We start from the raw sequence: 72,089 nt of genomic DNA, 5'->3' as shown, positions 1-72,089 counted from the left end.
TACAAGATTAGCCATGGGTTACAAAAATAGCCCTGGCGTCTTTTCTGCTCGCGTGGTTTCTCTCTTAGAAAGAATAGACCCCGACGCATACTTCTATGTTGACGATATCTATCTTACGGATGATGAGCTGATGCCACATCTGTCTCGAGTCGACAATATTATCGTGAGTTTTGCTGACTATGGCTACAAATTCAATTTTGCGAAGTCACACATCGCAGAATATACGGTGTTGTTTTTGGGCTACGAGCTCAACAATGAAGGTAAGGGGTTAGCCCCCCACTTTCTGGAGAAGTGTGCACACTTAAGTGCTCCTACGACACTGAAGAAATTACAATCTCTGCTGGGTTTTCTGAATTTCGGCCGTACGTACATTCCTGATTATGCCCAGCGTATCAAGCCGCTTTACGCCTTGGTACAACCTTCGTTTTCGAAGTCTAGCTGGCAGCTAGAACACTCTGCAATTTTACAGTCTTTACAGGCTGACCTTCTTGCTTCACAATACTTGCTGACACGTGATAACCGCACTAACCTGGTAATAAGAATTGTACCAGGCGCCGTGGGGTTCACGTATTTGACGTTTAATGAGGGCGACACAGTCCCCATTGCGTACAAATCCCACTTGTACACCTCTGCTGAATTACGTTTTTCCACGGTCGAAAAAGTTCTGACTGCTGTGCAGATGGCGATCCTCAAGGAACGCGCACTGTCGCATGGGAAACAGATTCTGGTTGTGACACCATATCCTGCTTTAGAGGCAGTGACTAAAGCAAGTGTACCAAATTCTAAAGCTTTGCATCCACGGTGGATACAATGGGCCACAACACTGACGTCGCCAGATGTCACTTACATCTTTGATGCCTCATTACAGACTCAAGAGTACTTGCAGTATGAATTCGTTCATCCGGCACCTCTGTCTTTGCGCCCGCTCGAAGAATACCATTGTGTCATATACACTGACGGGTCTGCGCAACCCGCAATTGGATCGAAGCACGCTTATTCAGCGGCTTGCGCAATTGTCGTAGGTACATTCGTAAATGGTGAATTCCAATCTGATGCAGTGCATACGCAGTCATTGGGTGATTGTACCGCGCAATTAGCGGAGCTCCGGGCTCTGGTGCTTGCACTGGAGTTTGCTGATCCCCGAGTCACTACTCTTATAGTGAGTGACTCCTTCTACTGTGTCCAGTCCTACAATGACAATTTGCACTTCTGGTCTCAGAATGATTATAGAGACACTAAAGGTAGCACAATTAAGCATAAAACGCTTTGGGTTCGAGTGGCAGACTTTAAAGAACGTCTCCCTCTCGTGAGTGTTATTCACACTCTGGGTCACCAACGACTTGGTGTCCATGCTGTCGGCAACAGCTTAGCTGACGAGGCAGCGAAAACAGCAGTGGCTACATACTTAGTGGCAGCAGTTACAAGATCCAAAAGTAAGATTGATGATGACATCTTGGCAGCTATTGCTTCTACAGAGAAGGGAGGTGATTACCCGAAGGGTTTTCACTCTCGTTATATTTATCATTTAAGTCCTGATAACGTCCCATTAGTGAGGATTAACGACGTTGGTGACAGAATTATTCCCAACGCGGACTGCAGACCAGCACTGATCCTAGCTGCGCACGAGGGGTTGGCGTCAGCCCACGCCGGTGTGTCAGCTACAATATCTCTGCTACAACAACGTTACTGGTGGTTTGGTTTATATAAACAAGCGCGCGCTTATGTTCTTGATTGTGACATTTGCCAACAGATTAAACCTTCTACTGTTGCGCGCCCACCACAGACACAGCTGTACATCTCTAATAAGCCATTTGGTTGTGTTTATTTAGATCACTGCGGTCCTTTTTCCTCTGATACTGCGTACAAGTACATCTTGGTTGCAGTGGATTCGTGCACACGTTTTCTATGGGTATGGCCACAAAGGAGTGCTGACTCGCGGACTGTCATCAGGGATTTGCGTGTCTTTGTGGGAACTTTTGCGTGTGGTACCTTCCATTCTGATCAGGGCCCTGCGTTCGCCTCTAAGGCTTACAAGGAGGCTATGAAAAATTTGGGGGTCCTTGTCAAATTTTCGTCTCCCTACCGACCTGAGGGTAATAGTGTGGTGGAGCGAATGAACCGTGACTTAAAGCAATCATTGACAGCACGTGTTTTAGGCACAGGCCGGAACTGGCTAGCCCATTTGTATAACGTCCAACGTGCACTTAATAATCTCCCTAGAAGGTCTCTGGGTGGGCGGACCCCGTACATGATGCTCTTCGGAATCAGAATGTTTGTTCCAGACCTTGATGGTCTAGACATTGCGGCGTCGACCGCACCCTTTGACGTAGATGATCACTGTGCTGTTTTGCAGACTCTACAAGAAGCCAGAGACTCTCTTTCGAAAGAACATTTGCCCTCCACATCTGAAGCTGAGGTTCAGATTCCGGTAGTCGGCTGGCTACCCCGCGTTGGAGATCTGGTCCGTGAGAAGGTGGAGAACAAGAAGGAGTTCGGCCCCTCTTATCGTGCACCAGTTCCAGTGCTTGGAGTGCAGGGTACTAGAACAGTCATTTTACCTCCACTTCCTGGTCGCAAAGAAAACAGGTACATCTCTATTGACAATGTCAAACTTCAGCGAGTGGCCGATACTTCTTAGTATGACTCCGGCAGTTTCATGCCAGACAATGCAAAGAACTTCAATGTTGGTTCCTGCTTCTACCACCTTGTCTGATGTTGCCATCGAGATGCATTCAGTTACTGATCCCTTGCTGATACCACCGGCTGGTGGTTTGCCCGAAGAGACTGAGTATGCTTATCCTACGCGTGGTCCCTCGCCTGTTTTGCAATCTACAGCGCTTGGCCAGTCCCGTTTTTCCTTTGACACTAACTCTTTGCCCTCAGCTCCCCCATCGAACATTGCTGTTTTTGTAAGTTGGTTTAAGAGACATTTTTTGATAGCCCCTTGGACATACATCTGGTTGATGCTTTTTAGTATTTTTTTGTTCATGTCCATTGGATTTGTTGTAGTTTTCTTCCGTTTGGTGGATGGCCATTATCTCAAAGAGAGATCGACAATTAGACTTATCAATGGAACTTTGGCCCCCCACTCCTCATCCCACATCATGAAAAGGGACCAGACTTTTGTGAATATTACTGCCTGGCCCGTCATGGATGGAATCGCATGGGATGCAGTTAAATTTCAAATTCATGGGCCTACAGAGGTCATTAATGTGCCTAATGTATTTCGTGTTTCTATGGGTGATGTAGTTAAACAGAACATACGTTCTGACGATTGGGATGTACACGCCATTGAAGCACTGTTTTCAGATTTGAAATATTATGCCGCCTTTGATGCTGAGGATTTGTATGACAATGCGGCTAATTATGCAGAACAGTATTGTTTTCAACATTATGGCAATCACTTCCTGCATAAAGCAAATACGTTTAGAAATTTTGTAAATTTTACCCAGTGGGAACACTGTCCCACCCCCTCGTTTGGCAGTTCACATACATTAGTTGATAAGTTTACTTATTTTACTGATTTCAGTGTTTCAGCCCCGGCATCCTTTTATTTTAAAGTTAAGCCTGAGTCTGCCTCTAAGGTTAGACTGACACACACCAATTTGCTATATTCTAAGTCCTTTATGGATGAGTTGTCAATCAAAGGTTATGATCTATGGAAGGCTACTATTGATCTTAAGTCGGTTTGGGGTTCCAAACCGTGGCAGGTTCAGGGAACTGAAGCTTTACACCGTGCCTGTCTAGTACCAAATCATATGTTGTTTTTAAATGCAACCATCTTCCAAACCACCTGTTTCGGATTGGCCACTTCTAAAAAACTAGATTCGCCTTCTGTGCCGGATCTGGGTGCTTACCCAAATTGGAATAATCACACAGATCTGTCCCTTCCTGCTTTGCAGTTATTAGTTTCTAATTCATCTTTCAATATTTCGAAATGTAATAGTGAGGGATGGTTAATTTGGCAAAGCAGTTCTGATACCTGTCAACGTCGTTTTCTAGGACTAAAACCGGGGTATACTCAAGATTGCGTGGACCCCCGGTTTGAGTCGTCACATACAGTAACTACATACTCTGTAGGGAAATTATGTCAGTCCTGGCTGCGACATTCCACCTTGGCATCTGTCAAAGTTCATTTATCAAAATTACATGACAAAATAGATTTGAATGATTTTGTTAAAGGTCCTGTGGGTGGCAGATCCAAGAGATGGGCGTATGCTATTTACAACGAAGTATGGAAACTGTCGCAAATTGAGGCAGCTTCAAGATTGAGAGCTATTGATCAGGCTAATATGGAAAAAGTATTAGCGGTTATTGATAACAGCATTAACACTCTTTCTTCTCGCATTTATACATTAGATAATATTTTTTCTTCAATTGTGGATATTGTGCAGGATGATATGTCTGTGTTGTATCATGGTCAAAACCAGTTGCGTTCTGTTATGCAGTTTGCATGGACATTACAAACACTGAAGGCAGGGAAGGTCCCTTGGGACTATCTGAATACAACATCGTTATTTCTTCCCTTTAACCTTACTGACAAACAGCAGTTCATGTCCATGAAGGATGCTACATATTCCTTGCTACATATTGAAAAATTGGAGCCGTTACCTTTCTCTGTAGCGGAAGTCGATTCCGCTGTGTGGCTCTTACACGGATTGATAACTCTACCGTTCGCACTTTTTAAGTTTACCTCTTGTATGAAACACTATGCACTGGGTAGATATGAACAGCTGGGTACCGCTTTCATACATGAAGTCTGGTCCCTCCCCTTTACGTATAGATGTACAAGGGACGGTACTGAGGTTTATCTGAAGGGTGAAGAATGTACAACGTCACCTGATCATTCTGTTGTATGTAGGCACATTCAGTTGCACGGAGCTTGCAATGTACACGCCCCGAAGTTGGCCTGCGTCCTCAAAGGTATCCCGGTACCAGTGATTACGCCATCTTTCACGCTGCTTGCAAACGGTAGTTATTTAATTTTAAACAATGAAGCTTGCTGCGGGATGTTAGTAGGGATCCCGTATATAGTAACTGTATCACAGAGGGTTGTCTGCTGCAATAACGTTCTGTTTCCACCCCCGCATGGGAGGCTGGATGCTTCCATCTGGCCTTCGATTCCAACCTTGAAAGCAGAGTTCAACAAGATGAGCAGAATAAGAGCGCTATTGTCCCAAAAGGAGGTGCCATTGACTTCCTCCCGGGAAACATTTGTCCTTCACGTAGCAAATACGCGCACTGAGGTACAGGCGCTTTTGAATACTGACCTCCCCCTGCATTTTGGAGCTTTGATCCAAACAATTTTCAATGCCTCGTCCACGACTGGCCTGGCTCATTTTTTTAAACTTGTGGGCTCGGGCCTCGTGACCTCTTTCCAAACTATTTTTGGTGTGATTCCGGCATTTTTTCATTCTATTTTCTCAAGCGTCTTTGGAGGTGTCCCGTTAATTCTGGCGCTAGTGGCAGGTGTGCTGCTTTTACTTTTCATCTTGCGGAATGGCTGCTCTTTCTGTGCCACACGACAGCCTGTCCCGCCTGCAGCTTCTTCGTGACAGGATGCTTGATTACTATGGTGTCCTGCCGTTGGCGACTTTGAGCCTGGCATATGGATTATCCTTCCGGTATTCCTACTTCACCTGCGTGCAACCTGTCTTCCACTGCCTAGATTGTCCCTTTGAATGGCCTATGGATTTGTGCTTATCCAACATGGTGTCTCCGGACCCGGATTATGATCGACTGATGAGGCCCTTAGTGTCTCACGAGTCTGCCTGTTCTGGTGTTCGGATTATGGCCTGCGGTGCGGCGCATGGTATCCTGGGTAATTGGGACATCGTGAGAGCGGCATATGACTTCTTGGATATGAGTTATTTGGAAGTACACGCTGGTTGCCCTCTGATGGTGCTAGAGGCTCCGCTAATAGAAGAACACGTATGTTCCTTTTCTTTGCTTAACTGGATGGCTGAAACCTTCAGTGGCCGTGCCAATGATTTTCTGCTGGAAGCAGTGGCCACATATGCTGCCTATACTTTCATGGATTGAGTGAACTGTCGTCCACTGTGTTTTCCTCACGTGTCTTGAACTGTCCCTGTACGTCTGCACTTCTGCCCGGTGGGGCGTTTTTTCATTTTTTCACCCCCCACGGCACGTTTGAGGTTTTTTTGTGTTTTCCTTCCACTTTTGGTTTTTTCCTATTCGGACTTTGCCTGCACTGACCAGTTTTTTTTTTTTAAATTGGATACGCCTTGTTCTGCTCTGTCGCGCTTGAACTCTGAGTTCTCTCTTTTCTTGCATACTAAGTAGTGCTTCGATCAAGGGGGCATGTAGTAAGGACTTCCTTAATACGTACATGCATTGTTAAGTTAGCATAACCACGTTAGAAGTTAGAAAGCCATCTTGCTGCTTTTGCACACGACACTGCGTTCACATGTTATTGCTTAAACAAACTGCTGACTCGAGTTTTGCCTCACACGAGAGCAATCTGTTGTTACCATCCTGAGCTCTGCGCAGCGACCTTGGTCTGCACACGATGTGACAAACAGTCTGAGTTGCTAGACAATGCATGTTTTCCACTCTAGGTTGATCGACCCACTATTTAGTCATATCACACGAGCAGCTGCACATACCTGAAAGTTGGTGCTTTTAATATCACAGACATCATGTTTATTATTCAGACCGAAGACGAGCCTTCCTGCGAGAAGACTCCTGATGCTCCTGTGATGTGATTTCACTAAGCTGATCTTTGAGGTATGGGGTCCCCTATTCAAGCCTAAGAGACCTTCTGTTAGTCTAATAATAATATTAGCTTCTTAGTAAAGGGAAGGTGGTAGTATCCACTGTCATTATAACACACACGTGTATTTAACACGTGTATTTGTAAAGCGCACGTTCACCACTACAGGTATCTTGGCGCTGAATAACAGATGTTTATTGTTACCCAACTCAATGGTACTCAATGGTATACATAATTATAACATGATCACCCCTTTTATATTCTATGGAATTGTAACTATGTTGATGGTTTTGATTTTAATCATTTGTCTGCTTGTATTAGCCAAAGTACTGCATATTAGGACACGTGGTCTATAAAAATAAACTCTTTTTATTTTCACCGTGTCTCTGTTGATTCTTGTTGTGGACTGATGTGAGAATAATATACGAACAGGTATTTCCGATTCCCACCATTCCTGAGTATGTACTGAGTCGCTTGTTCTGGGTTGTCTTTTCATTGGGACCGCCGAGCTAAATCTCGGATAACGAATGGGACACTTATGCTAGCCGGATACTGGGTTCTGGGTTCTGAGGTGAGTTTCTGGTACACCACAACTCACTGAGGTCCTGGGGTTCTACGCATAGTTCTGTGTATAAGCAGAATCCCTGCAACAGTACGTTCAATAACCAAAATGCTTCCCACATCGGCTCCCACAAAATCCTTCCAACCAAGCACTCTGCCAGCATGTAGTGTGCATCTCATCCTCACAGCGCGTCATGGCCTCACGAGGGGTGGAAAGCGCTATAAAAGTACCACAGCAATGAAGTCGAACTGCTACGCACCAGCTGTAACACCCCCACATTCTATCTAAGAAAATGGTGTTAAATTAGCTCAGGTAAAATCTGGTTTTACTAATCCACTCAGCTATCCACATAAAATACAGATCTGTTCTTTGCAGCAAGCGTATTAACCCTCAGCGCTACTTCATGCTAGTCAAAACTACCACTAGACAAAACTCCGATCTCTCGCTCTCTAGCAGAAACCTTAATTACAAGATTTATCTTGACATTGTTATTGCTTCCTTAAAGATGGACACACAAGGAACTCTGGTTGGAGCAGGTGCTTTTAAATCTTAAGTTATTGCAATAAACACAGCGCCCTCCACCTGATGTCAGCGCCCCCCTCTACAGGTCAGCGCCCAGTGCGGCTGCACCAGTCGCACTGCCCTAAAGCCGGCCCTGCGCACACTTAGTACACAAACCCCGCTATCCATGGCAAAGCCAAAGCTGTCTGTAAGTGACTTGTGGAACCAATAAAAGGTCATTACATACGTAAATATGAAATTTTGTTAGAAGGTCATGTGCAGGAATAGCAAAACTGAATCTATCCATCTAATAAATCCTGTGTAAATCATGTGAGTAATGTCTGTAACAACCTACACTTATAACAAATGCATCAAGTCAGTGCATTCATAAAGCACAAACATCGACATGCAATTTACACAACAGAGCAAGCAGCAATGGGAAACATTACACTGACTGCACTTTATGACCCAGGTGTATGATCAATATTGCAAGCACCTGTGGTGCTGGGACAATTTTCAGCCGGGGGGTGCCGCCAGCAGTGTTACGTCATGGGGATTGTGAAAATCCAAGCATCACACAAAGAACAAGTGTTGCAAATGGATTCAGCAAGGGAGTGATAAGGGTGCTGATGTAGCTGGGTGTGCATTTTGGATCACCCTCTCACACATACATTTACAGACAGCATACTTTCCATTGAAATAGCCACGACATCAGAACAAATGTATAGTTTTGCCGAGAAAAAGATTTAGCCAAAAAACGAAAATGTATGGATATCGAGTTTCAGTGAATATTTATCATTTATGTATCAGCAAGTAAGGTGTCTTGGTTTGTTTTGATGCTATTAAAATATTTGTGTCCATCACACTTCCGAATTATATAAAAATATACTTCGTAATTGCTGATCTGCTGAAATATTTGTACCGTTTATTTACAAGTATGTACATTTTGTTGTGTCTTAAAAAAAATGACATCCTACATCCTTTCCTCTCACACTCCCAGGACCCCAGCAAGATGGTCATATAGTTCACTTTACAAAACCCTCTCACTTTGCAGTGCGAGAAAGTAAACACCAATGTCCATGTTAAAGGAACACGCAGCAATTAGTCAGAAGACATCGCCTGGCTTGTGGCCCTCGGTCTTTAAAGCACAGCAAATGTGACAAGAAAAGAAGAAAAAATTAAAAAGCCTCGTTATGGCTCATGCACCTTCTGAACTCCAGCCTCCCCCTCGCTCCACCGCCAGGCTCTCTGCTAATATGGTGCGATCTGGTTTTGTGAGACGTTACCGCGAGCAGGGCAAAGGCAGCCTGTGTTTCAGTGCATCTTTTAACGTATCGGAGACTGCTTTGCCCTTAAAGAACATTTCTTCTGTGACTGACTGACTGGGTCTTAGAAGCTGTAATTAAAATACACCCGAACGATTTGGTGAGTAAAGAAAATATGGGAACAACATCCACTGGAGCATGCCTTGGGGCTGTAAACCCTCCAGCGCGTGCCGCGTTTCGAATTAAAAGATAAGCATCTCCCCGCCTCTACTTACAGGAGCTCTCAGCGCAGGAATAGAAAGGTGAAAAGTTCTCAAGGCACGAATGAAAACACGGGGCAGAGCAGATACAAGATGGGTCTCTACTTCATGTTCATTCAGGTAAGTGCCTCGAACAACCGGCCCCAACTTTGAACGCTAACATTCCAAGCGCCCCGGAACATGGAACCCGGGGCAGAGCAGATACAAGATGGGTCTCTACTTCATGTTCATTCAGGTAAGTTAGTGCCTCGAACAACCGGCCCCAACTTTGAACGCTAACATTCCAAGCGCCCCGGAACATGGAACCCTGAGGGCAGCGTTCCATGTTCCAACTAGGACGCCCTCAATATATTGTAATACATAGTTATACAATACTAACATGCACTGCAATAAACACAGGCATTACATTACATGGTACAGGATAATAAGAAGAGCATTACAAGGTAATATAAGCAGAGAACTAACACCACCTTAATCCTCATGTAGAACGAGGGATTTCTTTAAAAAAAAAAAAGAGAAATGCTTCAGCAGTTTACCATAAATTCGCGGGATCTACGTGGAAGTTCGCGATCTCGTTTGTGCCGAGTTCTCACATCAATATTCACCTCCCCCATGATCTTCCGGCCTGCTTTTTATTGATGATTTCCCTGATATTAAATAAAACAAAAAAAATGCCTGCAGCAAGCTGCAATCCATTCATTCTTCCATACTTTGCAAAACATTTATACAGCATGTCTTTAAAAGTTAAAAATTGCCTCAAATTGCAATGATGAGCCACTTTTTAGATCGATGCTGCTGCTGTCTGGTTTGCTAACGACATCTTGGAGACATTCAGAAAGCTTCCTTGGGAATGCATTCTCCCACCTGCTTACAGTTGGCTTTATGGTTTGTAACACATTTCTTTGCTTTCTATTTGCTGGCTTTATTTGTTTAAGGCTTTCCACCTTCAGTTCGCCCCTTTCCTTGCACTAACCCCGTTTATTGTATTCTTCCACCAGAACTTTAAATCTAGTTCTTATCTTGTCACATTTGCTGTGCATTTAAAGACAGAGGTCAAAGGCCAGGTTCTGTCTTCCAGGGAGCATGGTGTTTACTTTTCTTTCTCTGATTTCAAAGAGAGAGGATTTATGTGACAATCCTGGCTGGTGCCCATGTGGTCAGAAAGGCTGTAGGATGTAATTCTTTTTTTAATTGCTGGCTACTCTGGGTGCTCTGTACGATGTTATTTTTTTTCTAGCACATACAAATGTCTGTAAATGAGCTGTGCAGATATTTCAAAACATGGGAAGCACAAATGAAGCACATTGTTTGTAATTCTGAAGTGAAGTGGAAAAATTATTTTAATACAGTCAAAACAAATCAATACACTACGTGATGTAATTTCCACACATTATTGTTTTTGCGCTGTATACTTTTATTAGTAAAATTGAATGTCTTTGCAAGTGTAATGGTTATTTCAATTGAAGATGTGTTGCCTGTAATAGCAGAGTGCTACTACATTATGCATACTTAATTTTAGCCCACTCCACTCTACTCTGCGCCACTCCACAACACTGCACTCTATTCTGCACCACTCCACACTATGCCACGCCAATCCACACCGTGTCACTGCACTCAACTCTACACCTCTCTGCTTTCTGTGCACCACAACACTCTACAACATTTTACTTTACAAAACTCTACTCTATGCCACTGCATTCTAGGCCACTTCACTCTACTCTGAAACAATCTACTCTATGCCATTCTATTCCACTCTGTGCCATTCCACTCTACGGCGCTCCGTTCTACGCCACTTCAGTCTACTCTGCACCTCTCCACTCCACGGCACTCTATGCCACTTTACACTGCACTGCTGCACTATGTACCACTGCACTCTATGTCAATGCAATCTACACCACTTTACTCAAAACCAATACACTTTACGCCAACCTACTCTGCACCACTACACCGTAGGCTTCTATACCCTACTCTGCAACACTCTACTCTACACTAATGCACTCTACACACTCTACACCAGTGCACTCTACACCACTGTACTCTGCACCACTCTACTCTGTGCAACTCTACTCTGCATCACACTCCTCTGAGCCACTCTATTCTACGCCACAATAGTCTATACCACTAACCTCTGCAACATTCTAATCTACTGTGCACCACTGCACTCTATTCACCTTCACTCTACGCCTCTACTCTTCTGTGTACAACGCTACTTTATGCTAGTGCACCCTACCCCACTCTACCATGCACCCCAGCACTCTTTGCTGTTGCACCACTGTACTTTATGCCACTGCAAACTATGCCTCTGCACTCTCTGTTGCTGCACTCTATGCCACTGTACTCTATCCCACTCTACTCTGTGCCACTGCACTCTACTCTGCACCACTCAACTCTATGCCACTCTTGGGGGCGCTTGAGAGCCTGACGAAAGATGGTCACAGCCTACAGCGGCCCTGTGGACCGAAGGGGCTTCATCCTCCCAATAATCTTGCAAATTAGATCAGCGATCCAAATAAAATGTAGCTACTGATGCAGTAGTGACCCGTGACTCAGGAGAGTAGGATGAAGTGAACATCCCCCGGCACCCAGATGGTGAGCTGCGGGCCACAACTACGCCCACACATCGGGCATGCTTATAACATGGCGGCCGCCAAGGATAGAGCGATATAGAACTACACTCCACAGCATAGCTCCAGCTGCCTGTGGACGGAGCCTGATCAGCCGTGCCTACAGGAACTGAAGTGCGGCAAGACAGCTGCCCCCCGGGGATAGCGGAGACTGAAGGAAAAACGCAACACATGCGAGAAGCTGACAGGGCCGTGGCGCACGCTCCCCGACAAGGTGGGGAGCGTGGCACAGTCCGAACGCAGGCCAAGTGCGGGCGGCCAGCAAGTTGTGATCACTTTCTTCATTGGTGGCGGCGCCGACTATCAGAGGCGGAACTGTAAGGAAGCGCTTGCGGAGACATTAGCGATCCCTGTTTAGCCACCCTGGGACTTCGCGCGACTGGCCTGGGGCCGCGGAGCACCCGATACCCGGGGCACCACTGGCGCCTGAGGCCTTGAGCACTCAAGTCCCCCTCCTCGTTGCAATGGGAGGTTACGCTGCACCTACGTGTAGCAATTAGGATGCTTTGAGACCCAAGTCAAGATATTTGACAGTCAAACTACTGCTCAACACAATAGGAGCTACAGGGGTAGAAAGGCCAGGCCGCCCCCCACTCAACACACCATAAACAACAACTGGCCTGACCAAACATACACCTAATACTACAACTTCGACACCGGAGGGATTTCCAAAACTTTCCAACTCCCTCATAGGTATATTTCCTGTCACTGGTCAGAGTGTCGTGGTGTATCAATTTTATAAAACCATTGTCATTAAACCATCATAGAGCTTATCCCACCCAAAAATAACAAAGAAAAAAGTGTAGGAAAGGAGAGAAAGCACCTCACGGTCGTAACACCAAGGGGGTTGCTGGCTGGTACTCACCAGCATACCCACTTATCATCATAGGTTACTTTCTCTCCATGCAGCAATAGAAAGGTGTGTGTACTATAGTGAAAATCTCAAACCCAATGAAGTAGAAAGAGACAGTGAAACCCAAGTGTAAATGGACTGTCAGTGTATAATGTCTTTACAAGTGCCCATTGGACCCCTGTGAGAATACAAATATATCATTCTCACCGTTAAAAACCGGTAAAGCTTACTGGCTCGACGTGACTTTATTAAGTGCTGTAACCTTTCCCAATTAAAAATGGTTTTAATCAAACCATAGTCAATTTTTTTAAGCCAACATGTTTCGTTGCAAAACAATCATGCAACTTCTTCAGGGCTGTTCCAATTACAAATTTCATGCGAGATTCACATCAAACCTATGATGGTATGACAAGGAGAAAAACAGAGAACGTGACATATGTAAAAGACATCTTAACTTTTTAGGTGACATAATATAGTCAGTAGTTGCTCTAGAAAGTAAAAACAAAACCTTCATTACCAATTGGTTGCGGAGACTCCTCATACCTGCAACCGTCTTTTGGTGAAGCACGCGACAGCCGATCACCTGCCCACGGGGTATGATGTTTTAATGACAGTGGTTTTATAAAATTAATACACCATGACACTCTGACCAGTGACAGGAATACACCTATGAGGGAGTTGGAAAGTATTGGAAACCCCTCCAGTGTCGAAGTTGTAGTATTAGGTGTATTTTTGGTCAGGCCAGTTGTTGTTTATGAGGAGTCAAACTACTGCTACAAAGCTTCTTTGCACTTTGAGCACTAGAACTGTCGACCTCCACACATGTACCTGCCCAGGGGGCCCCACTGCAGAGAAGAGCTGAATGGGGAAGCAACTACCAGCCTACCCCTGTCCCCCCCTGACCATATATGTGCCCCAGGAAAACTGGGAGAAGTGGAAACCCCATAAGCAGCTGGTCCCCAACAGCGCGCAGCTACAAAGAATGAGAGAGAGCACAACCTTACTACCGGCTAACAGCATATACACTGGTCCCACTGCAACTGCACTCTCATCATTGCACATACCGCCACGGCGGCAGGAAGAGGCACTCAGCCCATCTCGGGGATGAACGAGTGAAGCACAACGCAAGGGATCTACCGAGGTCCAACAAGTACACTGCTGCGCACGTCCCACTGGGAAGCTTATTAGCTGAGTATAGAAAGACTCATCGTGGGCAAAACAGGCACACAACAATCCTGTCTCTCCTTTGAGACCAAGAGAGCGGTCAAACCTGGCAGGGACCAGAATGCCCAATCCCAAATCTCGTCAGCACTAGCCGCCTCCCTAGCAGCCATGCAGCGGAGTCTACAATATATCGATGGGAAGGATCGATACGCTAAACCTACGCATGGACTGTATGGCGACCAGACTGGACAAACGGTCAGCCAGAATAACGGAGACGGAGCAGCGATCTCCGTGACAGAGGGTGCACTCCGCAGCACTCAACAGAAATGCTTAAACATGGAAAAGGTCCTGGAGGCGATCCAAGCTAAAAAGAAGACCTCAAAGCTAGATCAAGAAGGAACAACCTACGGATAATGGGAGTTCCAGACACTGCCAACACAGGAAATATGGAACTCTTTGTAGAGGGCCTGCTGAAGGAGGTCTTTAATATTGAGCATTTCTCAGGCATGCTGGTAGTAGAAAGAGCGCACAGATCACTTTTTTCTTTTTGTAAAGTGAAACCCCTTTCTAGGTAGTGTTGTGTTATATGTCTCCTGCTTCGTCGTGTTTGGGCCATCATGTGGGAGTGGTATTTTGGAGGGCGAAGCAAGACAAATACATACGGCCCAAATGTAGATGACCCAGAGTTTTTTGCACTCATCTGGCTCCGGCTTAGGGCATCACAGCCCTCGGCAACTCTATGGGGAGGGAACCTAAACCTTTATTTGGATCCAACATAGAAAGAGCAGTGAAAGGGAAATCAAGGGCGAAGCAAGCAGCAAAGCTGATGCGCACTGAAATGAACGACTATGAGCTTATGGATATGTGGAGACTCAGACACCCGGATGGAAGGGAGGGCACCTACATTTTGACGGTCGATGGCTCCTGGTCCCGCTTTGACTATTGGCTCGGAACAAGGGAGGTAAACATATGGGTGCAGAATATATGCCACTTGCCCAAAACACTCTTAGATCATGCACCAGTGCTATCCTGCTCATTCCAACACAAGTATCTAGACAGTTTCTATGGTGCTTACACCCAACTGAGCTCCTAGACCCAGTCTTCCGAGACATGGTGAGGAGAGCTATAGTGGACTACTTTGCTATAAACACAGACTTGTTAGACAGTGATGAAACCTCTAGGAAGCATTTTAAGCTAATATTCATGGAGTGTGTATGGGAACGAGAGCAAGGATTTTAAAAGACATCTGCACCCTGCTACAGAGGCTGGAAGACAGGTTACAGAAACTTGAGCGAGAATATGAGAGGGACTCCAAAACCACCACTTCAGCAAATATAAGAATACAGATCGCTGAATACAAGGTATTGGCAGAGCAGGAAGCGCGTCATATGTCCCTCAGACATGTGGCATTGGGAGGCTGGTAGGACAGGACGACATCTGGCTAAGTCGCTGAAAGCTCCATGGGTGCAGTCTCATATCATTAAGGTGGATGGGCCCAGCAGCAAGTCCTGCTTAGACACCCCCTCCATTGGGGTGAGATTCTCTGAGTACTATGCCCAGCTATACTGCTCCCGTGAGGGAGTGGCAAAAACCAAAATCTTCAAATACCAAGAGGATATCGCCCTGGCGTGGCTGTCAGATGGCCAGAGAGAGTATCTAACACTGCCTGTCACACAGTAGGAGATTGAAGAAATAATAAGCATGCTTCCCAATAATAAAACCCAGGTCTAGATGGCCTGACGGGTGAATTCTACAAGGAGTTTGTGGACCTCCTGGCCCCTAATTTGCTTAAGGAATACGCAAACACTCCCCCCTTCACTCAGGGAGACCCTGCTGACAACGATTTTAAAGCCAGACAAACCCCCGAACCAATCCTCTTCTGTTGGCTGCTATCCCTAATTACCATAGACACCGAGATATTAGCCACAATACCAGCGACTAGACTACAACCACTACTTACCAATATGGTCCTTCCGGTCCAGTCTGGCTTCAACCCTAATGGCTCCACAGCCCAGAACCTGTGCGCCATATTTGCATTAATCCACCAACTGGACTACTCAGGGTAAACGGGCTCACATTTGAAGCAATTCACATACACAGAGGCACGAGACAAGGATGCCCCCTGTCGCCGATCCTCTTCACCTTAGCACTGGAACCCATCGCATGTGTAATACGCCAGCTTCACGCCACAGTGGTGCTGCGATTTAGACTCTGTCCAATAGCGATCTCGATGTACGCAGATGATATGGTAGTCTATATCAGGGAATCGGAAATATATTTGGACCCACTCATCCAAGAATATATTTGATTTGAGCAACTGTCAGGGCTCAGTATAAACTGGGCAAAATCTTTTGAAGTGCCCCTCACCCAATGCACGCCACCCTATGAATAGGAATTCGCCTCAACGTGGCATAACAACCCAGTCAAGTACCTGGGGATCTGCATCCACAGGGACCCTGAGGTGGTGATACAATACAACTGTGGCAGAACGTTCTCCCAGCTGGAGGAACGGGTCCGTAGATGGGCACATCTGCCACTCTCCCTGGCCGATAGAATAGTCATCACAAAAATGATAATATTGCCAAAATTTCTTTATCAATTTAACACGTCTCATTAAAACAACTCCTCAAATTTCCAAACAACTCGAGCCTCCAAAGCTTCCTTCGCGAAGGTAAGAAATCATTAAAACAGAGGAGATGGGCAAGCAAAAGAGCAAAAGATAATGAAACATGGGCGAAAGTTCTCCATGACGCAAAACTGAAAAATAGCGCAAAATTTTGGCAAACGGTTAATAAATTACAGAGGCCCAACCATCTTGGTATCGACTCTAACATCACAGAAGTGATTTGGAATGAATATCTATGCAATCCCTTCAATGAAGCAAATCAAAAAATAGATACCTTTATTTACCAGAGCAACGCTAGTAATATCAGTCCAAAAACAGAAGCAGCTAGTCAATATTGTCCCGTCAAAGAGAACACTAACATCTCTTGGCCGGCACAGCAGGAGAAAGACTTGCCAAGCCAAAATTGCTTGTCCATTGCACCAAAAGAGCATAATAGCCCCGCGGCACTGGCCATAAATAAACAAATAGCTAAAGGCAGACGGGCGGGGGAGCCTGGCCCCAACGCCATTCCACCAATGCTGTTCAAACAAGACCCGGAATTCTGGAGTAATGCACTGGTACCAGTCTTCAGATTTGCTTTAAGAACTCCTACACTTCCAGAATCATGGAGAGGCTCAATTATCAGCCCAATATATAAACAGGGCGAGAGGTCCACCCCAAATAATTACCGGCTGATAGCCCTTATAGACACTGAGGATAAATATTATGCAGGGATCATCTTAAAAGAAATAGCTAATTGGGCCTCAGAAAACAAAATCATTCCCACAACACAAACAGGATTCTGTCAATTCCAAGGCACAACAACTAACATCATGGCCTTGACCATGCTTATGGATGCTGCGAAGGAGGGCAAATACCCCCTGTACCTCTGCTTCAGAGATTACACAGCAGCGTTCGACCACGTTGATCGCACTAAGCTCTGGCATACGTTGGCCAGCTGGGGGATACCAACTTCTCTTTTAGATCAACTTAGGCATTTGTACACCAACATGTGGATCAGAATAAAACTAGGTGGCGGGACGCACCTCTCAAATAGAACTCCCACAACTAAGGGAATAAAACAAGGGTGCGTCCTAGCCCCACTGCTGTTTAACTTTTTGCTAGCAGACTTACCCGAGGTTAGGAGGCATGACACTGACAAATTTGTTATATGCTGATGATCTAGTCCTGATCAGTCGGACCTCCACTGGTCTTCAACATCTCTTGGGCGCGACCTGCAACTTTTCTGAATGGAACGCCTTAAAAATAAACCTTACAAAAAGCAAAATCATGATGGTAAACTTCCACAAGAAGACAAGTCCGAGCTGGTTTCTTGACGGGAAATGCCTACAGCAAGTAACAAGCTACAAGTATCTGGGGATACTTTTAGACCAAACCAATTCCTTCAAGCTGCAGCTGGAATCCTTGCGAAGGAAGGATGCTATGACCTACCTGGCACTTAAACCTTTGAAGAAGAAGTTGCCGGACCTGTCACTAGACAATTTTAAACAGCATAATAACAACCTCTTGCCGAGCGATATTTCAGCTCCCTAAATACGTTTCTCCGGCCCAAATATGGTTGGAATTTGGCCTACAAAATCAGGTGACAGAGAGAATGGGAGCCTATGCAAAATGTTGGCATAAAATCAGACCTACCGAGATTGGTTCCCTAAATAACCATCTTTGGGTTTAACTAACGCGTACAGGGAAATCATGGATAACAAATATATTTTGTCTTCCATCAAAGCTCTAGGCCTGACAGACCTTTGGAATACCCCAACGGCTCACTCTGTGTTAAAAAAACTAGTCACAAAGTCAACAAGACTTGAATCTACTATAGAGGATAAGGAAGCATTGTCAAAGCGAGCACATGGCTGGGTAGTGCTCAACAATTACGAAGCCTGCAAACCCCAACCCTACCTTAATGCAGGAATAAAGATAACAACTAAAGAAAATGTTTTAAAACTTCGCCTGGGAGTTGGTTCAATTAACCCATTCTTACCATCTTGGGAAAGCAGAGGAGGAGACCAGCTATGCAGGATTTGTGCCCGTGGAGTTGAGAACCTCATCCACATCATTTGTATCTGCGACAAATTAAAAGACATATGGAAAACTTTATTAAAACCATCCTTTAACCAGCATGCCATCAGGTCCTGCAGGCAGGCGGTAATCCATTGATTCAATCCAACCTTAGCACAGTTGAATTGCCGCCTCATAAAATTCCTTGGTCTCACTGAACAGAGATTGAAAAACACATCTTTGATAGCAACGATCTAGCTCCACAATCTGAGCTACAAGGGGATCCCATGGAGAAAAACATCAACTCACAGAATAAAAAACTTTGACAAAGAACTCGAAGGACTGATTGCTTAATAATGCAAACCATATGAGATAGACTTTTTACCTGATTAAAACATTAATAACGTTTTATACAGTTTTACGTAAATTACAATGTGGATTATTTTAAAACTGGTTAATCTTTTTTTATAGAGAATTATTTTGAAACTGATTAACTATTTTGTAATAGTGGTTTTTGATTTTAAAGATCTACTAATGTATGCAACGGTTTTAATTAATCATGCATAATAAAAAAATTACCAGAGCCTGGATCTGTGGTGCCGGGGACGACATACCTGTTCTCTCTGTTTGCTGACGGTTTTCACCGACCCTCTTGTCTTCATCCGTCCTGAACTCATTCCTCCGGCTCGCTTCTGTGAGGTGTGCCTTCCGTGGCTACAACCGAGACGTGAGCAGTCTGTGGTGTTGCGGTGCAGCCGCCGCTTCCTGGTTTCCATGTGACCCCTCCCCGCTGCCTCGGTAAATCACTGGCAGAGCACAGGGGTCCTGTGCTCTATGCTCACTGGCAGCTTGTCTCGAGTTGCAATCCTGCCAGTCCGACAGCACCGCTCTTCTTGCTGATGACGATGAGAGCTGGCGTGGGGGCAATCCTGCATTTCCGGAACCTTTGTGCAATAGCTCCTGTGAGGGAACAAGGAGGTATATTTATCTGCATGTTCTAGTAGGAGGGAACGTTTCTTTTTCTTTTCTTGGACGCATTACTGAACGTTTGTTGATAACCAAGCTCTTTGGGTCGCTGTCCGCCTACTTTCCTTTTCTTGTGCTCTCCTGGAGGAGAGTAGAGACTATTTTTGTTTTGTGTGGGAGACTTCTTGTTTAGTTTGCAGGTGCATACGTCACCTTTTTACTTTCTGTATAGCTACTCAAGTGGTTTCACCATTTGTCAAGCAGCAGTGCGCAGCAAGGTACTTGGAAGTCTCTTTATTCTAGAGTGTGCATGCAAGGGAGGGGACAAGCGCGTAGGTTATCTTTAATGTGTCTTCTTTGTACATGCAGGCTTTCCCGCATGACGCTGAGACTTCTCCCCACGCCTAGGTGATTCGCTTCTTCCAGAGGGGATCCGAATGAGGCTGCAGTTGCAGTAGGCGGCGCTATTCTGTTTTTTCCCTCTACCTGTTTTTAGTAGTGGCATCTGGTTCACGCTCAGCGTGGTAGCACCTGGAGGAATCAGGGGCACATCATCTTTCCATCACCCCTGCTGGACACCTGAGTAGATTAGTGTGCAAACGAAGGTACGACCTGACAGCAAGTATGGATTTTGGGAGTCTCCCAGATGGGAGGCACTCTTTGGTGGTAATAGATGACTATTCCAAATACCCTGAGGTCAAAGTGTTGTCTTCCTTAAGGAGGTAATACCAAAGCTGGAAAAAGTGATGGCTACCCATGGACTCATCAAGGAGCTCAGAAGGGACAATGGTCCTCCCTTCCAGGGGCAAGAGTTTGCATCGTATCTAGGGTCCCTAGTGATTGGTCACAAAAAGATCACGCCAAAGTAGCCACAAGTGAATGGAGAAGCTGAACGCTTCATGAGGACTCTCTACAAAGTTTTAAGAATAGCCGTGGCCAATGGCGATTCTATGGAAAGAGCCATCTACTCTTTCTTCAGAGACTACAGACAAACTCCTCATGTCACCACGGGCTGTGCCCCTGTACATCTTTCTATGGGAAGAGTAGTGAGTGACTCCCTTTCATATCACATCCAATGGGCCCCGGAGCGGGTGAACGAACAAGCTGTGGACAACAAGAGTAAGCGATTAAACGATCAAGTCAGCAAGCATCGTCGAGCGCAACAGTCGCTTCTTAAAGTAGGAGACCTGGTCCTGATCCAAGACAGACATCCGGGCAGCAAATTTACCTTTTAAGACAGATCCCTGGTGCATCACCCACATGCGAGGCACCCAAGTGACAGCACGTAAGGGCCTAGAACTTGTCACGAGTTCCACCCTGAACAGCCCCGATGGAAGCAACTCTGGAAGAGACCGGGAGGAATGGTCGGAAGGAGAAGTTGAATCAGAGGTAGCTGAACAAGTGGACGTCTCTTCACAAGGCCAGGTGTTGAACCAAAGCCCTGCAGTGATAAGAGCGAGCCCTGGTGAGGATGTCGATGACATCCAGGAAAACCGGACCCAGTATAGACTGAGAAGAAATCCTGAGCCGTCCAGCCAGCTGCGAGACTACCACTGCTAGATAAGTCTGCCCATAGACAGTAGCCTGACATGCAGGTTGGTGACTGGGCGCTGGTGGCGATAATGAGTACCATGAAACTGTTTGCAACAAGTTGTTTCCATATCGTTGGTTATTGTTTGTTTTGGGGAGAAGTGTTATGTTGCTTCTCGTGACAGTTACGCTGAGGTGAGCGCACTGTCCTGTAATTGCCAGGGGTGTGCATTAGGCTCACCCCAGCGGTGTGCTTAGCAAGTTGTTCAGCCTACGAGTTGTGGGCGGGGCCAAATAAATAGACGTGCGCCCGAGGCAGGAGTTTAGTCTCCGGCTACGCGATCGCGCATCAACCAACAAACGTCTGTGTGGGCCTCATTTATTTACCACGAGTACAGCGGGGTATACGATCGGAATGTGCATGCTAGCGCTGAAGTAGTCTTAGATGCTGGGACGAGCAGAGTGACATAACAGTGTCCAGGCCTATTTTCTGGCCTAGTCCACCCCTGTGTAAGAGGGACAAGAGAGCTTGAAACGAATAGGGCAGGGCCGACTTTTGGAGAAGGAAACCGCAAGGCTCACTTGGCTTTTTCCCAGGTTTCTAGCACTACTCGAATGGTGGTGTGTTTGAGAGTTGGGGTCAACAGTGCAAGTTTATACAGTCCCATACTTTACCTATTATTTGGGCCAGCTTGTTCACAAAGCCATGCATTTTTACGAAGAGAGCATTGTTATCTTCAAAACCTGAAAGTAGAGAAACATACATTATACAAAGAATACTGTGGGTCTAAAGTTCATAGTGACAGATAACACTGATATGACAGAAAGAGTCAAAGCAAACAAATACCGTGAACGTCTAGGGCTTTCCACAAAGTAAAGTTCCCATCACCCACCAAAGGTGGCTTATCATCATCTGGGAACTATGGACAATACCATAGAGGCCAACCACTTAGATGATTGTGGTGGTTACACGGTTGTCCCAGGCGTGGATGCCAAAGGTGGGGTGATGGTTTGCAGTGCAAAAAGTGAAAAAGAGAAGGGTGCTATTAAAAATGGCTAACAAGACACTATAAACTTTATTCTGGTGCTGTCTTGAGGCCACTTTAAAAACAGTGCATAGACAGCTTCACAAATAACTGTCAAGTTGTCGGTCTACATGTTTCGGCTACTGGACATGGGAGTCCAAGCTCTCATCAGGACCATGTTTGACGCTACTGCAAAAAGTGTGAAAAAAGTAACATATAAATAAATAAAGAGGTTTTTAGGTTGGTACCCAATACAACCTGATTGTTCCTGTACGTTCCCGTTAATCTTTTACAGGGAAAAGAGACCTAGTAAAAATAAAGAACAAGAAAACAGAACTCAACTCAATCTTGTACAATATCAGTGTTTATCACAGAACTATGCTGCATAAAATATGCTAGCAACATTAGGACAATACTCAAAGATGTATTACAAGGCGACAGTCATATCGACAATCAGCAGGTGCACTTACCCGGAGAGATTTGGGTACGCACCTCGCCTCGCCTGGCAACCGCTCAGGACTTGAGTCACCGCTCTGAAAATGGAAATATCAAACAACAAAATTACCCCAAAAGGACGTGGGAAGTTCGATCCAAAATGGGGGAGGGGAAAACTTCAAAAGGGAATGTTTGACTAGACAGTGTAGGAACATGGCAGGATCAAGATCTATAAAACAATATACGAGTGTAGAGAAATTCGGGATTGAGAATGAAATGGCTGTAACTTGCTAAGCCACTAGCACTTGATGTAAAATATTTATCCAGTTAGGAAGAATCACTAAGGACCTACTGGTTCATATTGGCGTCCAGTCACAGACGAGAACGCCTGATGTTCTTTGTGACGCAAAAAATAAATAAATAAAGAAGGCTAAGGCTCAGCGCTGCTTAGTACCAATATCCGTGATTTAACTTAAAATCGTCTGATAATCACAACAGTACATGAAACAAAACAACCAAAATGGTAAATGTGCCGTCAAAGGCTCGCGTCATTATGGTGGATAACACAGAAACGTAGAAGACCTGGGAGCGTAGAAGAGACCTACCTGTCCGTCGGTACCCCGCTCTGACAACTGAGCTGGAAGGGGAGGTACCGGACAGACGGGAGGAGTGTCTATATACGTTTATGTGAGCGTACTTCCGTGTGGGTGACTACGGAGCGCTTCGAGGTACAAGATATCACGTGTGATATCGTGTATTTCAGGATAGCTGGGAAATGTAGTACGGGGCGCGGTTCACCGTCTGTGTGATTTTATTGGTAAAAAAACGGGAGGAACTCGCCGCATTATCGGGTCACAAAGGACAGAAAGATTAAGAATCAAGGAATTCTTAAATGGCAGGTACATCAATTCAAACACCGTGACATCGAAAAAGTAAAATGCCTTGATAATCTATGGTGTCTCATATTAAAGGCGCTCAGTCTTGATTGAAGGCGCGCCTTCAAATTTGAATAGAGGGGCTCATAAAGCTGGAATACTGGACTTATAGGGAAGGCAAATGTAGCCTTATTGTATATGGACCAATTACAGGTGTCCAAAGGTTTAGAGGGATGACCACGGAATATCATCATTCAAGCTAAGATGATCACTCTTAAGTTTGAACACCCATTTCTGTTCTTTGATGAACAGAAATTTCTTGATGTCCGTCACATGTATGGGGATGAAAGGTTGTTCTAAGACTACCCATCTCAAATCTTCTGGTTTGTGTCTCAGCGACAAAAAGTGGTTAGTAAGTTTAGTCGCTTGTTTATTCCGCCTAATAGTACTCTTATGTTCATTGACGCGTGTCTTGATCTTCCGAGTGGTCATACCTACATAACGCAAAGAGCAGGGGCAGGTGATGAGGTAGATGACTCTTTCTGTATTACAGTTGGTGTGTCTTTTTAAAATCCAAGGTGTGTCTGTGCCTATGTCGATGGTATTGGTCGACTGGGTCTGTGGACACGCAGAGCAATGGCCACATGGGTAATGGCCTTGTACTGGTGGTAAGTCCCATAAGGTGTTTATAGTGGTGGGAGATTTAGTTCTTGGTCTGGTGTGCACGAGACTATCTCTGAGGTTAGTGCCCCTTATGAAAGAGAAAAGAGGGGGTGGTATAACCTCATTCCCTACATTCAGTATTCGCCAATGTTTCCGCACTGTTTTTTGTACCTGGTTAGACCACGTGCTGAATGTGTTTACAAAGGTCATTCTGGACAGAGGAGGCTTTGGCACAGAGGGTTCTAGAAGGGCTCCCCGATGATTGTTGGAGGCTCTTTTCCAAGCCTGTCTCACCAAACGTTTTGGGTATTGTCTATCTTGCAGTTGGTTAGATAGATCTTTTGCATGTGGATTGAAGGTGATCACGTCGGAGCAGTTTCTGCGAATGCGCAGGAACTGTCCAACGGGTAGATTCTCCCGAAGAGACCTGGGATGATGGCTATGAAAACTCAGAAGGGAGTTCTTTGATAGAGGTTTCTTGTACAGCTCGCTGCCAAGTCTGCCGTGATCAGGACATATCACAATGTCCAGGAAGGGTAGTCGAGTTTTGTCATAGACAACTGTGAAACGTAAGAAATCATTCTTTGCGTTTAGCCAAGCATGAAAATCTAGCAGAGAGGCAACAGGCCCATGCCAGACAACCAGAATGTCGTCAATGTACCTCCTCCAAATTTTTATCTGATCTCTGTATGGATTAGACTGTGTAAGCACATTGTTCTGCTCAAAGAGATGGACGTACAGGTTGGCCAGGCTCGGCGCAAAAATGCTGCCCATGGATGTACCCGAGACTTGTAGAAATATTGTCTCCTCGAACTTGAAAAAGTTCTCCATCATGGCCAGCCTGGCACATTCCATTATGAAATGGACCGGTGTTATGGTGTCTAAATTTCTCGTCTCTAGAAGACTCTCAATGGCTTCTAAGGTTTCCATTTGAGGAATAGAAGTGTACAAAGATTCCACATCAAAACTGACCAGGAGATCTGTCTCCGTATCATAATTGATGTCTGGAAGTATGCGGAGGACATCCTTAGTATCTTGCAGGTAACTGGGCATTTCCTTGACGAGAGGTCTAAGGAAAAAATCGACAAAGGTGGAGAGAGGTTCCAGTAAGGAACCTATACCTGATATAATGGGTCGCCCAGGGGGTGGCCTTTGGCTTTTATGTATTTTTGGTAAAACATAAAAGTATGGCATCACAGGATGTGTGGTTGTTAAAAAGTGTGATTCTTGCTCTGTGATCCAGCCTGCAGCTTTAGCATCATCTACAAGAGTTTGTATCTCTCTCGTGAGTCTGGGAGTCGGATCTTCAGTTAGTGGTTTATATGCTGTAAGATCATTGAGTTGTCTTAAACATTCAGTGCGGTAGGCCTCAGTGTCCAAAATGACGATTGTACCGCCTTTATCGGCTGGTTTTATAGTTATGGTCTCATCTTTCGCTAGAGCCATTAGAGCATGTTTGTCGCTATTAGAAAGATTATGATAGACTTTGTCTTTTCTAGTACTAAAAGAGGTGATATCTTGAATCACCGCTTGTTCAAACACTTTAACTCGATCAGGGATAAGATGGACTGGAGGGTTAAAGGTGGATGGTGTTTTGAGGCCTGTATTCTTATCAGAAGAGTCATCTGGAGAGATTGTTAGTTCTTTATCTTTAAAGAAGAAGTGTAGACGAATTTTTCTGAAAAATTTGGCCATTTCGCATCGTAGTTGAAATAAGTCTCCAACATTGGTTGGGACATAACCCAAACCCTTATTGAGGACCAGTTGTTCATTCGGTATAAGGACCCTAGTGCTCAAGTTTACAACTAACTCGTTGTGTTCGAGCTTGTCCCCGGTTGTGGTTGTCCTTTCCTGCTGCGGGTGTTGTGTGGTTGTTGATCCATCTGCCAATGTACTTGTGGCTGCCCTCTCCTTCTGCCTCTGTTTCATCTGCGGCCTGCTCCTAAAAAAGGCGGTTGACCAAAAAATGGAGGCTGTGCTGCAAAAGGAGGCATTGACTGGGTGAAAGGTGGTTGATACCCCCGTGGTGCAGGGGGCCACCAAGATACTCCTGATTGATAGGGGTTCGGCATACCTTGTCTAAAGTTAGGTCGAGATTGTCCTCTACCCCTCCTAGATGGTTGTGCATTGTTCTGAGTGTCTGAGTCCTTAGAATAGGTGTCTGACCCAGATGAGGAGTAGTTGGAACCATATCTCTTGCCTTTTCTATTGTACTCGGGTGGAACATACTGCTCACTGGTGTAAGGGTAGACGTTTTCTAAAGAGAAGCGCGCTAGATCTTTTTTAAACTTCTCTATTTTAGTCAGTAGGATCGTATCTTTATGTTCTTTATTGGTTTTGTTTGTCTCATCCAAATTCCTTTTGAAGATGGCACTAGATATGGTGGTCTTGATCTGCCCTTCCAATGTTTGTATCTCTATGAGTATGGCGTCAGCCACCCTTTTAGCCGTGTTGATACTTAGGATCAACCAATCGCGTGTGCAACGCCACGCGATAAGTGACCAGTCTTTGAGGAATGCTTTGTCTGATAGAAAAAGTCTGGGGGCATTTGTAACTATTAAGCCCATAGGGGCACTGTTACTTCTCAAGTATTCCGTCATAATCGCACCATGAATGAAGGTGCGAGAATGAGAATTCTTTAGGCTAAGTAGTGACTGCCAGTCATCCTGTGTGTTGTTTGTGACCGAGGATAAGGAGTCTAAAATGCTGGGATTTGTGCTCAATATGGATTGGAGCACATCTTCATTAAAAGATAGACCTGTGAATTCTGCCATGACCTTGAACTGCCGAAGGCGGTGAAAAAAGAAGAAAAAGAAGAAAGAGAAAACTCTCCTCAATATGGAGGGTATTCCCAAAATACGGACCCGCAGCCGTAGCTGCTCTAAGACTCAACACAAAAGAACCTTACAAATGAAGGGAGGGTCCAAGGGATATGTTTAACCCCTTCAGTGCCCGCCCCTTTCCCCGCCCAGTGCCGGCCGTTGCATTAGCGGGCGGGGTCTATGACGAGCTGGACTCGTCATGGGCACAGCGCCACCGCAGCCCATGACGAGTCCAGCTCGTCATGGGCACTGAAGGGGTTAAAGACCAACATCAGTATAAATCCCCAAATCAACAGACATTATACAAAGAATACTGTGGGTCTAAAGTTCATAGTGACAGATAACACTGATATGACAGAAAGAGTCAAAGCAAACAAATACCGTGAACGTCTAGGGCTTTCCACAAAGTAAAGTTCCCATCACCCACCAAAGGTGGCTTATCATCATCTGGGAACTATGGACAATACCATAGAGGCCAACCACTTAGATGATTGTGGTGGTTACACGGTTGTCCCAGGCGTGGATGCCAAAGGTGGGGTGATGGTTTGCAGTGCAAAAAGTGAAAAAGAGAAGGGTGCTATTAAAAATGGCTAACAAGACACTATAAACTTTATTCTGGTGCTGTCTTGAGGCCACTTTAAAAACAGTGCATAGACAGCTTCACAAATAACTGTCAAGTTGTCGGTCTACATGTTTCGGCTACTGGACATGGGAGTCCAAGCTCTCATCAGGACCATGTTTGACGCTACTGCAAAAAGTGTGAAAAAAGTAACATATAAATAAATAAAGAGGTTTTTAGGTTGGTACCCAATACAACCTGATTGTTCCTGTACGTTCCCGTTAATCTTTTACAGGGAAAAGAGACCTAGTAAAAATAAAGAACAAGAAAACAGAACTCAACTCAATCTTGTACAATATCAGTGTTAATCACAGAACTATGCTGCATAAAATATGCTAGCAACATTAGGACAATACTCAAAGATGTATTACAAGGCGACAGTCATATCGACAATCAGCAGGTGCACTTACCCGGAGAGATTTGGGTACGCACCTCGCCTCCCCTGGCAACCGCTCAGGACTTGAGGCACCGCTCTGAAAATGGAAATATCAAACAACAAAATTACCCCAAAAGGACGTGGGAAGTTCGATCCAAAATGGGGGAGGGGAAAACTTCAAAAGGGAGTGTTTGACTAGACAGTGTAGGAACATGGCAGGATCAAGATCTATAAAACAATATATGAGTGTAGAGAAATTCGGGATTGACAATGAAATGGCTGTAACTTGCTAAGCCACTAGCACTTGATGTAAAATATTTATCCAGTTAGGAAGAATCACTAAGGACCTACTGGTTCATATTGGCGTCCAGTCACAGACGAGAACGCCTGATGTACTTTGTGACGCAAAAAATAAATAAATTAAGAAGGCTAAGGCTCAGCGCTGCTTAGTACCAATATCCGTGATTTAACTTAAAATCGTCTGATAATCACAACAGTACATGAAACAAAACAACCAAAATGGTAAATGTGCCGTCAAAGGCTCGCGCCATTATGGTGGATAACACAGAAACGTAGAAGACCTGGGAGCGTAGAAGAGACCTACCTGTCCGTCGGTACCCCGTTCTGACAACTGAGCTGGAAGGGAGGTACCGGACAGACGGGAGGAGTGTCTATATACGTTTATGTGAGCGTACTTCCGTGTGGGTGACTACAGAGCGCTTCGAGGTACAAGATATCACGTGTGATATCGTGTATTTCAGGATAGCTGGGAAATGTAGTACCGGGCGCGGTTCACCGTCTGTGTGATTTTATTGGTAAAAAAACGGGAGGAACTCGCCGCATTATCGGGTCACAAAGGACAGAAAGATTAAGAATCAAGGAATTCTTAAATGGCAGGTACATCAATTCAAACACTGTGACATCGAAAAAGTAAAATGCCTTGATAATCTATGGTGTCTCATATTAAAGGCGCTCAGTCTTGATTGAAGGCGCGCCTTCGAATTTGAATAGACGGACAGGTAGGTCTCTTCTACGCTCCCAGGTCTTCTACGTTTCTGTGTTATCCACCATAATGGCGCGAGCCTTTGACGGCACATTTACCATTTTGGTTGTTTTGTTTCATGTACTGTTGTGATTATCAGACGATTTTAAGTTAAATCACGGATATTGGTACTAAGCAGCGCTGAGCCTTAGCCTTCTTTATTTATTTATTTTTTGTGTCACAAAGTACATCAGGCGTTCTCGTCTGTGACTGGACGCCAATATGAACCAGTAGGTCCTTAGTGATTCTTCCTAACTGGATAAATATTTTACATCAAGTGCTAGTGGCTTAGCAAGTTACAGCCATTTCATTGTCAATCCCGAATTTCTCTACACTCGTATATTGTTTTATAGATCTTGATCCTGCCATGTTCCTACACTGTCTAGTCAAACACTCCCTTTTGAAGTTTTCCCCTCCCCCATTTTGGATCGAACTTCCCACGTCCTTTTGGGGTAATTTTGTTGTTTGATATTTCCATTTTCAGAGCGGTGCCTCAAGTCCTGAGCGGTTGCCAGGCGAGGCGAGGTGCGTACCCAAATCTCTCCGGGTAAGTGCACCTGCTGATTGTCGATATGACTGTCGCCTTGTAATACATCTTTGAGTATTGTCCTAATGTTGCTAGCATATTTTATGCAGCATAGTTCTGTGATTAACACTGATATTGTACAAGATTGAGTTGAGTTCTGTTTTCTTGTTCTTTATTTTTACTAGTTCTCTTTTCCCTGTAAAAGATTAACGGGAACGTACAGGAACAATCAGGTTGTATTGGGTACCAACCTAAAAACCTCTTTATTTATTTATATGTTACTTTTTTCACACTTTTTGCAGTAGCGTCAAACATGGTCCTGATGAGAGCTTGGACTCCCATGTCCAGTAGCCGAAACATGTAGACCGACAACTTGACAGTTATTTGTGAAGCTGTCTATGCACTGTTTTTAAAGTGGCCTCAAGACAGCACCAGAATAAAGTTTATAGTGTCTTGTTAGCCATTTTTAATAGCACCCTTCTCTTTTTCACTTTTTGCACTGCAAACCATCACCCCACCTTTGGCATCCACGCCTGGGACAACCGTGTAACCACCACAATCATCTAAGTGGTTGGCCTCTATGGTATTGTCCATAGTTCCCAGATGATGATAAGCCACCTTTGGTGGGTGATGGGAACTTTACTTTGTGGAAAGCCCTAGACGTTCACGGTATTTGTTTGCTTTGACTCTTTCTGTCATATCAGTGTTATCTGTCACTATGAACTTTAGACCCACAGTATTCTTTGTATAATGTCTGTTGATTTGGGGATTTATACTGATGTTGGTCTTTAAACATATCCCTTGGACCCTCCCTTCATTTGTAAGGTTCTTTTGTGTTGAGTCTTAGAGCAGCTACGGCTGCGGGTCCGTATTTTGGGAATACCCTCCATATTGAGGAGAGTTTTCTCTTTCTTCTTTTTCTTCTTTTTTCACCACCTTCGGCAGTTCAAGGTCATGGCAGAATTCACAGGTCTATCTTTTTTTTTTTTTTTTTTTTAAAACCTTTATTACAGTTTCAGAGACATACAAGTATGGGCCTACAACCAACAGGCCGGCCGCTAATGCACACTATAAGCATAGACACATCTTAACAACCACATCGATGAAGCAATAAGAGAGCCACTAGAGTGCTAATCAACTCAGCCAGCCGCAGTCCATAGACAAGCAAAGAAAGGTTTCATATTTTTAAAGAAAACGAAAAACATCACACACACAAGGCAGAGGAGGTCAATAGTAGTAACATGTGCTCCCCGTATCGAAGGGGTAAACAAACCCAGGGAGAAAGAGAGGGGGGGGGGGGGGCAGGCAGAAGAGACCAAATGCACATGTCGCAGGAGCATAGAGGAATGTGCAGGCACAGGTCTATCTTTTAATGAAGATGTGCTCCAATCCATATTGAGCACAAATCCCAGCATTTTAGACTCCTTATCCTCGGTCACAAACAACACACAGGATGACTGGCAGTCACTACTTAGCCTAAAGAATTCTCATTCTCGCACCTTCATTCATGGTGCGATTATGACGGAATACTTGAGAAGTAACAGTGCCCCTATGGGCTTAATAGTTACAAATGCCCCCAGACTTTTTCTATCAGACAAAGCATTCCTCAAAGACTGGTCACTTATCGCGTGGCGTTGCACACGCGATTGGTTGTTCCTAATTATCAACACGGCTAAAAGGGTGGCTGACGCCATACTCATAGAGATACAAACATTGGAAGGGCAGATCAAGACCACCATATCTAGTGCCATCTTCAAAAGGAATTTGGATGAGACAAACAAAACCAATAAAGAACATAAAGATACGATCCTACTGACTAAAATAGAGAAGTTTAAAAAAGATCTAGTGCGCTTCTCTTTAGAAAAGGTCTACCCTTACACCAGTGAGCAGTATGTTCCACCCGAGTACAATAGAAAAGGCAAGAGATATGGCTCCAACTACTCCTCATCTGGGTCAGACACCTATTCTAATGACTCAGACACTCAGAACAATGCACAACCATCTAGGAGGGGTAGAGGACAATCTCGACCTAACTTTAGACAAGGTATGCCGAACCCCTATCAATCAGGAGTATCTTGGTGGCCCCCTGCACCATGGGGGAATCAACCACCTTTCACCCAGTCAATGCCTCCTTTTGCAGCACAGCCTCCATTTTTTGGTCAACCGCCTTTTTTAGGAGCAGGCCGCGGATGAAACAGAGGCAGAAGGAGAGGGCAGCCACAAGTACATTGGCAGATGGATCAACAACCACCCAACACCCGCAGCAGGAAAGGACAACCACAACCGGGGACAAGCTCGAACACAACGAGTTAGTTGGAAACTTGAGCACTAGGGTCCTTACACCGAATGAACAACTGGTCCTCAATAAGGGTTTGGGTTATGTCCCAACCAATGTTGGAGACTTATTTCAACTACGATGCGAAATGGCCAAATTTTTCAGAAAAATTCGTCTACACTTCTTCTTTAAAGATAAAGAACTAACAATCTCTCCAGATGACTCTTCTGATAAGAATACAGGCCTCAAAACACCATCCACCTTTAACCCTCCAGTCCATCTTATCCCTGATCGAGTTAAAGTGTTTGAACAAGCGGTGATTCAAGATATCACCTCTTTTAGTACTAGAAAAGACAAAGTCTATCATAATCTTTCTAATAGCGACAAACATGCTCTAATGGCTCTAGCGAAAGATGAGACCATAACTATAAAACCAGCCGATAAAGGCGGTGCAATCGTCATTTTGGACACTGAGGCCTACCGCACTGAATGTTTAAGACAACTCAATGATCTTACAGCATATAAACCACTAACTGAAGATCCGACTCCCAGACTCACGAGAGAGATACAAACTCTTGTAGATGATACTAAAGCTGCAGGCTGGATCACAGAGCAAGAATCACACTTTTTAACAACCACACATCCTGTGATGCCATACTTTTATGTTTTACCAAAAATACATAAAAGCCAAAGGCCACCCCCTGGGCGACCCATTATATCAGGTATAGGTTCCTTACTGGAACCTCTCTCCACCTTTGTCGATTTTTTCCTTAGACCTCTCGTCAAGGAAATGCCCAGTTACCTGCAAGATACTAAGGATGTCCTCCGCATACTTCCAGACATCAATTATGATACGGAGACAGATCTCCTGGTCAGTTTTGATGTGGAATCTTTGTACACTTCTATTCCTCAAATGGAAACCTTAGAAGCCATTGAGAGTCTTCTAGAGACGAGAAATTTAGACACCATAACACCGGTCCATTTCATAATGGAATGTGCCAGGCTGGCCATGATGGAGAACTTTTTCAAGTTCGAGGAGACAATATTTCTACAAGTCTCGGGTACATCCATGGGCAGCATTTTTGCGCCGAGCCTGGCCAACCTGTACGTCCATCTCTTTGAGCAGAACAATGTGCTTACACAGTCTAATCCATACAGAGATCAGATAAAAATTTGGAGGAGGTACATTGACGACATTCTGGTTGTCTGGCATGGGCCTGTTGCCTCTCTGCTAGATATTCATGCTTGGCTAAACGCAAAGAATGATTTCTTACGTTTCACAGTTGTCTATGACAAAACTCGACTACCCTTCCTGGACATTGTGATATGTCCTGATCACGGCAGACTTGGCAGCGAGCTGTACAAGAAACCTCTATCAAAGAACTCCCTTCTGAGTTTTCATAGCCATCATCCCAGGTCTCTTCGGGAGAATCTACCCGTTGGACAGTTCCTGCGCATTCGCAGAAACTGCTCCGACGTGATCACCTTCAATCAACATGCAAAAGATCTATCTAACCAACTGCAAGATAGACAATACCCAAAACGTTTGGTGAGACAGGCTTGGAAAAGAGCCTCCAACAATCATCGGGGAGCCCTTCTAGAACCCTCTGTGCCAAAGCCTCCTCTGTCCAGAATGACCTTTGTAAACACATTCAGCACGTGGTCTAACCAGGTACAAAAAACAGTGCGGAAACATTGGCGAATACTGAATGTAGGGAATGAGGTTATACCACCCCCTCTTTTCTCTTTCATAAGGGGCACTAACCTCAGAGATAGTCTCGTGCACACCAGACCAAGAACTAAATCTCCCACCACTATAAACACCTTATGGGACTTACCACCAGTACAAGGCCATTACCCATGTGGCCATTGCTCTGCGTGTCCAAAGACCCAGCCGACCAAAACCATCGACATAGGCACAGACACACCTTGGATTTTAAAAAGACACACCAACTGTAATACAGAAAGAGTCATCTACCTCATCACCTGCTCTTTGCGTTATGTAGGTATGACCACTCGGAAGATCAAGACACGCGTCAATGAACATAAGAGTACTATTAGGCGGAATAAACAAGCGACTAAACTTACTAACCACTTTTTGTCGCTGAGACACAAACCAGAAGATTTGAGATGGGTAGTCTTAGAACAACCTTTCATCCCCATACATGTGACGGACATCAAGAAATTTCTGTTCATCAAAGAACAGAAATGGGTGTTCAAACTTAAGAGTGATCATCTTGGCTTGAATGATGATATTCCGTGGTCATCCCTCTAAACCTTTGGGCACCTGTAATTGGTCCATATACAATAAGGCTACATTTGCCTTCCCTATAAGTCCAGTATTCCAGCTTTATGAGCCCCTCTATTCAAATTTGAAGGCGCGCCTTCAATCAAGACTGAGCGCCTTTAATATGAGACACCATAGATTATCAAGGCATTTTACTTTTTCGATGTCACGGTGTTTGAATTGATGTACCTGCCATTTAAGAATTCCTTGATTCTTAATCTTTCTGTCCTTTGTGACCCGATAATGCGGCGAGTTCCTCCCGTTTTTTTACCAATAAAATCACACAGACGGTGAACCGCGGCCGGTACTACATTTCCCAGCTATCCTGAAATACACGATATCACACGTGATATCTTGTACCTCGAAGCGCTCCGTAGTCACCCACACGGAAGTACGCTCACATAAACGTATATAGACACTCCTCCCGTCTGTCCGGTACCTCCCCTTCCAGCTCAGTTGTCAGAGCGGGGTACCGACGGACAGGTAGGTCTCTTCAACGCTCCCAGGTCTTCTACGTTTCTGTGTTATCCACCATAATGGCGCGAGCCTTTGACGGCACATTTACCATTTTCGTTGTTTTGTTTCATGTACTGTTGTGATTATCAGATGATTTTAAGTTAAATCACGGATATTGGTACTAAGCAGCGCTGAGCCTTAGCCTTCTTTATTTTTTTTTTTTTTGCGTCACAAAGTACATCAGGCGTTCTCGTCTGTGACTGGACGCCAATATGAACCAGTAGGTCCTTAGTGATTCTTCCTAACTGGATAAATATTTTACATCAAGTGCTAGTGGCTTAGCAAGTTACAGCCATTTCATTGTCAATCCCGAATTTCTCTACACTCGTATATTGTTTTATAGATCTTGATCCTGCCATGTTCCTACACTGTCTAGTCAAACACTCCCTTTTGAAGTTTTCCCCTCCCCCATTTTGGATCGAACTTCCCACGTCCTTTTGGGGTAATTTTGTTGTTTGATATTTCCATTTTCAGAGCGGTGCCTCAAGTCCTGAGCGGTTGCCAGGCGAGGCGAGGTGCGTACCCAAATCTCTCCGGGTAAGTGCACCTGCTGATTGTCGATATGACTGTCGCCTTGTAATACATCTTTGAGTATTGTCCTAATGTTGCTAGCATATTTTATGCAGCATAGTTCTGTGATTAACACTGATATTGTACAAGATTGAGTTGAGTTCTGTTTTCTTGTTCTTTATTTTTACTAGGTCTCTTTTCCCTGTAAAAGATTAACGGGAACGTACAGGAACAATCAGGTTGTATTGGGTACCAACCTAAAAACCTCTTTATTTATTTATATGTTACTTTTTTCACACTTTTTGCAGTAGCGTCAAACATGGTCCTGATGAGAGCTTGGACTCCCATGTCCAGTAGCCGAAACATGTAGACCGACAACTTGACAGTTATTTGTGAAGCTGTCTATGCACTGTTTTTAAAGTGGCCTCAAGACAGCACCAGAATAAAGTTTATAGTGTCTTGTTAGCCATTTTTAATAGCACCCTTCTCTTTTTCACTTTTTGCACTGCAAACCATCACCCCACCTTTGGCATCCACGCCTGGGACAACCGTGTAACCACCACAATCATCTAAGTGGTTGGCCTCTATGGTATTGTCCATAGTTCCCAGATGATGATAAGCCACCTTTGGTGGGTGATGAGAACTTTACTTTGTGGAAAGCCCTAGACGTTCACGGTATTTGTTTGCTTTGACTCTTTCTGTCATATCAGTGTTATCTGTCACTATGAACTTTAGACCCACAGTATTCTTTGTATAATGTCTGTTGATTTGGGGATTTATACTGATGTTGGTCTTTAAACATATCCCTTGGACCCTCCCTTCATTTGTAAGGTTCTTTTGTGTTGAGTAGAGAAACATACCCAGACTATTTCAGTTCAGATCCAATAAAACGTAGCACAAGAGCAGCAGAAAGGCAACAAAAAGCTCTGCGGCATTGAACATATCTCCTGAAGTTGTTAATCCGTCATCATTTAAGGCTGCAAGCTGACAGTCAATGTTAACCTAAACCCATCAGCTATCTACAATTACACAAAGCCATCAAACACTGTGGGATGCAAGCATTCTTCGACCACCAAAAAGTTAGCAGCTGAGATAACGGTACCAACGAGTGTGGAGAGAAAAGGCTGTGGGATTTAGTCACAGGAAACAGGATAATAGCAACTGAAGACAGGAAGGTGTGAAAATGGTAGACTAGAGATGATAATACGAAACAAGACCAAAACAGTGCCATTGGAAGGCATATCTCCCGGTTCCTGATGTGTGTCAGAAACCAAGCACTTGCCATAAAATACAAAGATGTATTTATTTATTTATTATAGCACCTTTATTCAAGGAACTTATCCAGGTTCTGGAAGCATCTCTACCTAGTTCCGGACAAACATGTTGAGCTTCAGTCATTACAGCACAGTATGGACAGCAACAAGATATGAAAGAAGCGGTCAGATGCCTACAACTGGTCCTTGCCGCTTTGCTACATGGTAGACACCTTCAAACACTTCCAGTCCTAGGCCTCTCCCAACTCAAATGTCATTACAGCGGTGAAATTCTGGAAGAGTGGACAGCCAACCCGTCTGACCATCATGGCGGCCCCAACCCGGTCCACCCTATACTTTGCCCAGCTGCTTTTTCAATTCACTCAGAACCTCAAAATACTATGTTGTGGAGGAAACAGGTACAGAGCGCCTCACAAAGCTGTATTTGATGCATTATCAGCTGTGTACTCTAAAATGCTGAGCGCTTGGAGGCAGGCCCGTTCTGCATGAGCTCTACTTAAACAAACACTAAAAGTTGGAGGGCGAGTTAAGCACGTAAGGCAACTGCCTTAGAGGCTTACATTAAGGCAGTATAAACAACACTGCTGATTTCCCTTAATTAATACGTCCTCAACTTCTTCCGCGTTACAAGACCTGGAAACGTGTTAACAAAGCTGTAACGTGACACTGAACTTTTAGTGAAATCCAAATCTCTTTCATTAAACGGGTTTATTAAGATCATATAAAACGGGGGGCGTGGCTTGTGCCCGAGGCAGATAGCGGCACTCCCGTGACTCGCTTGAGGTGCCAGGGCTTTCTGAGGGATTTTCTGGCTTCACCCGAGTCTTGAAGGTCGGCAAACTGCATAAATTAAGGTCGGAATGTAAGTGCCTCTAAATGGAAGTATTTTCGTCTTTTTTCTGGCAAGCTTTGACCTTTTATTAACCTTTCTGCTCACAGCTGAGGTATCTGTGACAGCTGCTTAACTGCCGCTCGCGGGCTGAGGGAGCCGTTTTCCTTTTGAGTGTTGCATTTTCACCGGCAGCATAGATTTATGGATGTTAACAAATTGAACCAACGTGGGAAGAACTCTAAATTTAAACTCTGCAGCGATTTATTGCCTCACTTTGCCTCGCAATGCCCCCTCTGTGAAACATATCGCTTCCTGACTAACTGAATGAAAACTGTCGCTTCAAAGCAGTCTGCACACTGAGGAGATTATTTTCATCGCGCTCTGAATTTCTTCAAAAGGAGCAATGTTTTGTTCATTTACTGGCCCCGTTTCACTGACTATGGATGTTTCACACTAGAAATTATATAGAAAAGTGAATTTGGACATTACTCTCATGTGCTTGTATTAACAGACTTTAGATAGGTTCCAGCAACCTTGTTTCTGTGTTGCTAATATGTGTATGTGCAAATATCTGCATTTCTTAGCTGTTTCTCTCAGAGCCTACAATGTTATATGAGTGTACCAGGAGATTCTTTATTTAAAGTGGCGCTCTTGGATATGGTATTAAGCTAAGCATGTGGTATGGTTTGCTTGGGCACAGACACGCTCTTGTAATGTATTGTGGCGACTTACATTTCATACATGTATATTCTTCCCTATAAGCATACAGATATCTCTTTTATATTTCACTTCATGCTTATTGGTAAATGTATGTTTTGATATTCTGTCATGCGCCAAATGCACTCAAATTCTGTTACAGTGTGCCTTGCACACTATTATTAGGTGGAATTGCACACTTACGTTATACCTTGCAGTTTTATATAACCTTTTCTGTATAGGTTTTAACTCTTCCCATTGCATGAGTAGGTTAAAAAAAGTATCTTCATTGCAAATATCTTCACATCGTAGACTTATTGTCCATTCAAAGTCACGTGCGAACTTCATTAAAATGGAGAACTTCCAAACATCAATGCCCAAAACAGCTGCTTCTTCGACTATGATTAATGGCTCCTCATCTCTTACTAAAGCAACAATTAAAAATGCCTTAAACAGAATCCACCTTCTCCACCGAAGCCTTCTTCGTCTGTCTCCATGGATCTTCTTCTGGAGGAAATTCGAGCTCTGTGACCATTTGTTGAGGAGACAAATTCTACAATACAAATCCTAACCGATGGTTGGGAAAAATTGGAAGAAAGAGTCACCAAGGTTGAACATAATGTTGAAACTCTCAGTGCATGTTACAACAAAGTAGACATCTGTCATTCCCAAATTACATCCTTGCAAAAACAGGTTGAAAACCTTGAAAATAGAAACAGACGCAACAACCTTCGCATTCATGGATTATCGGAAGGCGCGGAGGGATCAGATCCCATCTCCTTCTTTCAAAAATTTCTACCAACAGTACTAAATCTACCGGAGGGCACTACTCTCAATATACAACGCGCTCATAGACTGGGCCCACTGCATTCAACACCCTCAAGCACGAAAAGACCAAAAGGAGTTATATTGTATTTCCTAGAGTATACGGACCTCCTCAAAGTGCTTTCCGCAGTTAGGCTCCTGAAGCGTATTTCATTTTCAGGTCATCAACTGTTCTTCTCGCAAGACTATGCCAAATCCACAGCAGATAGACGCAAAGAATTCCTCGATATGCGTCCAGCGTTGCGTTCAATTGGAGCACGTTTTGGTTTGCTTCATCCTAGCTTGTTTAAAGTCACTCTCAACAATAACACCACGACTTATGAGGACCCAACAAAGCTGAAGAGTTTCCTCAATGCACAATGCCCAGAAAAGATGGATATTTCCAGCACTCGCTTTAAATAGCTTTTCTTCTGGAATATATTTGAATAGGGATTAAATCCTCAGTTTGCTGTTTTAATTATAGAAGTTTAGCATAGTTTTTGCCATGGTATAATGGTTTGTTTGTTCTCATTAACCTCTTCCATTTCAGGTTATGATCTTATAATGTGTGCTATCACAATATGTTGCTATTTGTCATGTTATGTTCCATTTTGTTCATATTAACCATCTTTTTCTTTTTCATTCTTTGTTTCCTTTGCTTCTTCTTATGCAGGACCTAACCTCATGTGCCTGACCTGTTAGTCTTGTATAATGTTTATGTCCCGAAGTCTTCCCTGCCTTACCTCGTGGAGTACGGGTGCACCATCGTTCCATATGGTCTCTCCCCCCACCCTTCCATTGTTTTGATCTTTATTCAGATATGAATCTTTTTCTCATATTCTCCTCTACAGTCTTCACCATCTCGTCTTCATTCTCTCTTCTTTCTTTCTATCACACATGTTTCTATCATGTGTCTCGTCTTTCAATCGTGTTTCTTTCTTTTCTTTACTTTTCTTACCCTTTCAGCTTCACTCAATTGGTTTTAAGTTTCAATATCTTCGTATTGAATATAAGGTTTACTTTAACGTTTTCTATTGCTCTCATTGTTGATGTTTTCACAAGTATCACCGTTTACAGTTCATAGGATTTTACAAGTTCACTTCAGTTTTTTTTACTTCTACTTCATATATGTTTCTGAAAATTGTCACTTGGAACGTCAAAGGCTTAAACGCCCCATTAAGCGACAAAAAGTCTTCTCCCACCTTTCTAAATTAGATGTTAACATTGCGTTATTTCAAGAATTGCATCTCACCGAATGCGAATCGTTTAAACTCTAGAGAAACTGGGTTGGTGAAGTCTTTTTCTCACCAGGGGATGGTAAACGGAATGGGGTTATAACTCTTTGTCACAAAGCACGGAATGCCAAACTTCTTTCTCAAGAATCTGACACAGAGGGCAGATAGATTCTCACTAACCTCCTGTTGGGGAAAGCCCCTCTGTCTCTGCTTAATATTTATGCCCCTACTAATGGAGATGCCACGTTTTGGTCTAGCATTTCTCAGTTATTGCTCAAACACCCATCAGAAAACTTTATTTTGGCAGGAGACTGTAACCAAGTGATGGACCCATTTATGGACAGAAACTCTAAAGTCTCCTTTATCCCAAACACATCACATAAAGTTTTCACACAAACTATTCAAATGAGGAACCTATTAGATTCATGGCGCCTCTGTAACCCGTCTTCAAGAGAATATTATTTTTTTCCCCCGCATCAAACACAATCTCAAATAGATCATATTTTTATTTGATGCAATATCTCACAATCCTTCGTTCTGCTGATATAGGCCCTATTCTTATCTCGGATCATGCACTCTTCTCCATTCAATTAGACATTTTAAACCAACCCACACTACCCAAGAAATGGCGCTTCAACGATTCCTTACTTCTTGACCCTAATTTTAATTCATCTTTTGTTTCTTTCGCTCAAGAGTTTTTTCATATTAATTCAACGAATGATGTCCCCTTTCAAACAGTCTGGGACGCCTTTAAAGCCACGGCCCGAGATTTCATCATTAGATTTGTATCCAATAAACGAAAGGTTTCTCGCATACTACATAACACACTTCTTGGTAAGATCACAAAACTTGAACACTCCTTCCATACCTCCAAGTCGAAAGGTTCTCTTAAAGATCTCATCAGTGCAAAAATTGCCTTTAATGAACCCACCACTGAACAGGCCTCCCTTTACTTACTGAAATCCTCAGCGAAGTATTATGATGGACAAAACAAATCGGGCAAACTCCTAGCCAACTGCCTAAAGATTAAACAACAGAAGCTCCATATTGATTCCATTATGGACGAAAACCAAGTGCCGAAACTCAAAGACTCTGAGATACTCCAAGAGTTCGTACCTTTCTATCAGTCCCTCTACACACCGGAACACACACCCTTGAATACAGACATATCCCAATATTTTTCCACCTTTCAAAAACACACTAACCCCCAATTGGATTTGGCTTACTTGGAAGCTGACCTTACACAAACAGAATTGTTCAATGCTTTGAAAACTCTTAAAAATGATAAGGCTCCATGCCCATACGGCTTCACAGTGAAATTTTACTCACATTTCGCTCAGTTATTACTCCCACACTTGCACTCCCTTCTTTCCTCCTTCATCACATCTCGTAACTCTACTGGCTCCTTTTCCGAAGCCTTGATCTGTCTTATTCCGAAGGCAGATAAGGATCTACGTTATTGTAAGAATTATAGACCCATATCTTTAGTTAATGTAGATTATAAAATCTTCTCGAAAGCGCTCGCCCTCAGATTAGAACCACATCTTCCCATGCTGCTAGGAAAGGAACAATCAGGTTTTGTCAAAGGTTGCAATATCACTGTTGCGCTTATTTTTTGACATTTTATCTAAATCATTACATTACTCGGATTCTTTGGCAGCAATCGCATTAGACGCGGAGAAGGCTTTCAATAGGGTATACTTGTCTTTCATCTTTCACGCTCTTAAATGGTTTGGGTTCGGACTGAAAATCACCTACTTCACTCTGATCCTAAGGCTGCCATTTCCACCAATGGCCCTATCTCCCCCTATTTCAATCTTCAACGTGGAGTACGTCAAGGATGCCCCTTCTCCCCTTTTCTCTATAATTTAGCCTTAGAACCTTTCCTATCAAGAATTCGTCAGAATCACTTAATCACAGGTTTTGTTTCAGACCCTCAACAAGTTAAATTAGCAGCATATGCCGACGACATTTTAGTTTTTCTTTCCCAACCACAATCTTCACTTACAACTTTCCTGGGGGAGGTGGAGACCTACGGATTGGTTTCTGGCTATAAACTGAATAGAGAAAAATGCGAGATACTACCCCTAACTAAATACACCTTTAAGGATGATTTTAAAACCAGTAACTTCACCTGGAGTCCTAAACTTATAAAATATCTTGGCATCTGGTTCTCTCCCTCTATAAAGACATCTATCTCCTTAAACATAGACAAATGTTCTGCCAAACTTAAAACACTGATCGCAAATTGGCATCCCCTTCATTTCTCTTGGTGGGGCCTCCTTGACACAATCAAAATGATGCTAACTCCGATAATCTTGTATATCCTTTCCAACATTCCACTACCCATTCCACCTTCTTCTCCCTCCCAACCCCTCTTCCTTTGGCATAATCTTCTGCTCATAACCCCCAAAGCATCCACCATCTATTCCCATTTAATGGCATCCCCTGAGCTCCGAGATAAGACTAAAGTGGAACTTTTGGGGGAATCAGATTTGGGAACAAATTGGCATATTTCTTTTTGGAACAGAATTTGGACGAAACTTAGGAAATCATCTAGAGCGGCCAGTACAACACCTACACTTTTCTTTATTTATAACCAATTATTTTTCACACCTGTATATTTAAACAAAATACACAACACAAATCTTAATACTTGTTGGACATGTTCCAGGTTGAGGCTGATCTTCATCACATGTTATTCACCCGTTCACATGTTTCTATATTCTGGAAACAAGTTTGGCATCAAATCAACACTATTTTTCACACCACAATTCCCCTCTTCCCCACAAACATTTTCCTAGGCAGCTTAATACCGGACTGGGAAAGGGGTCAATCCCAATTACTGCTTATTGATTTATTAATAGCTGTAGCTTTTCAGCAGATATCAAAGAACTGGTAAGACTCCTCTAAACTGTCTTATTTAGCTTGGTATGCTGTATGTCACAACCACCGCCTTGATACAGCACTTGTCCATCCTATCTCTCTTGTTACAAAACGAATAAGCCTCTGGGACCCTTTCACACAATTTCTAGGGGATACTGGAAAGAATACTTCTTTACCCGACCTCTCACCACAAGAAGTCGCCAAGCCGCCTTGACTTCCTATTGTTTGTTTACAGTTATGCTTAATTTATCATTCCTATAATGTCTTTTAAGATTATGTATTTTTGACGTGTATTGTTACTTATGTTTCTTGTGAACTTATGACCATATTCATATCCTCCTCTATATTATCGTTTTATTATTCTAATGAGTATAGTATATCATTATTACTTTTTATTATACCTTTTTGCACTTATGCATTACACATGATTGCTTGTACGAAGTATTGTTTTTTATGTGATCATATTAATATTTTTCAATAAACCTTTTCTTGAACTTAAAAGATCGTATAAGACAGTTTTGCAGCGCCATTGAGCAAACTTACCACATTAGAAATACAAGAAACGCTATTACTATGGTAATTGTGAAAAGTGAAAGGGTGGAGCGTGTCTCTAAACAAAAAAGTACATAGTTCCGTGACAGTTTGATGAATCCCGCAAGGGCAAATACAGGCAGACAGCAAGTGGTTAAAATGCAATGCAGCTAAGGATGGACACGGGGCTCGAGGACCTAATGCTATTCTGACAGGACTATAATATTTTACTACATGTGGGGTTTCATGTTACTCAACCCCACAACCCCCACTTCTGCTTTCAAAAACAGAAGGGTACAAGTTTGATATACATATATCGACATTCCCTTAATTGCCGTTTGTTGAGTGAGACCAAAGGGAATGTTGACAGTTGTTTAATTGGAATGTGAAGTGCCAAAGGGGGAGTGACAAAGTAAGAGGAGTTGCATCTTAGTTACCGGAAGCCACCTTAGCTGTAGAAGCCTCTGTTTCCACCACACTCATAGTCTCAGTACTTCAGAAGGAGTGAACCACAAGTATGTAGAAGTGTGCTTATTTTGTTCGTATTGTGGCCTTTACGTAACACTACATTCCTCATTGTGGGATGCAAGGGCCAAGCCTGAGAGTCAACCAGAGCAAGTCATGCTTGCATCCCTTTGGTCAAAGACAGATGGACCCCAGGCTTACATGTAGCGGGGCTCGGATACCCTGGCAGCCGGACACGTTTGGCTATCTTGGGATCAGGGTTTACAATACATGGGAGGATCTCCTGGGGGGCAACATGAGTAGAGCAATCACCGCGCTGCGATAACAGATGACTTGCTGGTGGCAGGTCGTATTGCGTTAATAAAAATAGTGGTGCACCCTAGGCTGTTATACCATTTTGCGATTTGCCTATCTATGTAGTCCTATCCCAGTTTCGAAAGCTAGACTCGTTATGATGGGACTTCATATGAAACGGTGGTCGATGCTGGGTGGCACTCGCGAAGGTTTGCCTCCCAGTCTACGGGGGAGGCCTAGCGGTCCCCAGCATGGAATAGTACTACTTAGCATTGCAGCTGCAATGGTTAGCGAAATGGCTGGCAGGCCTGCAACTCTGAGAAACAGTGGGTCTGGAGCTCCCCTGGACTGAGGAGGACATCATGCGAGTGTTTCACCCTTGTGCTTGTACCCGGTTGCCAGAGTAACTAATTCTCCAGGTGACATTTTTAAAGCTTGTGAACGCTTTATTCTTTGCGAGGGAATCTGTGGGGTGATTTGCTATCTGCTCAGGGGGGACTTCACTCACTTCCTGGTCTTGCCGGTCAGCCATAGAGAGGCGCCATTTTTGTAGTGCGCTCTCTAGTCTTTCTGGCTGCCGGCCTACAAAGATGCACGCGGGGCGGACGCGCATGCCTTGAGGGGTTTTACTGCTCTATACTCGCTTGCAACCTCTGTGCTGTGCTATCTGTGAAACAAAACTTCGTTTCCTTTTTTGACAATGTTTTTAATCAATTGTAAAATCTAATGTAATACCTTTCTGTCAGATCGTATCCCGCTTGTTTTATTGCTGGGTGAAAGGGTGGTATTTTTAAAGCTTGTGAACGCTTTATTCTTTGCGAGGGAATCTGTGGGGTGATTTGCTATCTGCTTCAGGGGGGACTTCACTCACTTCCTGGTCTTGCCGGTCAGCCATAGAGAGGCGTCATTTTTGTAATGCGCTCTCTAGTCTTTCTGGCTGCCGGCCTACAAAGATGCACGCGGGGCGGACGCGCAGCGGACGAGCACAGCGGGCGCGCCGCTGGCGCGCCGAAGGCGCGCCTAAGGCAAGCCCGTCTGTGCCCGTCCGCGCCTCGGATGCGCCCTGCGCCCGTTACTCTGCTCTTCCAATGGGGGGCGTTCGTGCTGCGCTGACCTATGGTAGGGACAAGCTACTGAGTCTCAATGTGACTTTAGGTCTTTCACACTCTCAGTTTGATATGTTGAATGCTCAGAAGCATGTTTGTGCTGTTTGTGGCTTCTGTCTCCCGGCTATCTCTCCTGATGCCTCATGTTTGTTAGGTCAACGGCATAAACGGGATATTGTTCCATCCATCTCTGCCGCCCTAATTAATGTACGGTCTCTAAAAAAACATCACGCCGACATCTTCGACCTGCTCTCCGACCACCCTGTTGACCTTCTGTTCCTTACGGAAACCTGGCTCGATTCCAACTCTGACCCCTATGTTACTCTGGCTATCCCGGAGGGCTTTAAAGTGGCTAGGGCCGACCGTTCTGAAGGCAGGGGTGGCGGTGTAGCGGTTGTTTTTAGAGACAAATGGGAATTTATTAGGGGCGAAACCCATGCTTGGGGCACTGGTGAAGCGCTGGATTTCAGTATTAGGTTCTCCCCCCATTTTCTACTTGGTGGGGCGCTGGTCTATCGTCCCCCTGGCTCTGCCCATGCTACCATTCAGAAATGGGGAGATGAGCTTACTGCAAGGGCGCTTCGCTTTTCCCAGTTCCTGTTCCTTGGTGACTTGAATTTACACCTGGATCAAGGGTCATCTACCGAGGCTTGTGCCTTTAAAGAGATTCTTCAGATGACTCAACTGTCTCAATGGGTTATCCACCCTACGCACCAGGGTGGCCACATCCTTGACCCGATCTGTTCTAATTTTAACATCCTAGTTGAGGATCCTCTTCCCCTTGTGTGGTCAGACCACTTTATCACTTTTTTTTCCTGGAAGGCTGGCCAGCCCCATGCTGCTGATTCTACTTCACGGAAACCAGCCTTTAAGAAGGTTGACCCCGTTTCTTTGGCTGGGGCCCTGGCGGCCTCCAGGCCTTACCTCATTAATAATCTCGAGGGGAGTCTTGCTGGCTTTTCCAACTGGCTGGACAAGTCCATGACCTTGCTGGCTATTCCTACCTCCTCTCGGCCCTCGAGAGTTGCGCCTTCAAAACCATGGTTTTCGGCTGAGTTGCGCACGCTTAAACACAGTTGTAAAAAACTGGAACGGACCTGGCGCCGTCAGGACTACTGTCCTCTGGCTAAGGCCGCTCTGAGGATTAAGCAAAAGATCTATTACGCCGCCATTTCTCAGGCTAAAAAGCAATATTTCACCGAGCGTATTGAACAGGCCTGTAATAACTCGAAGGAGATCTTTCATATAGTCCAGAGTTTTACATCCCCTGTCGCTCTCAACTGTTCGGGCCCGGCCACGATTGACTGGTGCAATACCCTTTCCTGCTTTTTCTCGGATAAAATCCGTATGATACAGCAGTCCTTGCCTGTGTGTTCAGCTTTCCAGGCGGAAGATGGATTGATTGCACCCTCTCAGGGCGCTCCAATACACGCTCTGTCGGTCTTCTCTCCTGTCGACATGGCTAGTACTCTGAAATTACTTAAGGGCCTCAAGTCCGGTTCACCTTCGGATTTATGCCCTGCCAGACTGCTGGCCGCGGTCGCGGAGATCATCAACCCTGAGGTGAATGCTATTATTAACCTTTCCCTTGGGGAGGCTTGTGTTCCGCCGGAGTGGAAACAGGCAAAAATTCTTCCATTACTGAAGAAACCGTCCCTTGACCCCACGCTGCCCGGCAATTATCACCCTATCTCCCTTCTCCCTTGCCTTGCTAAGGTATGTGAGAAGGTAGTGACCCGACAACTTTCCGAATTCGTGGAAAGATCTGAGGCCTTGCACCCAGCCCAGTCTGGGTTTCGGGCATCCTATAGCACAGAGTCAGCGCTAGTGGAGATCTCAGAGGCAATTAGGGACTGCTTAGATGCTGGTGGCAGAGCAGCTCTGGTAATGCTTGATCTGTCAGCAGCATTTGACACGGTGCCTCATGCCAGACTGCTCTCCCGCCTCTCTGAGATTGGGGTTTCTGGCTTGGCCCTCGCTTGGCTGAGGTCTTTTCTGGAGGGTCGTACCCAACAGGTTTGGGTGCCACCGGCCGCCTCTTCTCGGCAGGAGGTCCCCACAGGTGTCCCCCAAGGTTCGTCCCTTAGCCCCCTCCTTTTTAACATCTATGTTACTCCTCTGGTCTTTTTGGCCGAGAAGTTGGGGGCTAAGGTGATAGCCTATGCGGATGACACACAGCTTCTTTTTACCTGGGCCAAGGGGGAAGACTCCGTCTTGCCTGTGCAGAAGTGTCTGTCTTCGGTATTTGGTTGGCTTGCTAGAGCCCAACTCAAGTGCAACGAAGACAAATCAGAGATCCTTCTGTATGGTAACTTCCCCTTGGACTTCAGACGTGAGATCTGTCCCCCGGGTCTTCCTCCTCCTCCCTCTAATGGTAACTCCGTTAAAAATCTTGGAGTTTGGTTTGAGGATAACCTGTCGTTCTCGGCCCAGGTGAAGAAGGTCTCGGGTGGCTGTTTTGGCCTTCTTAAGGTTCTTAGGGGTTTTCTTCCTCTTCTCCCTAGAACTGCCAAGGAAACGGTTGTTCGAGCACTGCTACTCTCCCGCCTGGACTATGCCAATGCCCTGTATGTGGGCTTACCTGGCTACTCCATGTACAAACTACAAGTGATCCAAAATGCAGCCGCAAGGCTCCTCCTTGGAATCGCCAGAAGTAGCAGCGTCCGCGCTCATCTCCGTGCCCTGCATTGGCTGCCCATGGCCGAAAGGGTTAAGTTTAAAGCATTGGTCATTGCCCACAAAGCCCTTCACAACCTGGGTCCCATCTATCTGCAGAGGCGGTTTTCCTTTTATGTCCCGACCAGAGCTCTCCGCTCTTCAGCCCTCCTGCTGGCCAAGGTTCCACGTTTCTCCCGGTCCAGGATCGGGGGCAGCTCGCTCGCGGTCAAAGCTGCCGCGGCCTGGAATGCTCTCCCTTTCTTCTTGCGCAACACTAAGGACCCACTTTGTTTTAAACGTCTCCTTAAAACCCATCTGTTTCCATAGACTCTCACTTTAGTTCTCCTCAATTGGCTTCGCGCTGGGACACTCCTTGGAGTAACTATCGCGCGTTATAAATCTATCTAACATAACATAACATAACATAACATATAGAGTATATCGCAGATGTCTCTACATGACTTGTAGGATAATGCCCTATGCACCAACCCTCCCTCTACTGTGGACACCCAGAGAGATGAGCTCAAGAACTGTAGATGAATTATCGACCTGGCTGCCGTTGAGAGTGCAGACACTACGTGATCTCTATCATGAAGGGGTACTCATCCCATTTGAGGAATTGGTAAACACATATGGGGTACCGCCTGGCCAATTTTTACTATACTACACAGTGCTGGCCACGTTTAGAAATTGCTGGGGGGACATGAACACCGAACACCCCACACACTTAACGGTGCAGTATCTCCATTTTATGTTTAGGGGCAGACACTCAGGACCCTCAGGACATACATGGCGACATCAATGATTTTGGTCAGGCAACGTTGGGAAAAAGACAGAGGGAGGCTATTCACTGACAAGGAATGGTCGGAGGTACTGCTCAGCCCCGCACACATCCCCAGTGATTCACGCTTTTGACTTATACAACATTACATCATTCAAATGGCCTACCTTCCCCTGGGGAAGATTAACAGGATATATGGGCGAGAGGATGGGGCTTGCCCACGATGCAATCACGTTGGTGCCGATCTAATACATAAGGTATGGGCCTCCCCTTCCTCGCATACTTATTGCCATTGCATATGCAAAACTGTGATGGTAATAACAGGCCGCCAACTGGACCACACCTGGGAGGAATGCATACTGCATCTCTATGCCAGGAGCAAGAAATTAAGGGCAACATCTCACTTCCTAGATCTGGGCATGATAACCGCAAAACGCATGATAACAAAGCGGTGGAAAAGGCCGGAGCTGCCATCGATAGTGGCATGGTGTCAGTCTCTAATGGCTTGGGCTAGAGCACAAGCCTCTCCACTCCACATAGAAGATATTCGAGGGCTCCACAAAGTCCTGTTAAGACCACTGGGACACCATGCTGTAGGAATTACACATGACACTGGAGGGAGATGCGGATGTTTCAACTGCTCCCCCTGATGGAGATCTTGTGCCGGGGGGAATACGCAGCGAGAAGGCCCTAGTGGGGAAAATGAGTCTGGGGGATAGCCCTGGCTCCTCAGTCGCAAGAGCTGGAGAAACGGTAGGGGCCTAACAGAGCTGTGGTAGGAGGGATCCAGTAGGGCCGGTTAGTTCAAACACACTTCTCCCGCTCACACGAATGCGCTCCCAACTTGTAATCCGCATACGCCAATTGCAGCGCGCCCCTCTATCCACAAACATTGCAAACTATTTCCTGCACTGCACATGAAACATAGGGGTACAACCTGGAAACTCCACAGGCCATAAGGAGCACTTCCCACGACCGCCACACTTTTGGCATAAAGCCATGGGTGACTTAAGGGTGACAGCGTAGCAGAGAAGCTCTGCATTAGCTAGAGATGTCATCATATTAAAATGCTCAGAAGTTGTTCTTTTTCTTCCCCCCTTTGTTTTTTGTACTATAAGAGTTAATCGGATTTTATAATCAATTGTAACTCAGCCATAGCATTGAAAGGGATAGTGACATATGTCGGACATAGCCTCTAATCGATGTGACTTCTCGCTGGACAGTAATTGCACCCAAATAATACTGCTTATACTGTTCTCCTTTGCATTATGTAATATGTATGCTACTGTACTTGTATTGCAGTAAAATTAAACCCAATAAACAGATGGTTCAAAAAGAAAATGTGGGATGCAAAGGCACAGTCTTTGACGGGTATCACCACACCGTGGGGTAGCTTGGTTGGCAAAGAGAACTGTATTTGTTGCATTCTTTGTTGGGCGTGTTTCGGTGTTGTTGTGCATTAGTGATGAGAGGGAAGGGTGCTTTTATGTTGTCTTGGGGTCCCTGCCTAGCAGTGGGACGGAGGAGGACGCCTTGGATATAAAAGCACAAGCTACAACTGTAATTAGCTGCTGGGCCTAATCTCCTCTGCAGGTCCTGTGCTATATTTCATGGTTTCTATTTTGCTAGAAGCAGAAGAAAGGGGCCAGGATCAACCGTGGTGGTGTGTTACAGGTGGCCTCTTAGCGTCAGGGGCTGCTGGGCTAAATCATAAAGGCAGCTTTTCATCACCAACACAGAGGGGCAGCGCTGTGCTGAGTCTGCAGACACCACAAAAACGAGGGGAATCGAGAAGGCTCAGCAATTGATATGAGAACTTGCATAAGGCAGAGATGCTTCAGAATGCATAAAATGATGCCAAAGTGGGTGAATGGAAGTTGCTGACATCAGCTGTAGCCATGAGCCTTTTTAAAGGCAAGCAGACCAAGCTCTGCATGAGCGCCAAGAGGACAAGCAACTGGTGAACACTGTGCACCATAAATACCACATAACATAACAATCAGAGCTCTATCCACTCACCTAACAATCATAAAAGGGTTAGCGAACCCCTCCGCCCCGTGGCAGCGGGACTGGTAAACCTGGACCCTGGACTCACTGGGTTTAGGAGCTTTCATTAAGATACATCCGAAGGATTTTGCGAGTAAAGAAAATAAAGAGAACAACATCCACTGGATCATGCCTTGGGGATGCAACCTCCCACAAGCACGTTTCAAATTAAAAGATAAGCATCTCCCCGCTTCTACTTACAGGAGCTCTCAGCACAGGAATAGAAAGGTGAAAAGTTCTCAAGGCACGAATGAAAACACGGGGCAGAGCAGATACAAGCTGGGTCTCTACTTCATGTTTATTCAGGTCAGTGCCTCGGACAACCGGCCGCGAGGACACCCTTCACCAGCTGCCCCAACTCTCAACCCTAACACTCCACCCAGGGCACAAGTCCTAAACAAGCATTTGCAATGCAATAGGTATCGCATTATAACAGTTTGAGCTGTTGGCATTGCTAATAATAATGCAACACTAGAAGCTCCAAGATTTAGTAATGTGAGACCTATTGCATTGCAATTGTTTTTTTTTTATATAGCACGAACTTGAGTGAAAGGTGTGTATTTATGTTGCATTGAGTACAGTGTAATTATGTGGCATTGTGTGGAGTGTATTTATGTTGCATTAAGTAGAGAGTAATTACGTGGCGTGCAATTATGTATTACTGAGTGGTATGTGGAGTGTATTTATGTTGTACTGAATACAGTGTAATTATGTGATGTGTGATTATGTGGTACTGAGTGGTATTATGTTGAGTGTAGTTATGTACTCTATTCAATGCAACATAAATACACACCTTTCACTGAATAAAAGGAAAGACAGCCATTAGCTGAGCGAGAGCATGAACAAGGTTCACAAAGAAAGGGTGGGGGGGGAGGGGAACACTGCGTTTGTGCTCAGAGGGTGAGGGGGGGCTTCTAATGTGAGCCAGAAGGTGGAAAGCAATAGAGCATGAAAGCGACTGACTTTGAAGCTTGGATGTGAGCACGCTTAAGAAAGAAAAGGTAGCCATCAGCTGAGCAATAAAGAACATATTTAGTATTTCAGCTGGAAGAGAAAAGTATGCATATCTCGGACAGCAGGAAATAGGAGCCTTTAGTAATTAACTCCACAGCTGTGCATTAGGGAAACAGAACTGTTAGTTTATGTTAACGACGGAGTCTGAAAGCTTGAAAGAATGCTTAAAGGAGCATTTCGGTGGCTTATATCACAACAGCTCTCAACCCCCCCCTAACATCAAACAAACACACATATATACATATATTCTAGAAAGTTTATTGTTTTCAACTGTAAACGATTCAGAACGGGCCAAATATAACTTTTTTTTGTTGTTTCATTTCTACACTCTCGTTTATACTCTGCTGAAAAGCAGAAAACACAGGGAAATGTGAAGAAAAAGTGTGCTCATTATAAATTCTTTATTCTTATATTTAAATGATGTGCACACCAGCGGAGAAAGGGCAGTGAATAGTGCCCAAAAATGCAGACTTCTGCAGCACAAGGTAAAGAAAAAGCGAGTTAAAATTGTGTTTTTTTTTTTTAAATTAGGCTTTATTATCGAACTTTTTCCTCCAAACTCCCGTTCATGCTTTGAGGATGCAACCAGAGAATGGCAGTGGAAGCCACTATAATTTCAACATGGCCAAGGTTGCGGTCTTGTCGCTTGTTGCATAATATGCAGCTTAAGAAGTTGGGACACTTAAAGCAGCCGAGCGCACAGCAGCATGATGGCTCTAAACGTCGCGAAAGCAAGAGGGGAGGCCCCTCTTCCTGCTTCTGTGTACTGAAAACAAAAAAGTAAACAGACCCATGCGCACTTGCATACTTACGAGGCACTGTGGAAAATATCCAGAAACTGAGCGCAATTACACGCAGGGCATAAAGGTGCCACAAAACAGCATCTTTTAATACAGATGCGGTCTTCTTTAAACTTGGCACACAACCACCACTCGTACGCAATCGTTAACTCCACATGAGCCGACTGGGCGAAAAAAGACCGCAATATGCAGTCACGTATATATTAGGCTGCTACGGCCCCTATAAAGCAATACTGGGAAGAAAGAGGACAGGGCACCCAGGTAAATAAAACAAGCATTGGCCGCGCGGCAGTAAAAGTAATGCCGCGTGGCCGTGAAAGCGAAAGTCATCGCGATCACTCTGAAAGCGAAAATGATCGCGATGACGCGCTAAAGCACGCTAGGGATGCGCGCGCAGCAGCGCGCGCTTGTGCGCGTGACAGTAAGCTGGTGGCCGCTTTGGTAGCACTTTTAAAAGCAGCTACTAAATGTCTCGGCCAGACCAGCGCATGCGCTGGATCAGGCGAGACCTAAAAAAGAAGTGGGGAGGCTGACCAAGTTGCAGGGAGTATGCAAGTGACATCATGACGCGTGCCAACACAGCACATGACGTTACGACACGTGAGATCTCACATGCCATCACAGGAAGTGGCCTCACTGGAATACTCTGCATTCGGATGAGTAGCACTATAAAAGAAATAAAATAGCGCTATATATATTGTTATTCGTGTAAATACTGGGACAGACCATCCCATCTGGCATTCTTACAGTGCGTGCACTTATATACAGGGACTGAAAAAAGTAACAAACATGCATCTCTTAAGTGTCTGTGAAGAGATAACAAGCTGTGTGCTTTTATTTCCTCTCCTGTGCATTTGCATTTAAGTGAGAGGTTCCAGGCCGCCTCCCGTCTGATAATTGATCAACAGGAGGCCTGACGGCCCCTTAACTTCTTCCTTTATCTTTGGCGAAGCTGAAGGTGTAAAAAAAAAAACAATAACTCAGGGTCGGCTTTAGGGCAGTGCGACTGGTGCGGCCACACTGGACGCTGACCTGTGGAGGGAGGCGCTGTGAGCTCAGGGGGGTGCTGTGTTTAGCAATATTTTATGATAGGAGTGATGAGGGGCACTTTTGCAGGTGGTAGGGAGAGACTTCGAGATGGTGGTCATGGGACATGGGGCGCCAAAAATGATTGTCGCACCGAGCACCACCATCGTTAAAGCCGGCCCTGCCCTAACTGCCTGCACGTTGCTGCTGAGAATAAAAAGCAGACAACGTGCTGGAGCTGCTGAACGTGTCCCAGTGTCTGAAAATGACACTGGGACAAGTTCAACTTATTTCTGCGGGGCCCAACTTCTTGGCAGGGGGGACGACGTCCACCCTGTGAAAAGAGTGGGTGGACTCCGTGTACCCGTGTATACCCCCGACTCGTGCCCTGACTCCACCTCTGACCGCTCCCGGAACAGGGAATCCTGATGGCGGCTTCCATGTTCCAACTAGGCCTCAACGTGTGGTTTAGCCTGGCTGAGACCGTGGGCTTTACTTGTGGAGGAGCAGGCTAGGGATGGATGACAAATGCTGTTTGTAGAGAAGACTTATGCTAAAAGCTCCGACTAAGAACACGTGGTTCTGCAGCACCTGCAATCTAGACTGGGAGGCCCAGATTTGCCATTGTTGTCCCTGGGCCACACTGTCAGCAAAACTAAAGCAGTGGTGGGAGAGGGAAGTCGGACTGGCCTATAGGGCAATCAGGCAGTGTTTAGGTTTAAAAGGATCTAAATAGTTAGTCCATTTATCTCCATGACGTTCCTGTGTTTGTAGGTTCTATCAAGCTATGTAATATAATTGGACTGTGCAAATTACGTAGCTTGACGGAACATACAAACACAGGAACCTCATGGAGACACCTATTTAAAAGGACTAACTATTAAGATCCTTTTAAATCTAAACAAAATATTATATAAATAGGTGCAATGTGTATTAAAATGTCACTAAGACAAGACATTAAAAATGTATGTTCCAGTAAAGTACCCCCCAACAAAAGATGTACACAATATAATTGATTAAAATGTAATCAATTGAACTAAGAAACGTTGTAAATATAACTGTAATACACAACACTGATATGTAAAACTACACATCCCATAATGCCTCATTGTGGGGGGCACAAGGGAGTAGTAGTATAAATTAAAAATAATGGAAGGACTTCCCTAACTGCGAACACGCCTTGATGGTGAAACGCGTTGGTGGCAGTGGTGAATAAAACCCTCTGAATTATAAAGTACTGGAGTGCGACATCTTCGTGTTTGGAAAAAAAAAAGATAATTTTATTTGGTTATACAATCAATCTTATAGGAAAGTCTCCTGAGATCACGGGTATCTCACTCTCTTCTCCATGATATCAAGCTTTAATGGCCTGTTAGAGGTCAGAACAAATACCCCTTAGTGCCTAAATACACTTAACTACACCATTCTAAGATGGTGCGTATTTACCAACCAACGACCCGACCCTAGTTAAATATAGAAAAATGATTCCTCATGATCTTGTCGAAGATATGGTTTCTAATCAAATTATCGAGATAGATATTCCTCTATCTACCTTTTCTCTTATCTATCCTCTTACCCTCCACCCCTAACATTAATGGTCCGTATAGTTTTAAATAAACTAAAAACATATATTGGAAAACATCATTGCAAGATGGCGCGTCCCATATTTTCAGGACGTTCTTTGACCCCGAAGTCCCTGCGGTCATGAAGGTAACATGTCACTTACAAGCTCTTTAAGGGTGAAAACCGTTTTCACACTGCTGCCCACGCCAGTTGACCAAGACCATTCTGACAGAAAGCTTAGATAAGGTTATCCACAAGTGCTTGACATATTGGTTCACTCATAATGATAACCAAGGCTAACTTTACACGTATTTTCAATCCCCTCAGAACCTTCACTGGATTTTCGAGCATGATGGTACATCTTCTCCGTTCTTGAGCTTCGACAGTAACTTTAATTCTAAAGCACACATTCGAAAACAAATACAACAATAAGCTCTCTTACTACCCTTTAAGGGTGACGGACCACACCTATTATTATTATTCACTAAACCACTCACCTTGCACAACCTTTTTCTATCCCGTGTGTCTCAAGGACGCTCCCCTCTCTTTCTAACGTTCTTTTCAGGTCTATGAACTACAATACCATAGGCAAGACTCAATAATCAATAGAACCTCAGTAGAATTTTCAAGGCACTTTAAATTGGAACAAGGTACTAACGGCTTTATTAAACAAATGCAGGATGGTAAATTTATAACTCGGTGAACACAAGTCTACCTAAGAGTACGACTTTCTCCCTACCACACAGGAGTGTTTTTCTTTATCTGAAATAATGGAACCTATGCAGTATATATAAACTAATGTTGGGCAATCTTGCATTTGCTCTTTTTTTCTCCATAAAGGGAATTGTGATCACTGATTCCATCTGAACCTCAACATGAACATATGCATATGGCTACTTGCATTTGCTCTATCATGATTATCTCTGTGGATTTCTTCCTACCAATGTAAATGACTTGTTTCTCAAATGTTTGGGGGTTACATGACGTACTGACTTCTTTATGATGTCTGTAACACCATTAACTCTAATCCTTCCCTTCTCCCACACTTTTGCAGACCCGAAATGTCTTGGAATGATTTGAATAATGTATCTAATGGATATGACATTCGTTCCTTCTTTATCTTTATCTTTTTGTTTTTCTTTTTTTTGCAGCTTACATCCTGATATATTTTTGGACTTTGTTTGTTTTATAATTGGTTCTTTTCTTTGATCTTATTTTCTTTCTCTCTCTTTCTTTACCGGTAACATATGTAATATAGTTCTTATGTGTTCTCTGACTACTATTCTATGCTTGGCTCTTCCTGAAGTCTTCATTCTCTTTCTCTCCTTTTAACGTGCCAAAAATGTTTTTCTTGCATAAAATGGTTTTGATGGCTAATGTATTATATGTCTGTTATTTTTTGTGCATATAAATTTCTATTTAGGGTTTTTGGTTACATTATTCTGGCAGCCCTGAGGAAGCCCCAGGCTGATGGGCTGAAAGAGGGTGAAACACGTGTTGGCAGTGCTACAAACAATTTGTTCCTGTTTTATCTTCTTCTGGCTGACTCCGAAAGCTAAAAAGTCCCCTTTCAAATAAATACCGGATTCAATGCAAGGATTTTTCCTAATGACTATGAATACTCTTATTTGTCCTGGCACACCTCTCAGCTACAAAATGACTAAATGAATGGGGAAGGGGTTTCCCATTGCCAAGGACAAGTGGTTTCATAACTATCCTCATTAATACGCAGGAGAGTAAAATATCTGGAGGCTTTACCCCTTCAAGATTCAGAATATAGAGTGGAGTGGCGTAGAGTAGAGCGGCATAGAGAAGAGTGGTGTGGTGTGGCATCAAGAGGCGTAGAGTGGAGTTGAGTGGCGTAGACTAGAGTGGCATAGACTGGAGTGGGGTAGAGTGGCATAGAGCAAACTGTAGTGTCGTGAGTGATGTGAAGTGGCATAGAATGGAGTACGGTAGATTTGTACAGTAGTGGGTGTAAGTAACTTAAACGAGAAGAAACCCTCTGCCAACCCGACGGACCTCAAGAACTACAGACCCATCTCTCTGCTCCCCTTCCCACCCAAAGTCATCAAGAAAGCCATCAACGCCCAACTCTCTGAGTTCATCGAAATTAACCAAATTCAGGACTTCTCCCAGTCAGGCTTCAGAAGCAACCACTGCACTGAGACCGCTCTCCTCGCCGCTACAGACAACATCCACACCGCCCTCCACCAAGGTAAAAGGTAAAAAGGTAAAAGCCTTCGACACTGTTACCCACCACACCCTCTGCACAAGACTCCACAACGTTAGCATCCACGACAAAGGCCTGGAATGGATCTGCTCCTTCCTCACCGGCCGAACACAGAGAGTCAGACTTCCACCATTCAAATCAGAACCCACAGAGATCATCAGCTGCAGAGTTCCTCAGGGCTCCTCCCTGAGCCCCAGCCTCTTCAACATCTACATGGCCCTGATTGCAGCCATCATCAGACACCACAGACTCAACATCGTCTCCTACGCCAATGACATCGAGCTGATTCTCTCCCTCACAGACAAACCCACAGCCAACAAGAGCAACTTCCACAATGGGATAAAGGCAGTTGCTACCTGGATGAAGGACAGCTGCCTAAAGCTTAACTCATACAAGACCGAAATCCTCATCCTGGGACTATTCTTGGTAGCCCGTAGTGCTCAGAACCTTCCCACAACCACAGACCATGCACGAAACCTCGGCATCATCCTGGACTCCTCGCTCTCAATGAACTGCCAAATCAATGCCGTTTCGTCCTCCTGCTTCAAAACGCTCTACCTACTTCGTAAGATCTTCAAGTGAATCCCCACAGAGTCAAGGAAAACTGTCACCTATGCGCTCATCAGCTGCAGACTCGACTATGGCAACACAATCTAGGCCGGCACTACCCAAAAACTCCTAAAGAACCTGCAGAACATCCAAAACACCTCAGCCAGACTCATCCTGAACATCCCACACCGCAGCCACATCACCAGCCACCTGAGAGACCTTCAGTGGTTACATATCAGCAAAATAATTACCTTCAAGCTCCTCATGCCTGCTACATACCCTCCGCAACGCCGGACCAGCATACCTCAACCACCGGCTCTCCTTCTACACTCCCACCAGATTTCTCTGCTCTGCCTAACTGGCCCTGGCCCTGGCCACCATCCCACGGATCCATAATACCACTGACTGCTGGAGAAAGAGCCTTCTCCTAACTCGCTGCAAAGACCTAGAACTCCTTGCCTCTGCACCTCAGGTAATCACCATCTCTGCTGTAATTTAGGAAGGACCTCAAGACCTGGCTCTTCAACTGAATTGCAGGGTAGGAGTGGGGTGGCCTTAGAAGTCTCTCCTGTCCTCTGCAAAGTACATAACGAAAAGCTTCAGTCAAATAAGTTCACAATTCACACACATCCCACAATGTGTCACAATCCCCTTCTGCTCCCTCTCTGTCACAACCCCTTCCTGCTCCCCCTGCGTAGTGGTCTACCTTGCAGGGCTCATGTTGCTTTATTTCTATGGCGCTTTATGGCATGCTAAGAAGTCATGACTGATGTTTCCCTAGCATTCTCATGACCTGTGTTTCCCTATCACCCTCATCACCTGATGAGTGCTGTTAGCCTGAAACCAGTCCCAGGATGCTTGTTTCCGGTCCAGGGAAGAAATAATTGCCACCGGCTTCCCCAGCATCCTCATGACCGATCTTCCTGCAGCACCCTCATAACAGATGTTCTCCCAGAACCCTCATGAGCGATGCTGCCCCAGCACTCATAATTCCACTGCACTTGAATCCCTGCAAATGTTCCCCAAATCCTGTGAACCAATAGGTTAACTGCTCTCGCTCTTACTAAGGCCTTAGTGTGATTTTCCATTGAATCCCTGCAAGCTTCCCTAGAATCCCATGAGCCAGTGGCAAGCCTTGCTCTCGCTGTTACTGGGGGCTTGGTGATATTTTCTATTATGACCTTTCGAGCGAAAACGATACATTAGTTTCCTGTTATTTATATTGTGGCTTGGCCTCATTCTGTGCAGAACAAGCTTCATCCTTAGGACTCACCTGAAGAATCCTGCCGGAACCGAGAACCGCACCAGTCTCCTTCAAGTCCATCTGAACCTGTAGTTACCCTGGCACCATCTCCCTTGACGTCTTCCTCCTCGCTCCCTCCTGCACAGCTACTTCAAACACCTGCGACGCCCTGAATCAAAGCCTTAAGATCTTCTTCGAACTTCAGTCAAGTGGAATAACTAGGTGAAGTACTTAATATCAGGTTAGTGCACACTAAACCTCCTATAGTAGTAAACAGGACCGAGTATCTCAGTCTTTAAAGACTATAGACTGTTCCTCCATGTCCTCTCTGTGATTTACTCCAGCGCTCCGTGTATGTTTATACTCCGGGCCCTTCCAACAACCTTGATGCTAGACCTGTCACCATGCAAGGATTAAAGACTTTAGTTTTGTGTTTCTCTAGACGAAAAGTAGAGACAAGAGAAAGCACTTCAGAGTCTTTGATGTATGCATCAACCTTGTACCCCACCCTATGTTCCAATTGTATCCTCAGGTGTAACTCCAACTTTTGCTCCGAGTGTATCCGTGGGAGTGCAAGTAACTCCAATCTTTGATCCGAGTGTATCCTTATGAGTGCAAGTAACTCCAACCTTTGCTCCGAATGTATCCTTAGGAGTGCAAGCAACTCCAACCTATGTTTCGAGTTTATCTCTGGGAGTGCCAATAATTCCAATTTGTGTTTCAAGTTTATTCCTAGAAGTAACACACTCCAATCTGTGATTGTGGTTATCCTGCTCTCATGCCGAGCTACTGATGAAACCTGTAAGTTTATGTCACTGACGTTAATGCGTGTTCTTTTTATGTAGAGACCTGTTAGTGTACCAATGGTAACTGCCTCCTCTTGTTATTTCCAGTGCATTGCGTCATTGCAAAGCCAGAGGTTCTGGTCCAATGCACATCTACTTTGCAAACATAGAAGGTCTAACAAGTGACAAACCCTGTTACCCAGTGTCGCACAGGCGCTGAGCAGATTCAGTACTGCAAGTCTCTCTTTTCTTTTCTCCCAACCCATCTTCTCCCCAGGAGGACAGTGTGAGATCTAAGGTTTCCGTTCCTTGACTTTCATTGTCATCGGGAGGGATAGGAGTTCCAGCATCGGCTCCAGTGTTGTCTCCGTGGTTGGGACTAGGTGAGTGCATGACACACCATTTGAGTTATCCTTGAAGAAATGGCCTTGCATTCCACACGACTAGTTGAATCTGAAACGAAAAGGCAGTGAGCCAGGAACATAGTATGCTAACACCCAGCAACAAATTAAGTAACCAGTAGTGAACATCAAGTTTGGGTCGCAATTTGCAAATTAAACCAGGACTCATTCATGCCTACTATTTCCTCCACAAAGCGGTGTTTTACTTCAAAATGGAAAGTAAAGTAATTCAGTGCAGCATAGGCTCGGGCCATATATGCATTCTGGTGCCAATTCCCCAGAATGCGTTCTCTAAAAATATGATTTTTCTTTTCTCCCTCAGAATAGTAGGCAGGTAAAACCCAAGGAAATGCATTATTCAGAGTTCTGCTACTCAGAACGGGAGACAGTATGCAGTATGACCACACTATTTCACATTATGAGGGGCTGATCAGGAAATTCCAAACCTGATAAATACCTGGGGTATCATAAATTACACAGAATGACCTTAGACAATCGGATTTAGCGCACGGTGAGTGAGGGCCAAAGTGTTTCCTTTGCCTTTTTATCTTAATGTTCTAGTGATAATTTCATGTTTTCCACTTGATCAATTTCACAAGGATGAACAGATGAGAGTATTCCTCTAGGATTCGAACCGCTGTCCTTCATGTTACACACACATTTCCACAGCAAGTACTTAACTCAACGAACCATCATTATTATGATATGTTACTTGGTACTTTTACAATGCACATTTGCCATTGGTGTATGAACTCACAGTGAAGTCGGCTGTCTGGAAACTGTATTGACTCCTGCGGTGGGGTTTTATGCATCCTGGAGTCCGAATATGGAAAGAAAGTTTGGTTATTTTAGGTTAGGATGCATTGGTTGAGTGTAAAGTCTGCCATTGCATGTGTGTAGTGAGTTTGCGTTGTGTTAGGTTATTTTTGCAGAGTGTAATGCCTGCCATCCCCTAGCCTTCTTGAAGTTGACAGCTCTACGTATTAGACTGCCCGCTGCACGGTGTACCTCTGTGTCAGTGATTGTGAGCCACTATTGTGCTCTCCAGTCCCAGAGTATGGCTCCCTGTCCCCTTGCCTTGTTGCTGTCACTTGGATCCTTATATCATGTCATTGTGACAGTCCATGTCTCAAAGCTTTACATTATTTTATGGCGAAAAGGCATAGCTCGTGTTTCCATAGCCAACACAATTACAATCCTGGTGTACCCCTTTTGATGGTCTGGCTTGACAATGCTGCTGACTCCAGACAACTATGTGACTATCACTAGAAGAGGGCTTTGAATCCACCCACCTATATGCAGCCAGGAGTACATGTTTTGATTGGGCAGAGGTTGTGTGCTTCCACTAAGAAAGTGCGTGCTCTCAACACAGCTGTGATCATTTTGCTTATTTATCCAGCTGCGTGAGCTTGAACTTTCATGAGCACACATGACATTGTAGGGCTAGTAAAGTGACTTATACAACTAGATAGTTTATAGTGTTTTTCTCTGGCAGCAGCACAGAGGGGAGGCTATCAGTCCTTAACCTACATAGATGTTTAGGTCTGGCTTTTTAGTGTAAGCGTCACTTGGATTTTAAGGTACACCAATATTCAGTGGCGGCTCCGCCGCAATAGCAGATGAGCGTTGCCCCACTGCCTGGCGCAGAGCCAACAAAGGAAAAATAAAACGATGTTCTAGCATTTTTCGTTTGCCAGCTCTGAGCCATCTCGTTCAGGGATGGGCGGCGCATGGAAGGTGGGAGGAGGAGTGCTTGTGCACTTCCTACGTGTTTGGCCAGCCATTTCAGGACGATTAAAACACACATGCAGACTTAGGTTTCTCCAGCCCGGCTGCATTCAGCAGCCAGGCTGAAGAAACCCCACAGACTCCATGACCTGAGCAGAGCGTCTTTCTAGCCCACTTAGGCCTATACCCCCGCTGCTCTACAGCACGGACATTGGATGGGAGTCTGTCCCAGGGGCTGCTTGGACCAGGAAGAGGACAGCAGAAGCGATGCAGGATGCGGGCGGCGGCTTCAGGTAAGTTCTTTTTTTTAATCATTTCTAACACGGTCCCCCACTTGCTCCCCCCCTCCGCGCTCTCCTCACCCACCCCACCACAATTTGTTAGTGGCGGATGCCACTGCAAATATTATTCCCCAGTTCTTAGCCTCCATGCAAATACATACCCATTCCCATGCTATTTGCTCGTAATGCTTCACATTGCCGTACAGCAATCCTTTAAAGCCAGATCTATTGGCATTACCAATACTTGTTGTAAACCATTCTAATCTGGTGCTGTCTTAGTGTATTCGATTTAAGGAAGTGAACAAAGAAAACAACCCCTAACATGTACAAACAAAGAAAACACAAGGAGATGATGGACGGAGTGCTGAAACTTTTCAGACACTCACCTCCAGTCACAGATCTGGGTTTAATCCATCATCATTCTTTAGCTCACTTCGCCATCCCAGTTCAGACCCAGCCATATGCAAATCAGTCTTGACTGGGGGTGAGTGTCTGAAAAGTTTCAGTGCTCCGTCGATCATCTCCTTGCGTTTCCTTTGTTCGCCCTAAGTTGGTAGGTTATGCCCAGATGTGGGTCCCTTGCTCACTTTGCCACTGGATTCAAGCTAGCCTGGCTGATGAGGGGTGAAACCCCAAAACTGGTCCCAGGAAGCTTGTTTCCGGTCCAGGGTAGCCCTGGCTTGACAGTTCGGGCTGGACTGTTCCCTTGAGGAACAGGGTAAAGACTGATTTGCATATGGCTGGGTCTGAACGGGGTGGCAAAGTGAGCTAAAAAAATGATGATGGATTTAACCCAGATCTGTGATCGGAGGTGAATGTCTGAAAAGTTTCAGCGCCTGACCATCCTCTCCTTGTGTTCGCTTTAAGCGGGAAATGCCCCAAACGTCAAAAAAAGGCCTCAGCACGGGGGGGGGGAGGGGGTAGTTGAGGGTTCAGAAGTGCCTCAGAACGTATAGGGGTAAGCCCTCCAGCCCCTTAACTATTTTTAGTTGCTTTGAATTTTAACTTCTAATTGTCTGCATTTATATGACTGTGTTGCATTCGTAGAAATGTCACCAAAATGTACTTTTAAATTTGGAGTAGCACGTCCACCTTTTACATTTCTCTACTTCCTTAATAATGGCATTTCCTGCACTTTTAATTTGGAAAGTTTGTTCAATGGAGCTCAAAACCTGCCCTTTTAATATGAACGAACCAGTTTAATTAAAGTGATTTGGACATATGATAGTTGTCTTCAGTCTTGTTGACAGAGGTTCAGTCCAATCGTCTTGTAAGACAACTGGACTGGACTTTGATGAGTTCTGAATCATTAGAAATCGGCATTGATGTTTATCCTGACATAATGCAAGTTTGTTGTTCGATTCAGTCATTGTAACAGTTGTGCATATAGTACTTATAAACTATTGTTTCTAGACCCTTCAATAACAGGTGTGATTGTAAAGGTGAAAGGTCAAGTCAGCCCTGTTTGGTTTCGAAACTGCAAACTTTAGCTTTCCAGTTGTACCCAGCCAACTATCTTAATAGTTTACTTCCAATGTTAAATATTGTTATTGGCTAATATAGCGCTTATATAGACCCAGGCCGCCTCCAAGTGCTCACCATTTCAGAAGACGCAGCTAATAATGCATTAAAGTGTGCTTCGCTAGGGGGAAGAAGTAATCACTGCCAGTGGGCAGGTAAACGCAGACCAAAGGTGACTGAAATAATCTCCCTACAGTAAAGAAAGAACCTCCCTGGTATGAATAAGGACTGCAGACCATGGTTTGTATAAGCGCCAAGAGGTGAAGCAGTTGGCAAGCGCTGCATTACACAAATGCCCAGCAACATAACATCCAATCAGTACTCTATCTATTCACCTCAGAATGATGAAAGCCTAAGCCAACCTCTAACATGGTTTCGAATTGGTGGCTCTGGTTTACACACAATCTTAATAGGGAATGCTTAACAATGAAGCTGTTGCATTAGTACAAATACATGAACACATACATGTTGATACATTCGTTAACCCTTACTTAACGTTACCTTACTTAAATAATGACAGGAACTTGCAGCATTTTTGCTGACAATTTTCAGACGCCATTATGAAGAAGTTGTTGACATGAGCAGAAGCCGTGTACCCTTTTTAGGTTGAACCTCGGCAGTGCATGCTCTGCGAGGCATGCTGTATTGAGGCATGGACTTGAAGATTCGCCCACTCTATCTGTTTTAAAAAATATATATATAAAAGGCATTGTCATTTACAATGCCAACAGCTCAAACTCTAGTAAATGCGAGTAGGTTTGTAACCTGAACAGAAATGACAAAATCTATAAAAGACCCAAGTTCTACTCCTGCTAGCCCAAAGAAAGCCAGAAGTTTGAGCAGGGGATCATGCCACAAGACGCTCTTTTGCTTCCGAAGGCTCCCATAGGTGGATAAGCACCAGTCAGACAAGCTCTAGTCAGGACATGACTTGGACCCTAGACAGACTAGTACCGTGAACATGCAAGGGTGGGAGATGATGCTCTTGTTAGGTTGTTATCCTGACAGAAATAGAACATATTGGCCCACCCCATGTTTCCCTTAAGTCCTCAAACCTTCCATATTATAGGACTATTCAAGCATTGTTGCATAAAAATGGCATGTGGTAAATGTATGAGTCTGGCAGGAAGTTATTCTTTTAAAACAAAAAAATGGAAATGTAATTTTTTTATATTGCAACGTAACAAGTGTGGAAATATGGATTTTCCTGATCAGTTATGTCCCCTATCTTGGACCCCAACGGTTTCATGTATGAATCACAAGTACATGTATGTTCCCTCCAGTTCCAGTTATGAAGACGCAAACACATGTGCGTCCACCGTCAACATGTCCTCTTTCAGATCCGCCATGAATAGGCCGGATATTCCATTCCTAAGTATGAAAGGCCACCGGCTTTATATGGTTCACTCATGCCATTTTACAGTCCAGGCAAGTAGGCCCTGATTCTGTCATCAAGCTTCTCTTGCCTTCTGCCTCTGAAAGCTCCAGTCTGAGCCTGCATCTGTGACCATGAACTTTGTCTCATTCCCTGCGCGGCTCACGAAGCCTGACATCAGCCTGTTGCCTGCCAAAAACTGTATTTCACCTTCGAAATTATCTGCTCCGCTCCCTGCCCAATGCATTCCTGTCTAGTAGTTTAAGTAAACATTCTTCCAGCTATCGAGCAAAGGCCCGGCTTCTCTGTCTTTATGCAAGTAATTCATAGCCCTATTATTATGGAAGACTTCTGCCCACGCATCTAGTGTAGACACTTAGACGCTTGTACACGCACTAACAGTCAGTATAGTCAGTATAGAATAAGATTCTACTCTAAGAAGACCTTTCTTTTGGATAACATAGTTCTTTAAACATAGGATGTTAGATATGATTTAGGATTAGGTTGACTTGACCCTCCAGACTTCTGTCGCCACATGTAGAGCTAAATGTCAAGTCCCCTTCACCCCCTAGTTACACGTCAATCACACGTCATGCTGCTGCGCGCGCATTTCTGCCAAGTATTTCTGCTGACATTGCGAAATTCTTTCATGGAACCACCCTATTATGACATCACACCTGATGACGTTCTTAGTTACGCCTAGTTACGCCCACTTTTTGCTACGTATGTACATTTTATCTACACTATCAATTGTTACGCCTCTTGCATTTGCTTCACTGTAATGCCTAATGAATAAAAGTGTTTACTTATCAATAAAGTATGTACTTCACTTCCTGAACCTTCGTGGTGATGGAACTTGGAGCAACCGATTCGAATCGTCCATTGGAATAAAGCCCATTCCGAACCTCTAATACCACGGATTCTGCCTCTTATTTACTGAGCTATTTTTATTATGTTTCTGTATCAAATTAAGACCCGGTAATTAAATTATTTACCACATGAATGGCGCCCGAATAGGGACACTTTCTCATCTCACGCGCCGGCGGTGCGTTGCAGGCCCGGTCTCCTGCCACAGCTGGACGGACAACAACGCGTACCAGCAGGATTTCCTGTATCTCCCTCCGGTCAAGCGGGGGCGACTGAGGCTGCGATCAACACCCAGACGAGGCGGTGAGAAGTGCGAAGTATCTCGACCAGAGCCTAGCTGAGAGAGCAAGATCCGAGGTATACAGAGGCCCACCAGGTGCCCGAAGTGTCCGAAGTTTTCGAGTCGAGTCCAGTCCGGTCCAGTCCAGTTCCGTTCCGAGGCTTTCCGTTCCGAGCTACCCGGTGAGTACCATTACTGGGGAGGCGTTCTGACGTGCACATAGGTTGTGCCGGTCAAGACGGGTTTGGGTACACAAATCCGGTCTGCACTGTTTCAGCAGTGTATCTGTACTGTTTAGCAGTATATCTAGTATATCAAGTATATAAATTCAGAATAATTCAGTTAATGTCGAGTATTATGTTTAGTGATTCAGTTTCCTTAGATCGTCATCATCATCGTTGCTCAGTTAAATGTTAAATGTTAAATGTTAAATGTTTTAAATACGTTCTGCATATTGTGGTATGAATGACTGTTCATTATTGTGTTTATCGTATTAAGTTTGTTCAAGATCAAGTATCAGATCAGTTCTCAATATGCCGCTCTTTTCGAAATTAAGACTGATCACAACTAGAAAAGGGGTACTCGAAGAAGCCGTTCCTATTCCTCCTAGGGACACTCCAGGGTACTTCATGTATCATAAACATGGCTTAGACGCTATATTATTTCTTGATTTATGGGTAGACTACACCAAGGAATTACCAGAAAGTCAGAGGTGGCCCGCAGCTGGGACCTGGGATGCAGAGTGCATCATGAAAGTAGAGGAAGAGTTATGGAAAAGGAAAGTCAGACAGTCACAGAAAGACGCCGTTGAGTTATGGCGTAAAGAATCTCATAGACGTACAGAAAAAGCACTCCGACAGGAAGAGAAAAATAAAGAGAGTTCAAATAAAGTCCGAGAAAATCTATTAATTGAAGAAGGTACACGAGTGAAATCAGAACAAGTAAACAGACAAAGAAATGCCCTTATGAATGGTATGTATCCCCTCCTGGCCGAGGGATTACCTAAAGCTACTCCAGAGATACCAAAAGACTTGCCACCCCCATTGTTTCCAATAAAAATGCATCCTAAGGGGCATCCTAGAACCGCAGAAGATGTTTTTCTTTCCTCATATTTAGATGACGCAGCTCCCGAGTATGCTAACCCCGCCTCACATAGACCGCCTGCCAGGGAGGTTCAACGCCAAGATCCTGTATCTCTACAGCAACAAATCCTGACACAAGTTCCGGCAAGCACATCTGTTTCCACATCGGTTCCTACAGCTACTTCTATAGCTGTGTCCACACCTATAGTTGCTGTATCGCGTTCAACGAATCCTTTCACGCCCGATACCCCAGATGGGGCTACCGGAGGTGCTACCAATATTTTTTCTACGCCACCCAGAGTAAATAAACTTACCTTTCAAGAGTCAGCACATCCACGTACCCCCAAACTCATAAATGCCCGCACGCTTAAGGAACTTCTTATAGATTGTAGATATGACCCTGTGCCCGGCAAAGAGGACGAAATGATCATGGCATCATTACGTATCAGACGAGCCGCGGTGTATTTAGGGAAGATACCAGGAATGACTGTGCATCTAGATAATATATATCATTTTGTCCAAACAGGGCGAGATTCTGAATGTATTAACAGAGCTATGGAATACCAGAAAGTGGAGATACAAGGGGAACTGTTACGTTTCCTCATAAATTGTGTGATCAGAAATCAAGACCGACCGGGGGTAGACCCGGAAGCAATGCAAACTCTTACCAGATGGAGCCAGAATATATCAGAAGGGAGACATGATAAGCAAAATTGTATAATAGCCATGTGTCGAAAGATCCGTAAAGAAATAGAACGCCTACACGAAGAGAGATTAGCGGTAGACCAGTTCGAACAAAGTGAGGAGGAAGGATCAGGACTGCCCACAGGACAGTCAGACACCATAGCCTATGTAGGTAGAGGAAGATCTTGTAATAGTACTAGATGTTTTTCCGACCCGATACGTCCGATATGTCCAGATAATAACAGGAATTTCCAAACACCTATAATAAATATAAGGTCCCCCGAGCATTCGTTCCAAGCCGCTGACAAATTACTCCAAGAACGAAGGGGTTATCATTTCCTCGATTCTATGGATGAACAAGAATTAGCCAGGTCAGCCGTTCATTGGGTTGACAGTCCCGGAAAGTATGGTGATGATACAGTAGCACACACATTTTTGAATCTCACCCCAGATGAACAGCGTTTAGCTGGGATTTATATGATTCAACAACTCCTTATACTATATAAGAGTCAGCATTCAGATCCTGGTCCCTTACCTGATATATTGACTGAATTACTCACGAATAGATGGAGAGGTTCAGGTACTAAGTTAATTAGAGAAATACTAGAATCAAGAAAGCAGTACATTCTTTTTGTATGCCCAGAACATGTCTCATTGCCCATCAAGGAAAGAACCACGTATTACATGGACAGACAGAATCCCTTACGAGAAGTGCACCCAATAAAAGGCGAGGACAATGAGTTTAAACGTGTATTTGTATATACGCCCATATCGAAAATAGAATTGTTACAAATGAAGAAAGTGGTACCCAGTCATGACAAAGACCCAGCGGGTTTCCACCGAGAAATTAAAGACATGTTACTCATGGGAGAGTATACCTATCCCGACATTATGACAATATTAAAGGTATTGATGCCTGCTGGCATTTATGAAAAACTCAAGGAAAAAGAGTGGGAGGTGGGAGACCAAAAGATAGACTGGTCAGCATTAGAAGCAGAAGAAAAGGCCCGAACTGCAGGAGCAGGGCTTGGGGATAAAACTAAAGCACTACCAGGTTTACTAGTACAGGTACTGCCACGTTTATTAACTACGAAAAAGGAAGACTGGGGTACAATTTCAGCCTGTAAACAAAAGCAAGATGAAGACACGAGTGATTTCTATGCCCGATTTGAAAAATGTTTTGGTATAAATAGTGGCATAAAAGCAAGTAGCGAATCATACCCACATCTGTTTGTGACAAAATTAGTTGAAAACTCCTTACCCCAAGTGAAGAATAGAGTATTAAAATTCGAGAGTACCTGGCAAGGTAACACCCCATCACAAATGTTACAAATGTTACAGTACCATCACAATAGAATTAGAGAGGAACAAGAACATGAACAAAGACGCATGAAAGACACAAAAATGAAAATGCTAGTCTCCCAGACAGTTCCAGCTGACGGACATAAAAAGGGTACGACACATTCCGGTGATTCAGCAGGACCTGTAAAGGGGACATGCAACTATTGTAAACAGCCAGGTCATTATATACACGATTGCCCAGTCCTGAAGCGTAATATCGCCACAGGTATTACAAAAGAAAGACCACGGCCACTTAGACAGGATCAGAATGAACAAGGAGCCCCGCAGCATGCACAGTCCATGCCAGCTCCACCACAGTCTATACAGTTTGTGCCAGCTGCACCAGCGCTGCCTGTTGCTGCCACACAAACCACGACACGACAGCTGTACCAGACCGCACAGTATGACTATCCTGATTATCAACGATACGCATGAACCAGCCTAGAGAGGGAAGTTGACTTACCCCTTATCGAGGTCCCAGTAGACCAAGAAGGACCTTATGTACATAGTGAATTATTAGGCCAAGATAGAAAATTTTTACTTGATACAGGGGCAAGTCGAACAACCATAAAACGAAGTGAAGTTCCAGGGGCACCCCTCTCAGGCTCACAGAATATTTCCCTTGGTTTTTCAGGAAAACCTATTGTTAATGAAGTATCACAGCCTCTTCCACTTACGATAGGACCTTTGACCCGAACTACAGATTTATTGCTTACTAAATCATGTCCAGAAAACTTGTTAGGTATAAAAACACTGAAAGCTCTAGGAGCTATAATATGTTGTTCTCCGGAAGGAGTAAGATTGTTTTTACGTGATTTTAAAGGTCATTATGTGTCTCGAGACATGGATCCCCGACTGCAGACTTTACCTACACATCTATGGGCACAAGGCCCTACTGATGTTGGTTGCATGAATGTTACACCATATCGAGTTACACTAAAGGCAGGAGTGGTACTACCACGGATGCGACAATACAAGTTACCACCAGATGCGGTAGTGGCTTTACTGCAAATCATTGACGAGCTTATTGCCCAAGGAGTGGTTGTGGAAACAGACTCCAATGTATGTAATTCCCCGATAATTCCGATTCTTAAACGAACAGATCCAAAGGCCCCGCCAGTATATCGATTGGTTATTGATCTGCGCGAATTAAACAAATGCATTGTGCCACAATTCCCTGTGGTCCCAGATATCTCGTCATTACTGACAGCTATTGACTCCGAAGCAACATTCTTTACTGTAATTGATCTCAAGAATGCCTTTTTCAGCGTCCCAATAGATCCGGAAAGCCAATACTTGTTCGGATTTATTTTAAATGGACGTAGCTTTAAATTCACACGCGCGCCTCAAGGATTTACAGAAAGCCCCAGCATCTATAGTCAAGCACTGAAAAGAGAACTCGACAGTATCCACATGCCAGTTAACACTGCCTTGCTTCAATATGTCGATGATCTGCTGATCACCGCTAGAAGCGAACCTGAATGTGAAAAAGCCTCACTGACGGTTTTACAATTTTTGGCCGAAAAGGGGCACAAGGTGTCCCCTTCTAAGCTGCAATTCTGTGTCCAGCGAGTTGTTTATCTTGGACACTTGCTGTCCAAGGAGGGAAGGCAGCTTACACCCGACCGCATTCAGTTAATAGCTAACATGCCAATACCCAAGACACAAAAGGAGGTGCGGGCTTTCATAGGCCTCACTTCATATTGTAGGCAGTGGATCCCTCAGTATGCATTTCTAGCAAAACCACTCATTCAATTGACAACACAGGAGGCAGCCACATCGACTGTTCTCCCTTGGACTCAGGAACATACACAAGCTTTTGAAAGCCTAAAGAAAGCTTTATGCCAAGCACCTGTTTTAGCAACACCATGTTACAATAAACAGTTTACACTCTTTGTTACAGAGCGCGAAGGTACTGCCTTGTCAGTACTCACACAGGAACAAGCAGGATCACACAAACCATGTGCTTATTTTTCTAGTACATTAGATCCCGTAGCTCAGGCTTTGCCTGCATGCCTAAAATCAGTGGCAGCAACAGCTTTAGCAATCAGACAAAGCGATGCCATAGTGTTAGGACATCCATTGACAGTTCAAGTACCACATGCAGTAGAGGTTCTTGTGAATCGAACGCAAACACAACACTTGACTATAGCGCGACTTACAGGGTATGAATTAACATTGTTTCAGCCACATATAGAAATCAGACGTTGTAACACATTGAATCCTGCCACACTTTTACCTGTAATCGGAACAGACCCACTAGCTCATGATTGTATTGAAGTTATTACAATCACGACGAAACCCAGACAAGACTTGACAGATGTCCCATTGTCAGACCCAGACCTGACGTTGTATGTAGATGGTTCATGTATGAGAACAAGTACAGGAGAGTTAGTGGCCGCTTACGCAGTCACAACAGACACTGAAGTCATCGAAACAAATTGCATAAATACCTTGTCAGCTCAAGCCGCAGAGCTCATCGCTCTGACACAAGCCTGTATTCAAGCTACGAATAAGAAAGTCAACATATATACTGATTCACGTTATGCATTCGGAGTTGTACATGACTTCGGCGTGCTGTGGCGAGAGAGAGGTTATTTAACTTCTCACGGTGCCCACATTCAGCACGGACCCCTCATTCATGCCTTATTAGAG

General features: G+C 44.5%; 1 long non-coding RNA gene across 1 annotated transcript; it reads right to left on the bottom strand.

The window, feature by feature from the left end:
* Positions 1–18,569: 18,569 nt before the first annotated feature.
* LOC146854945 (uncharacterized) lies at positions 18,570–50,733 on the bottom strand. The gene is made up of 3 exons (XR_014980769.1): positions 50,635–50,733; positions 19,201–19,546; positions 18,570–18,651 (listed from the first exon to the last, which is right to left on the bottom strand). It is a non-coding gene; the product is annotated as an uncharacterized LOC146854945 (long non-coding RNA).
* Positions 50,734–72,089: the final 21,356 nt, after the last annotated feature.

This window comes from Triturus cristatus, chromosome 4_1, assembly GCF_964204655.1.
Source record: "Triturus cristatus chromosome 4_1, aTriCri1.1, whole genome shotgun sequence".
Classification (NCBI taxonomy): Eukaryota; Metazoa; Chordata; class Amphibia; order Caudata; family Salamandridae; genus Triturus; species Triturus cristatus.
The sequence above is the reverse complement of the archived record's forward strand: the minus strand, read 5'-3'. Positions and strand labels throughout refer to the sequence as shown.